At 41.8% G+C, this 72,089-nt stretch overlaps 3 protein-coding genes across 3 annotated transcripts in view; all 3 read right to left on the reverse strand.

The window, feature by feature from the left end:
* LOC145876146 (tripartite motif-containing protein 14-like) overlaps positions 1 to 9,923 on the reverse strand; it is a 10,489-nt gene extending 566 nt beyond the window's left edge. The window contains exons 1-6 of the mRNA XM_082971935.1: positions 9,917 to 9,923; positions 9,492 to 9,717; positions 5,447 to 5,620; positions 3,223 to 3,396; positions 2,885 to 2,931; positions 1 to 2,415 (exon numbers count right to left, since the gene is read on the reverse strand). The exon at positions 1 to 2,415 is cut by the window's left edge and continues 566 nt beyond it. Coding sequence (XP_082828061.1) covers positions 1,889 to 2,415; positions 2,885 to 2,931; positions 3,223 to 3,396; positions 5,447 to 5,620; positions 9,492 to 9,717; positions 9,917 to 9,923 — 1,155 coding nt within the window. The 3' untranslated portion in view covers positions 1 to 1,888. The remainder of the gene's footprint in view (positions 2,416 to 2,884; positions 2,932 to 3,222; positions 3,397 to 5,446; positions 5,621 to 9,491; positions 9,718 to 9,916) is intronic.
* A 1,480-nt stretch (positions 9,924 to 11,403) lies between these two features.
* LOC145876142 (NLR family CARD domain-containing protein 3-like) lies at positions 11,404 to 14,393 on the reverse strand. The gene is made up of 3 exons (XM_082971930.1): positions 14,293 to 14,393; positions 13,935 to 14,163; positions 11,404 to 13,576 (listed from the first exon to the last, which is right to left on the reverse strand). Exons 2-3 carry the CDS (start codon positions 14,146 to 14,148, stop codon positions 11,781 to 11,783), a joined length of 2,010 nt encoding a protein of 669 aa, XP_082828056.1. The 5' UTR covers positions 14,149 to 14,163; positions 14,293 to 14,393; the 3' UTR covers positions 11,404 to 11,780.
* Positions 14,393 to 43,668, reverse strand: LOC123733297 (uncharacterized). Its single transcript, XM_082971931.1, has 8 exons — positions 43,560 to 43,668; positions 37,409 to 37,522; positions 35,915 to 36,004; positions 30,045 to 30,161; positions 28,247 to 28,336; positions 23,653 to 23,769; positions 21,265 to 21,354; positions 14,393 to 14,841 (listed from the first exon to the last, which is right to left on the reverse strand). Exons 1-8 carry the CDS (start codon positions 43,640 to 43,642, stop codon positions 14,721 to 14,723), a joined length of 822 nt encoding a protein of 273 aa, XP_082828057.1. The 5' UTR covers positions 43,643 to 43,668; the 3' UTR covers positions 14,393 to 14,720.
* Positions 43,669 to 72,089: the final 28,421 nt, after the last annotated feature.

The following is a 72,089-nucleotide window of genomic DNA, read 5'->3' on the forward strand; positions in this document are numbered from 1 at the left end:
GGCTGAAGACCTCCCGTACTGGAACAACGTGATTATCTTTTCGTCAAAGGCTTATATAGTGGAGAGGGGGGAAGGATGTGTTTCATCGTTTATAACCCCTCCTCTTCACAGGGGTGGGCCACTGATCAAGCAGGGCACTTTCCTTATGAAAACCCAATTCTCTCATTTGGAAGCTAAAATTACATTTAATCTCCTAACAAACAATTCCAATATCAAACATTTCAATTGCATAACAATTCCATGTTACTCTGATAACTAGAGGGTGTATACTTTCTCAGGTACAGTTTATGTCGTCCTGTCATCAGTCATAATGTCTCAGATGACAACCGAACCTTACATGCATACTCATTACGTTCCCAAGCATATTTCCAACTGGTTTTATTACCAAAATATGGTTCCTTTCCCCATTTGTTTGATGTTCCCAGACTCTCTATATTTAACACAGGCTATTCAAGTCCTTCAGTATGGTCAGAGAGGGGAAGGGAGAAAGGTATTTATGGGGGGGGGGTCATAAACCTTACCCACAGGCCAACGTCATGACAATACCATTCCACTTATTCCACTCCAGCCATTACAAGCCTGTCCTCCCTAAATAAGGTCCCACCAACCTCCTGTGGTACAAACACAAACAGTAAAATATATCATAAAAAAGGCAAAGTGGAAAAAGATCAGAAAATATTACAAGCCTGTCATGTGTGAGTGTCCAGTGTGTGTTTGTCCATTGTGTGTGTTCAGTGTGTGTGTGTTCATTGTGTGTGTGTGTGTGTGTGTGTGTGTGTGTGTGTGTGTCCAGTGAGTGTGTGTGTGTGTGTCCAGTGGGTTTGTGTGTGTGTGTTCAGTGTGTGTGTGTGTGTGTGTGTGTCTGTGTTTATGTGTGTCAGTGTGTGTGTGTGTGTCAGTGTTTGTGTGTGTGTGTCCAGAGTGTGTGTGTGTGTGTATCCAGTGTGTTTGTCAAGCATGTGTGTGTCAAGCGTGTGTGTGTCAAGCGTGTGTGTGTGTGTCCAGTGAGTGTGTGTGTGTGTCCAGTGAGTGTGTGTCCAGTGTGTGTGTGTGTTCAGTGTGTGTGTCTGTGTCCAGTGTGTGTGTGTGTGTGTGTGTGTGTGTGTGTGTGTGTGTGTGTGTGTGTGTGTGTGTGTGTGTGTGTGTGTGTGTGTGTTCAGTGTGTGTGTGTGTGTCTGTGTTTATGTGTGTCAGTGTGTGTGTGTGTGTGTGTCAGTGTTTGTGTGTGTGTCCCCAGAGTGTGTGTGTGTGTATCCAGTGTGTTTGTCAAGCATGTGTGTGTCAAGCGTGTGTGTGTCAAGCGTGTGTGTGTGTGTCCAGTGAGTGTGTGTGTGTGTCCAGTGAGTGTGTGTCCAGTGTGTGTGTGTGTTCAGTGTGTGTGTCTGTGTCCAGTGTGTGTGTGTGTGTGTGTGTGTGTGTGTGTGTGTGTGTGTGTGTGTGTGTGTGTGTGTGTGTGTGTGTGTGTGTGTGTGTGTGTGTGTGTGTGTGTCCAGTGGGTTTGTGTGTGTGTGTGTGTGTTCAGTGTGTGTGTGTGTGTCTGTGTTTATGTGTGTCAGTGTGTGTGTGTGTGTGTGTCAGTGTTTGTGTGTGTGTCCCCAGAGTGTGTGTGTGTGTATCCAGTGTGTTTGTCAAGCATGTGTGTGTCAAGCGTGTGTGTGTCAAGCGTGTGTGTCAAGCGTGTGTGTGTGTCCAGTGAGTGTGTGTGTGTGTGTCCAGTGAGTGTGTGTCCAGTGTGTGTGTGTGTTCAGTGTGTGTCTGTGTCCAGTGTGTGTGTCCAGTGTGTGTGTGTGTGTGTGTGTGTGTGTGTGTGTGTGTGTGTGTGTGTGTGTGTGTGTGTGTGTGTGTGTGTGTGTGTGTGTGTGTGTGTGTGTGTGTGTGTGTCCAGTTATTATTTCAGGGACACTGAGGAGTCAACATCACAAACCCTAAACCCTGGATAGAGGGGCTCAGGGAATGTGGAGGTGAATGTGATCAGGTGGGTCAGTGTGTCAGAGGAGGCTCTATAGAAGGACAGAGTGCCGGCTGGCCAGTCCAGATACACTCCTACTCTGTGGGGGCTGGAGGAGGGGACGTCTATGGTAGTGGGATTATTATTGTGACAGGCAGTGTATCTGTTGTCAGAGCAGAACAGACACCAGGACTTGTCATTGTATCCAAGACAACAGTCCTTAACCCCTCCTCTCCTGCTGATTCCTTTATATGTCACTCCTATATCAGCCCCCCCATTCCACTCTACCTCCCAGTAACAGCGCCCAGTCAGACCCTCTCTACACAGCACCTGTCTACAGTCCTCAAATCTCTCTGGGTGATCAGGATACAGCTGCTTCTCTCTCCTCCATGTCACATTTCTGTTCTCCTCAGACAGAGAGAGGAGTCTGTTTACTGTGTTTAGGTCCAGTGTGAGATCACAGACATCTGATGGATGAAACCAGACACAATATTAGAAATCATCATCATTCACATTAGAATGTTAACTCACTTTTCACTAATTCATTTAATGTAGATGTTTCTAGGTATCAAAAGGAGAAGTTAAGGTAACTTGAGACTTGTTGAATGATCATATGTTATACTGTATGGTAATATAATACACACTTATTCACATTAATTACACACACACACACACACACACACACACACACACACACACACACACACACACACACACACACACACACACACACACACACACACACACACACACACACACACACACACACACACACATCAACTCTTTGTAAACTTTGGTGTCCCTGATTTCTGCTTCTGTAGAACTCCAGCTGATATTTAATATGACCAAGTCAGTAATGATGGTGGTCTTTGACTTTGACTTAACTTGAATTAAGACTTATTCTTAGTCATATTCTTCACAGCAGTCAACACTCACATTTTCTAAGCCCAGGTTTCATTCTGATCTCTTCACCATGTTCCACACTGTAGCGGTAAGCAGAAAAACAGACAGTCATTGAGGGATACACCTGAACTCACACACACACACACACACACACACACACACACACACACACACACACACACACACACACACACACACACACACACACACACACACACACACACACACACACACACACACACACACACACACACACACACACACACACACAGCATATAATTTTGTCCAAGTGGTGGTCAGAATGTTTGTCTTAACTAGCCTGAAAAGTCAAACATGTCTGATATGAACATTGACATAAACCCTCTACATACTTGAGTTTCTCCAGTCTGCAGTGTGGATCCTCCAGTCCAGCAGTCAGCAGTCTGACTCCTGAGTCTCCTGGGTGATTGTAGCTCAGGTCCAGCTCTCTCAGGTGTGAGGGGTTTGACCTCAGAGCTGAGACCAGAGAAGCACAGCCTTCCTCTGTGACTAGACAGCCTGACAGCCTGCAAAGAGTAAAATCATATTAAAATCACACTGCTAGTCTTTGGTGGTGAAAATAGTGGCAGTATATTTCTTAAACATATTCAGATATATCAGTGTCCTGAAACCTGCCATATCTATTCATAAATTAATGTATCATATTATAAATTACAAATTATCAACGTTTTGCCTGCAGATAGAAACATGTATAGTACAAATATTTGAGTAGACTGACCAGACCAGTTTAAAAGCAGTATCAGTCAAAAGACAGACAGTGAGGTATCAGATTTAGATTGTATTGAGTATACAGTCCACACCATATCTATTTTGACAGTGAAGATAACATTTTAAATGTGGCTCTAAACTCCAACATTTTGGATTTGAGATCAAATGTTTCATATGAGGTGACAGTATATAATGTCACCTTTTATTTGAGGATATTTTCATACATATCTGTTTCACCATTTAGTAAAATGAAAGCACTTCATGTATCTAGTCCCCCTATTTAAATAAGTCATATGTTTTCTGACCAATTAAATCATAGTGTGTTAAAATAGTCAAAAGTTTAGTATTTGGTCCCATATTCTTTGACTGCAATGACGACATCAAGCCTGTGACTGCCATGATTGAGAAGGATCATGAAAAATAATGAGTGAAAAAGTTACAGAGGCCACAACAAAACATGCTAACCTCTGTCATGACGTTGGCCTCTTTGGGTACAGGAAGGACAGTTGACCCCCCTCCCCTTTGTACCAACACCCATACAGGACCAGGCTTCATTTGACAAGCTGTTCTATGGGCACTATAAAACACTCCCTGATTTACATTTCTCCAGACCAGGCCTACACTCCGTTGGCACATAGGTTCTACCTTCCAATTCCTCTACTGAAAGTGAACCATACCACGTGGTTAACTTTTAGACTATTGATACCGACAGAATAAGAACAAGTCTTTGATATTAATTATTAGTCTGCAGCTAAGTAAATTATATCATCGAACGCGAAGACCAACGAAACCACCATTCTATGACGACATTAATGAATGTTGCTTTGAAAGATCCATTCTAACCGAGAGAGAGACTCTCCAACAGAACCGAACTCTCCAACAAAGAACGACGACACACTGAGCGTAAATATATATTGATTGCAATTGTTCCCGAATGAGTGAGCCTTCAATTGTCAATTGTTAATATTAATGAACTCTGTGTAACTTCTCAGCGGACCGTTTATGACCCATTGTTCAACAGGCCGACCTGCCTGTTTAGCCCACAAGGGCACATTCCTCTACCAATCCTTTGTGACGATAATTACTGTTTGTATGTTTTTCTGTTAATTACTTAGTGTAGTAAATAAATGATTTTAAGACAATTGATGTATGGATGATTTTAGTAAAGACTGGGTTCGTGCAGATACAACAATTTATGACGTTTTGGAATGAGACTGGACTAGAGGTAAATACACCATTTAAACTTAGAAGATAATCGACCTATATTATAATAGAATATAATATTATAGTACAGGAAAGTTATATTAGGAAAATTATAGCTTTGTAATCTGAATATTCTCCTTGGTGCCCCGACCTCCTAGTTAATTACAATTAAATGATTAATCAGTTTAATCGCGTGATAATAATTACAGGGAGCTAATTGATAAACATATCTTCCGTTTAATGGTACCCCCAAAGACACGACACCTCTCATCATTACCAATAACAGAGGCTACAACAAAACATGCTAACCTCTCACCATTACCAATAACAGAGGCTACAACAAAACATGCTAACCTCTCACCATTACCAATAACAGAGGCTACAACAAAACATGCTAACCTCTCACCATTACCAATAACAGAGACTACAACAAAACATGCTAACCTCTCACCATTACCAATAACAGAGGCTACAACAAAACATGCTAACCTCTCACCATTACCAATAACAGAGGCTACAACAAAACATGCTAACCTCTCACCATTACCAATAACAGAGGCTACAACAAAACATGCTAACCTCTCACCATTACCAATAACAGAGACTACAACAAAACACTTGTGGACCAACTACAGGAATACTGACCTCAGAGTCTCCAGTCTGCAGTGTGGATCCTCCAGTCCAGCAGAGAGCAGCTTCACTCCTGAATCCTTCAGGTCATTGTTACTCAGGTCCAGCTCTCTCAGGTGTGAGGGGTTTGAACTGAGAACTGAGGCCAACACTTTACAGGATGTGTCTGTGAGTTTACAGCCAGTGAGTCTGCCAACACAGAAGAAATACAATGACAGACAGGTTGTATTAAAATTATATTCTTAGCTTTCCATGTTTACGCTGTTACCCGTTTACAAATAATGTGTTGGGTTTGACCACAGAGCTGAGACCAGAGAAGCACAGCCTTCCTCTGTGACTAGACAGCCTGACAGCCTGCAACGAGTAAAATCATCTTGTAGAGAGAAAAATATATAATACAAATATTTGAGTAGACTGACCAGACCAGTTTAAAAGCAGTATCAGTCAAAAGACAGACATTGAGGTATCAGATTTAGATTGTATTGAGTATACAGTCCACACCATATCTATTTTGACAGGAATAGATGAATGAGGCTGAGGGTGATGACTACAACAACGATGGTGATATTGATGGAGGAATAGATGAATGAGGCTGATGGTGTTGACTACAACAAGTATGGCAAAGTCAACAACGCAGCCACTGCTAGCTAGCCTACTTCACCAGCCAGCAGTACTGCATCATTTGTAATTTTAGTCAATAAGATTTTTGCAACGTAAGCTTAACTTTCTGAACATTCGAGACGTGTAGTCCACTTGTCATTCCAACGTGATATGGACCTGTGGACTATTGCGGAGGTTAGGAGGAGTATATCCAGGGCTTTGGAGGAATTAGGGGCAGGAGAAAAGCACCTCCCACGAGAACAGGTGGAGGCAGCGAGAGCGCGGCAACAAGGGAAGCACGAGAGGCAGACACACCCCCCCAAAAAATTAGGGAGATTGGCACAGTCAGGTTGGAGACCTGAGCCAGCTCCTCATGCTTACCGTGGGGAGCGAGTGACTGAGCAAGCACCGTGTTATGCGGTGATGCGCACTGTGTCGCCAGTGCGCATTCACAGCCCGGTGAGCTCTGTGCCTGCCCCACGTACCAGGCCTCCAGTGAGTCTATCCAGCCTGGTACGCCCTGTTCCTGCTCCTCGCACTTGCCCTGAGGTGCGTGTCACCAGTCGGGCGCCACCTGTTCCAGCCCCACGCATCAGGTCTCTAGTGCGCCTGCCCAGTCCGGTGTGTCTTGTTCCTGCTCCTTGCCCTGAGGTGTGTGTTACCAGTCTGGCGCCACCTGTGCCAGCCCCACGCATCAGGCCTCCAGTACGCCTTCCCAGTCCAGAGCTTCCGGCAACGTCCCCCAGTCCGGAGCCTCCAGCGACGTTCCCCAGTCCGGTGAGACCTGTTCCGGCTCCATGTAAAAAGCCTCCAGTGATGATCCATGGTCCGAAGCCTCCAATGATGATCCATGGCACGAAGACTCCAGTGATGATCCATGGCACGAAGCCTCCAATAATGATCCATGGCACGAAGCCTCCAGTGATGATCCATGGCACGAAGCCTCCAGTGATGATCCATGGCCTGGAGTCTCCAGTGATAATCCATGGCAAGAAGGCTGTTGGGATGATCCATGGCCCGGAGCCTCCAGTGATGATCCATGGCACGAAGACTCCAGTGATGATCCATGGCCCGGAGCCTCCAGTGGTGATCCAAGGCACGGAGCCTGCAATGATGATCCAATGATGATCCAAGCTAATATTTTAAATGTGGCTCTAAACTCCAACATTTTGGATTTCAGATCAAATGTTTCATATGAGGTAACAGTATATAATGTCACCTTTTATTTGAGGATATTTTCATACATATCTGATTCACCATTTAGAAATGAAAGCAGTTTATGTATCTAGTCCCCCCATTTGAAGAAGTCATAAGTATTCTGACCAATTCATTTATAGTGTATTAAAGTAGTCAATAGATTAGTGTTTCGTTGTAAACTAGTTGGTTGCATTTGCAGTTTGTTTTGGTTGTGTTTTGCCCAATAATAAAATGGTGGATGATGACTGGATAATTTTCTGTCTAAGTGAGTAGATAACATGTTTCTAAACACTACTAAATGAATCCTGATTATGCCATGATTACTACAAATCATGAATGAATCATGAATAATAATGAGTGAGAAAGTTACAGAGGCTACAACAAGACATGCTAACCTCTCACCATTACGAATAACAGAGGATACAACAAAACATGCTAACCTCTCACCATTACCAATAACAGAGGCTACAACAAGACATGCTAACCTCTCACCATTACCAATAACAGAGGATACAACAAAACATGCTAACCTCTCACCATTACCAATAACAGAGGCTACAACAAAACATGCTAACCTCTCACCATTACCAATAACAGAGGCTACAACAAAACATGCTAACCTCTCACCATTACCAATAACAGAGACTACAACAAAACATGCTAACCTCTCACCATTACCAATAACAGAGGCTACAACAAAACATGCTAACCTCTCAACACTCCCAATAACAGAGGATACAACAAAACATGCTAACCTCTCACCATTAACAATAACAGAGGCTACAACAAAACATACTAACCTCTCACCATTACCTAAAACAGAGGATACAACAAAACATGCTAACCTCTCACCATTACCAATAACAGAGGCTACAACAAAACATGCTAACCTCTCACCATTACCAATAACAGAGACTACAACAAAACATGCTAACCTCTCACCATTACCAATAACAGAGGCTACAACAAAACATGCTAACCTCTCAGCATCACCAATGACAGAGGCTACAACAAAACATGCTAACCTCTCACCATTACCAATAACAGAGTCTACAACAAAACATGCTAACCTCTCACCATTACCAATAACAGAGGATACAACAAAACATGCTAACCTCTCACCATTACCAATAACAGAGGCTGCAACAAAACATGCTAACCTCTCACCATTACCAATAACAGAGACTACAACAAAACATGCTAACCTCTCACCATTACCAATAACAGAGGCTACAACAAAACATGCTAACCTCTCTCCATTACCAATAACAGAGGCTACAACAAAACATGCTAACCTCTCACCATTACCAATAACAGAGGCTGCAAAAAAACATGCTAACCTCTCACCATTACCAATAACAGAGACTTCAACAAAACATGCTAACCTCTCTCCATTACCAATAACAGAGGCTACAACAAAACATGCTAACCTCTCACCATTACCAATAACAGAGGCTACAACAAAACATGCTAACCTCTCACCATTACCAATAACAGAGACTACAACAACACATGCTAACCTCTCACCATTACCAATAACAGAGGCTCATTTATCATTATTCACGATTCATTCCTGATTATTCATAATCATGGTAGCATCCACATGAATGTAGAAGTGTTCAGAAACATCTTCTATTCTTACTGACAATACAAGTGAAGTGACTCCAAAATTACAGGACATTATTCACCATTAAGTTACTATTAGGAAAAATATTATCTAAAACACAACTAGGACAAACAGCAAATTAATTCAACAATTTAGTAGAATCACAAGCTTGATGTAATCACTGCAGGCATGAATATGGGACAAAACATTCAACTTTTGACTAAATACATTTGTCCAAATAATTAATAATTTTTAAATGTAAATATTGATTCATTGCTTCAACTTCATGTAATTGTCAATAAAAGCCTTTGACACTTATGAAATGCTTGTAATTATAATTCAGTATTCCACAGTAACATCTGACAAAAATATCTAAAGACACTGAAGCAGCAAACTTTGTGGAAATTAATATTTGTGTCATTCTCAAAACTTTTGGCCACGACTGTATATGTATGAATACGTTTAAATAAAAGGTGACATTCTGTACTGTCACCTAATATGAAACATCTCAAATCCAAAATGCTGGAGCATAGCACCACATTTAAAACTGTAAACTTCACTGTCCAAACACATATGGTGTGGACTATGTGTGTCTGGTAAACACATGTGGATCTGGTGAACAGTTATCACTTGTTGACCAACTACAGGAATACTGACCTCAGAGTCTCCAGTTTACAGTGTGGATCCTCCAGTCCAGCAGAGAGCAGCTCCACTCCTGAATCCTTCAGGTCATTGTTACTCAGGTCCAGCTCTCTCAGGTGTGAGGGGTTTGAACTGAGAACTGAGGCCAACACTTTACAGGATGTGTCTGTGAGTTTACAGCCAGTGAGTCTGCCAACACAGAAGAAATACAATGACAGACATTTTGTATTAAAATGATACGCTTAGCTTTCCCTGTTTACACTGTTACCCGTTTACAAATAATGTGTTGGGTTTGATCACAGAACTGAGACCAGAGAAGCACAGCCTTCCTCTGTGACTCCACAGGCTGACAGCCTGCAAAGAGTCAAATCATATTAAAATCACACTGCTATTCTTTGGTGGTGAAAATAGTGGCGGTATATTTTTTCAACATATGAAACCTTCCATATCTATTTGTAAATTAATATATCGTCATTAAAAATGACAAATTATCAAAGTTTTTCCTGCAGATAGAAACATGTATAGTACAAATATTTGAGTAGACTGACCAGACCAGTTTAAAAGCAGTATCAGTCAAAAGACAGACAGTGAGGTATCAGATTTAGATTGTATTGAGTATACAGTCCACACCATATCTATTTTGATAGTGAAGCAAAACATTTAAATGTGGCCCTACACTCCAGCATTTTGGATTTCAGATCAAATGTTTCATAAGAGGTGACATTGACGCATTTGCAGTTATTTTAATAATAATGAGTGAGAAAAGTTACAGAAGCTACAACAAAACATGCTAACCTCTCACCATTACCAATAACAGAGGCTACAACAAAACATGCTAACCTCTCACCATTACCATTAACAGAGGCTACAACAAAACATGCTAACCTCTCACCATTACCAATAACAGAGGCTACAACAAAACATGCTAACCTCTCACCATTACCACTAACAGAGGATACAACAAAACATGCTAACCTCTCACCATTACTAATAACAGAGGCTACAGCAAAACATGCTAACCTCTCACCATTACCAATAACAGAGGCTACAACAAACATGCTAACCTCTCACCATTACCAATAACAGAGGATACAACAAAACCTGCTAACCTCTCACCATTACCAATAACAAAGGACACAACAAAACATGCTAACCTCTCACCATTACCAAAAACAGTGGCTACAACAAAACATACTAACCATTACCAATAACAGAGGCTACAACAAAACATGCTAACCTCTCACCATTACCATTAACAGAGGCTACAACAAAACATGCTAACCTCTCACCATTACCAATAACAGAGGCTACAACAAAACATGCTAACCTCTCACCATTACCAATAACAGAGGCTACAACAAAACATGCTAACCTCTCACCATTACCAATAACAGAGGCTACAACAAAACATGCTAACCTCTCACCATTACCAATAACAGAGGCTACAACAAAACATGCTAACCTCTCATCATTACTAATAACAGAGGCTTCAACAAAACATGCTAACCTCTCACCATTACCAATAACAGAGGATACAACAAAACATACTAACCTCTCACCATTACCAATAACAGAGGCTACAACAAAACATGCTAACCTCTCATCATTACTAATAACAGAGGCTTCAACAAAACATGCTAACCTCTCACCATTACCAATAACAGAGGATACAACAAAACATACTAACCTCTCACCATTACCAATAACAGAGGCTACAATCTAAAACACAACCAAATGTACAACTGTAAGCTTCACTGTCCAAACACATATGGTGTGGACTATGTGTGTCTGGTAAACACATGTGGATCTGGTGAACAGTTATCACTTGTTGACCAACTACAGGAATACTGACCTCAGAGTCTCCAGTTTACAGTGGGGATTCCCCAGTCCAGCAGAGAGCAGCTTCACTCCTGAATCCTTCAGGTCATTGTTACTCAGGTCCAGCTCTCTCAGGTGTGAGGGGTTTGAACTGAGAACTGAGACCAGAGAAGCACAGCCTTCCTCTGTGACTCCACAGCCTGACAGCCTGCAACGAGATCATCATGACTTCACAAACACACTGTTAATTTAACACCAGTAGTGTAGAAGGACAACGGTAGATGCATTTGGTTTATTCTCTCAAACAACATATAGATTCATCTTCCGTCTCCTAGAATTGTATGGTCATATTGTAATACTAGATTGAATATCTGATTCAATATGTTATTCAATTTAATATTATATACATATTATAATACACATTTTTCTCTAAACATAATATTTCTTTCTTCCTGATGATTACTTCTTATATGTCATTTTATTTACTCACAGAGCAGCTCTGGAGGCTTTGACCACTGGCAGCAGCCTCAGAAGACCTTCCTCTGATCTGGAGTATTTCTTCAGGTCAAACACATCCAGCTCCTTTTCTGAAGTCAGCAACACAAAGACCAGAGCTGACCACTGTGCAGGTGACAGGTTGGGTTTTGAGAGACTTCCTGATTTCAGGTAGCTTTGGATCTCCTCCACTAGAGAATGGTCATTCAGTTCATTCAGAGAGTGGAACAGATTGATGCTCCTCTCTGGAGAGGTATTCTCCCTGATCTTCTCCTTGATGTACTTGACTGTTTCTTCATGGCTCTGTGAGCTGATTCTTGTCTTTGTCAGTAGACCTCGTAAGTGCTTCTGATTGGACTCCAGTGAGAGGCCCAGAAGGAAGCGGAGGAAAAGGTCCAGGTTTCCTGTCTCACTTTGTAAGGCTTTATCCACAGCACTCTTGTAGACAGTAACTTCAGGCTCGTCTCTGTACAGCAAAGAAAATATACTGGACTTTGTTTGCTGTTTGTCCATTAGATTCTCATTGTTGTTGATGAATGAGAGGAACACATACACAGCAGCCAGAAACTCCTGAATGCTCAGATGCACGAAGCAGTACACCTTCATCTGGTGCAGCACACATTCCTCTTTAAAGATCTGTGTGCACAATCCTGAGTACACTGAGGCTTCATTGACATCAATGCCAGCCTCTTTCAGGTCTTCTTCATAGAAAATCAGATTGCCATTCACAAGCTGTTGAAAAGCCAGTTTTCCCAGTGACAGAATGCTCTCGTTACTCAAGTGTGGATCTGTCTCTTCTTTCCCAAGATACTTTTCATTCTTCTGTTTGGTATGAAACACCACAAGGTGTGTGTACATCTCAGTCAGAGTCTTGGGCATCTCTTCTCTCTTATGTTTCAGCATGTGTTCGAGGACTGTTGCAGAAATCCAACAGAAGACTGGAATGTGGCACATGATGTGGAGGCTCCTTGATGTCTTTATGTGTGAGATGATTCTGCTGGCCAGGTCCTCATCACTGAATCTCTTCCTGAAGTACTCCTCCTTCTGTGGGTCATTGAACCCTCGTACCTCTGTCACCTGGTCAACACACCCTGAAGGGATCTTATTGGCTGCTGCAGGTCGGGTAGTTATCCAGAGGAGAGCAGAGGGAAGCAGATTTCCCTTGATGAGATTTGTCAGAAGAACATCCACTGAGGTTGACTCTGTGACGTCCCAACAGATCTTGTTCTTCTGGAAGTCTAGGGGCAGTCGGCACTCATCCAGACCATCAAAGATGAACAGAACTTTGTACTTGTTGTAATTGGAGATTCTTGATTGTTTGGTTTCCATTGAGAAGTGATTGACAAGTTCAATGAAAGTGTGTTTGTCCCCTTTCATCAAATTCAGCTCCCGAAAAGGGAATGAAAACACAAATTGAACATCCTGATTTGCTTTTCCTTCAGCCCAGTCCAGAATGAACTTCTGCACAGAGACTGTTTTTCCAATGCCAGCGACTCCCTTTGTCAGCACAGTTCTGATGAGTTTGTCTTGTCCAGTTAAGGGTTTGAAGATGTCGTTACATTTGATTGCAGTCTCTGGTCTTGCTTGTTTCCTGGTTGTTGTCTCAATCTGTCTCAGCTCATGTTCATTATTGACCTCTCCTGTTCCACCCTCTGTGATGTAGAGCTCTGTGTAGATCTTATTGAGAAGTGTTGGGTTTCCTTGTTTAGCGATCCCCTCAAATACATATTGAAACTTCTTCTTTAGATTAGATTTGAGTTCACGTTGGCAAATCACAGCAAGTTCATCTGAATGAAGAAATAACAAGGATTATATTAATATTACATTTGTTTTAATGCCTACAGTATTGTAGGACTGTTATAAAGTTAAATTATAATCATTTATTCTCTTAACTGACTGTATAAATGTGTAAATGTTTTCATAATGCATTACAGACTGGTGTGACTGATTACATTATTTTTGGTATTATTGATGGTATTATTAATGTTGTCTCTCTCTCTCTGCTGCTGCTACGTGATGAGGTCACTAGGTGTTGTGTTAAGGCTGCTACAATATCATTGAGTTACACAGCTACTTTAGCTGTACTTTAGCTACAGCTTTTAAATGTTATAAAACAGCATTCAACATGAGGCAGACAGATCTTACATTTCTCCAGTGTGTCAGCAAGCTCCTTCTGGTTCATTTTCCTCAGGATGTGCAGTGTGATCTTCAGAGCCCCCTCTCTGGCACTGCTCTCCTGCTTCTCATCTTCAGCATCCACCACTTCCTTATCCTGCTTCTGACTCTCAAAGCCTTCTGGGAGTTCTGGACTAAGAATCGTCTTGAACATCTTCAGCTCGTTCTTCACAAATGTCATCATTTTCTCTTCAAGCAACTGAAATAAATCAAGTAAATAAGTTAAGCAAGAGAAGAAAGGCTTTCTCATTAACACATTAATGAATGATTGACAGATCAACTTTACTTGAGGTCAACAAAAACAAATGTTCATAACAGGACCACATACACTGAATATGGAGGCCAGGTCTGTTTGATGACTCTGGGAAGACTGACCACTGAGAATCTCTGACTCTGATCTCTCCTGTTGGTTTCTGTGCACAAAACATGAGATTACATCTCCTCATCCAGGGAGTACACACACACACACACACATACACACACACACACACACACACACACACACACACACACACACACACACACACACACACACACACACACACACACACACACACACACACACACACACACACACACACACACACAAAGGGAGGGAACGTTGTGTTTGTTTAATATTGTTTTAGGACTATGAAAATGGACAAAAGAATTAGCCTATGGATTATGAAAACAACCAAAAGAAATGTGAAAATGGGAGAGGAGAAATGACTAGAGACAGTGTTGTTTAACTCACTGACCATGACCCATGAGTTCTTCTTACCTTTGTTCAGTAGAAAAGTCTCCCTCTCTAAACTTTATAGGTTGATCCATAGACTGGTCACTCTTCATGGACACACAGCTGGGTACAGGGGAGGCTGGTCTCTCCTGCTTGATTAGTCTTCAACACAACAGAGACAAACATTACATCTCTCATCTACTCTGAGCTCAGATGGGGAAACATAAGAAGAGTTTCATTACAAAACGCAACATTTCACTTTACAGAAATGTTCGTAAATTAGTCTTTATTGTTTAAAGAAATTAGTAAAGAGATTGGTGTGTTTTTTCACTATCTAATCATTACATGGGGTAGTTCAACGACAGACATGTATTTGTTTAAAATCTATCACTTGATGGTTTCATTTCAGAGACAAATAATGTTTTTTGCTAAATGCAATATATCTGCCTCACTCTCAGAGAAATCAGTACTACTGCTAGGTTTAATACAGTAATAATATATATCTGCCTCACTCTCAGAGAAATCAGCAGTACTGCTAGGTTTAACACAGTAATAATATATATCTGCCTCACTCTCAGAGAAATCAGTAGTACTGCTAGGTTTAACACAGTAATAATATATATCTGCCTCTCAGAGAAATCAGTAGTACTGCTAGGTTTTACACAGTAATAATATATATCTGCCTCTCAGAGAAATCAGTAGTACTGCTAGGTTTTACACAGTAATAATATATATCTGCCTCACTCTCAGAGAAATCAGTAGTACTGCTACGTTTAATACAGTAATAATATATATCTGTCTCACTGTCAGAGAAATCAGTAGTACTGCTAGGTTTAATACAGTAATAATATATATCTGCCTCTCAGAGAAATCAGTAGTACTGCTAGGTTTAACACAGTAATAATATATATCTGCCTCTCAGAGAAATCAGTAGTACTGCTAGGTTTAACACAGTAATAATATATATCTGCCTCACTCTCAGAGAAATCAGTAGTACTGCTAGGTTTAATACAGTAATAATATATATCTGCATCACTCTCAGAGAAATCATACAGTCAAATATAACAAATTACTACATTTTTAATAAAGATATGTACAAATGATACATTTGTGACATCAATATATATATATTTTTTTTAAAATATTCAAGAAATGTATATGTGATCTGTTTGTAAATTTTTTACATTTAACACTTTTTTTAGCAGATGTTCTTATCCAGGGCCTGGTTTCCCAAAAGCATCTGAAGGCTAAATTAATCGTTAGAACCTTCATAGGAACATCGTTAAATCTCAGAGCTTGAAAGAGAGCGACCCGTCTCTACCTATTTTACTGGTTTGTGACTCACTGACTCCACCCCCAGCCAGAGGGGAATAAAGTAGCCCAGGAGTTAACACACTCAGGTCAGGGAGAGTTGGAGAGGCAGGTTTATAGTTCCCCCCTAGACACTCAGGAGTTAACACACTCAGGTCAGGGAGAGTTGGAGAGGCAGGTTTATGGTTCCCCCTAGACACTCAGGAGTTAAAACACTCAGGTCAGGGAGAGATGGAGAGGCAGGTTTATGGTTCCCCCTAGACACTCAGGAGTTAAAACACTCAGGTCAGGGAGAGATGGAGAGGCAGGTTTATTATTCCCCCCTAGACTCTCAGGAGTTAAAACACTCAGGTCAGGGAGAGATGGAGAGGCAGGTTTATGGTTCCCCCTAGACACTCAGGAGTTAAAACACTCAGGTCAGGGAGAGATGGAGAGGCAGGTTTATTATTCCCCCCTAGACTCTCAGGAGTTAACACACTCAGGTCAGGGAGAGATGGAGAGGCAGGTTTATGGTTCCCCCTAGACACTCAGGAGTTAAAACACTCAGGTCAGGGAGAGATGGAGAGGCAGGTTTATGGTTCCCCCCTAGACTCTCAGGAGTTAACACACTCAGGTCAGGGAGAGTTGGAGAGGCAGGTTTATGGTTCCCCCTAGACACTCAGGAGTTAACACACTCAGGTCAGGGAGAGTTGGAGAGGCAGGTTTATGGTTCCCCCCTAGACTCTCAGGAGTTAACACACTCAGGTCAGGGAGAGATGGAGAGGCAGGTTTATGGTTCGCCCCCTAGACTCTCAGGAGTTAACACACTCAGGTCAGGGAGAGATGGAGAGGCAGGTTTATGGTTCCCCCCCCCTAGACTCTCAGGAGTTAACACACTCAGGTCAGGGAGAGATGGAGAGGCAGGTTTATGGTTCCCCCCTAGACTCTCAGGAGTTAACACACTCAGGTCAGGGAGAGTTGGAGAGGCAGGTTTATGGTTCCCCCCTAGACTCTCAGGAGTAAAAACACTCAGGTCAGGGAGAGTTGGAGAGGCAGGTTTATGGTTCCCCCCCCCCTAGACTCTCAGGAGTTAAAACACTCAGGTCAGGGAGAGATGGAGAGGCAGGTTTATGGTTCCCCCCTAGACACTCAGGAGTTAAAACACTCAGGTCAGGGAGAGTTGGAGAGGCAGGTTTATGGTTCCCCCTTGACGATCAGGCTCTGGTTGTGGGGGATGTTCAGCTTGGGGTTGTGAGGAGCTGATAACAGTAACCCGCATGGATTTCGTAAAAGAGCTGTTTCGTGAAACCATCAATAACATTACACTTGGAAAATGCTTGTGATCTACCTCCTGTCTTAGACCACTAGAACAGCTGAGTGATCTACCTCCTGTCTCAGACCACTAGAACAGCTGAGTGATCTACCTCCTGTCTCAGACCACTAGAACAGCTGAGTAATCTACCTCCTGTCTCAGACCACTAGAACAGCTGAGTGATCTACCTCCTGCCTCAGACCACTAGAACAGCTGAGTAATCTACCTCCTGTCTCAGACCACTAGAATAGCTGAGTAATCTACCTCCTGTCTCAGACCACTAGAACAGCTGAGTAATCTACCTCCTCCCTCAGACCACTAGAACAGCTGAGTAATCTACCTCGTCTCAGACCACTAGAACAGCTGAGTAATCTACCTCCTGTCTCAGACCACTAGAACAGCTGAGTAATCTACCTCCTGCCCAGACCACTAGAACAGCTGAGTAATCTACCTCCTGTCTCAGACCACTAGAACAGCTGAGTAATCTACCTCCTGCCTCAGACCACTAGAACAGCTGAGTAATCTACCTCCTGTATCAGACCACTAGAACAGCTGAGTGATCTACCTCCTCCCTCAGACCACTAGAACAGCGGAGTAATCTACCTCCTGTCTCAGACCACTAGAACAGCTGAGTAATCTACCTCCTGTCTCAGACCACTAGAACAGCTGAGTAATCTACCTCCTGTCTCAGACCACTAGAACAGCTGAGTAATCTACCTCCTGTCTCAGACCACTAGAACAGCTGAGTAATCTACCTCCTCCCTCAGACCACTAGAACAGCTGAGTAATCTACCTCCTGTCTCTGACCACTATAACAGCTGAGTAATCTACCTCCTGTCTCAGTCCACTAGAACAGCTGAGTAATCTACCTCCTGTCTCAGACCACTAGAACAGCTGAGTAATCTACCTCCTGTCTCAGACCACTAGAACAGCTGAGTAATCTACCTCCTGTCTCAGACCACTAGAACAGCTGAGTAATCTACCTCCTGTCTCAGACCACTAGAACAGCTGAGTAATCTACCTCCTGTCTCAGACCACTAGAACAGCTGAGTAATCTACCTCCTGCCTCAGACCACTAGAACAGCTGAGTAATCTACCTCCTGTCTCAGACCACTAGAACAGCTGAGTAATCTACCTCCTGTCTCAGACCACTAGAACAGCTGAGTAATCTACCTCCTGTCTCAGACCACTAGAACAGCTGAGTAATCTACCTCCTGTCTCAGACCACTAGAACAGCTGAGTAATCTACCTCCTGTCTCAGACCACTAGAACAGCTGAGTAATCTACCTCCTGTCTCAGTCCACTAGAACAGCTGAGTAATCTACCTCCTCCCTCAGACCACTAGAACAGCTGAGTAATCTACCTCCTGCCTCAGACCACTAGAACAGCTGAGTAATCTACCTCCTGTCTCAGACCACTAGAACAGCTGAGTAATCTACCTCCTGTCTCAGACCACTAGAAAAGCTGAGTAATATACCTCCTGCCTCAGACCACTAGAACAGCTGAGTAATCTACCTCCTGTCTCAGACCACTAGAACAGCTGAGTAATCTACCTCCTGTCTCAGACCACTAGAACAGCTGAGTGATCTACCTCCTGTATCAGACCACTAGAACAGCTGAGTAATCTACCTCCTGTCTCAGACCACTAGAACAGCTGAGTGATCTACCTCCTGTCTCAGACCACTAGAACAGCTGAGTAATCTACCTCCTCCCTCAGACCACTAGAACAGCTGAGTAATCTACCTCCTGTCTCAGACCACTAGAACAGCTGAGTAATCTACCTCCTGTCTCAGACCACTAGAACAGCTGAGTAATCTACCTCCTCCCTCAGACCACTAGAACAGCTGAGTAATCTACCTCCTGTCTCAGACCACTAGAACAGCGGAGTAATCTACCTCCTGTCTCAGACCACTAGAACAGCTGAGTAATCTACCTCCTGTCTCAGACCACTAGAACAGCTGAGTAATCTACCTCCTGTCTCAGACCACTAGAACTGCTGAGTAATCTACCTCCTGTCTCAGACCACTAGAACAGCTGAGTAATCTACCTCCTCCCTCAGACCACTAGAACAGCTGAGTAATCTACCTCCTGTCTCAGACCACTATAACAGCTGAGTAATCTACCTCCTGTCTCAGTCCACTAGAACAGCTGAGTAATCTACCTCCTGTCTCAGACCACTAGAACAGCTGAGTAATCTACCTCCTGTCTCAGACCACTAGAACAGCTGAGTAATCTACCTCCTGTCTCAGACCACTAGAACAGCTGAGTAATCTACCTCCTGTCTCAGACCACTAGAACAGCTGAGTAATCTACCTCCTGTCTCAGACCACTAGAACAGCTGAGTAACCTACCTCCTGTCTCAGTCCACTAGAACAGCTGAGTAATCTACCTCCTCCCTCAGACCACTAGAACAGCTGAGTAATCTACCTCCTGCCTCAGACCACTAGAACAGCTGAGTAATCTACCTCCTCCCTCAGACCACTAGAACAGCTGAGTAATCTACCTCCTGTATCAGACCACTAGAACAGCTGAGTAATCTACCTCCTGTCTCAGACCACTAGAACAGCTGAGTAATCTACCTCCTCCCTCAGACCACTAGAACAGCTGAGTAATCTACCTCCTGTCTCAGACCACTAGAACAGCTGAGTAATCTACCTCCTGTCTCAGACCACTAGAACAGCTGAGTAATCTACCTCCTGTCTCAGACCACTAGAACAGCTGAGTAATCTACCTCCTGTATCAGACCACTAGAACAGCTGAGTAATCTACCTCCTGTCTCAGACCACTAGAACAGCTGAGTGATCTACCTCCTGTCTCAGACCACTAGAACAGCTGAGTAATCTACCTCCTGTCTCAGACCACTAGAACAGCTGAGTAATCTACCTCCTGTCTCAGACCACTAGAACAGCTGAGTAATCTACCTCCTCCCTCAGACCACTAGAACAGCTGAGTGCGTCATTAGATGCTTTTTTTGCCCTTCCACTTGACTTTATACACAGAAGATCTCTGCTAAACATAGAATCATATAGTTTATCCATCTCTCTGTGACAGCAGATGATTTCAGAACAAAGTTGACTACAAATACGAAGTTGCCAATGTCTTTGCATTTGATAAAAACAAGCGACGCATAAAATTATTCTTCAAATGAAAACCGAGATGACTACATTAAAATATGAACAGTAGTCTTTAGGCCTATTTCAATCATATTGTTCAATATATTGAGTAATATTTTGATACTTGTAGGCTACTGTCTGAAATATGTCTCAATACATTTCATGATGTGTATCCAAACATGAACACAATGATGTGCCAAATCTGTGATTTAGTGCGTTTTTATTGGGTAAGCATTAGACTAAGCCTCCCCAATACTTGCAGCCATAGGTGCTAATAGAAGCTGATCCTGGGTCAGTATTGTGACATAACTATAATGTTAAGGAAATATCTGAATGGAGAAAACTGATCCGAGAGCAGCGCTCCCTTTCTTTCCATCCTATCAGTATTGATACATGCTCCACCAGACGTGATACCTTGTAGTGCTGCTGATCCAGATTCTACTGGTCTGACTGAGGATATGAACTCTGACCTGTCCACCAGACGTGATACCTTGTAGTGCTGCTGATCCAGTTTCTACTGGTCTGCCTGAGGATATGAACTCTGACCTGTCGACCAACCATGATAGCTTGTAGTGCTGCTGATCCAGTTTCTACTGGTCTGACTGAGGATATGAACTCTGACCTGTCCACCAGACGTGATACCTTGTAGTGCTGCTGATCCAGTTTCTACTGGTCTGCCTGAGGATATGAACTCTGACCTGTCCACCAGACGTGATACCTTGTAGTGCTGCTGATCCAGTTTCTACTGGTCTGCCTGAGGATATGAACTCTGACCTGTCCACCAGACATGATACCTTGTAGTGCTGCTGATCCAGTTCCTGCTAGTCTGCCTGAGGATATGAACTCTGACCTGTTCACCAGACGTGATACCTTGTAGTGCTGCTGATCCAGTTTCTGCTGGTCTGACTGCGGGTATGGAGCTCTGCCCTGTTCACCAGACATGATACGTTGACCTTATACCTTGTAAATAAAAAAAAGGAAATAGTAACACAAAATAACAATAATTACGCTATAAGGAGTACCAGTACTGAGTCAATGTGCAGGGGTACCAGGTAGTTGAGGCAATAATGAGGCTATAAGGAGTACCAGTACTGAGTCAATGTGCAGGGGTACCAGGTAGTTGAGGCAATAATGAGGCTATAAGGAGTACCAGTACTGAGTCAATGTGCAGGGGTACCAGGTAGTTGAGGTAATAATGAGACTATAAGGAGTACCAGTACTGAGTCAATGTGCAGGGGTACCAGGTAGTTGAGGTAATAATGAGGCTATAAGGAGTACCAGTACTGAGTCAATGTGCAGGGGTACCAGGTAGTTGAGGTAATAATGAGACTATAAGGAGTACCAGTACTGAGTCAATGTGCAGGGGTACCAGGTAGTTGAGGTAATAATGAGACTATAAGGAGTACCAGTACTGAGTCAATGTGCAGGGGTACCAGGTAGTTGAGGTAATAATGAGACTATAAGGAGTACCAGTACTGAGTCAATGTGCAGGGGTACCAGGTAGTTGAGGTAATAATGAGGCTATAAGGATTACCAGTACTGAGTCAATGTGCAGGGGTACCAGGTAGTTGAGGTAATAATGAGACTATAAGGAGTACCAGTACTGAGTCAATGTGCAGGGGTACCAGGTAGTTGAGGTAATAATGAGACTATAAGGAGTACCAGTACTGAGTCAATGTGCAGGGGTACCAGGTAGTTGAGGTAATAATGAGGCTATAAGGAGTACCAGTACTGAGTCAATGTGCAGGGGTACCAGGTAGTTGAGGTAATAATGAGGCTATAAGGATTACCAGTACTGAGTCAATGTGCAGGGGTACCAGGTAGTTGAGGTAATAATGAGGATATAAGGAGTACCAGTACTGAGTCAATGTGCAGGGGTACCAGGTAGTTGAGGTAATAATGAGGCTATAAGGAGTACCAGTACTGAGTCAATGTGCAGGGGTACCAGGTAGTTGAGGTAATAATGAGACTATAAGGAGTACCAGTACTGAGTCAATGTGCAGGGGTACCAGGTAGTTGAGGTAATAATGAGACTATAAGGAGTACCAGTACTGAGTCAATGTGCAGGGGTACCAGGTAGTTGAGCTAATAATGAGACTATAAGGAGTACCAGTACTGAGTCAATGTGCAGGGGTACCAGGTAGTTGAGGTAATAATGAGACTATAAGGAGTACCAGTACTGAGTCAATGTGCAGGGGTACCAGGTAGTTGAGGTAATAATGAGGCTATAAGGATTACCAGTACTGAGTCAATGTGCAGGGGTACCAGGTAGTTGAGGTAATAATGAGACTATAAGGAGTACCAGTACTGAGTCAATGTGCAGGGGTGCCAGGTAGTTGAGGTAATAATGAGACTATAAGGAGTACCAGTACTGATTCAATGTGCAGGGGTACCAGGTAGTTGAGGTAATAATGAGGCTATAAGGAGTACCAGTACTGAGTCAATGTGCAGGGGTACCAGGTAGTTGAGGTAATAATGAGGCTATAAGGATTACCAGTACTGAGTCAATGTGCAGGGGTACCAGGTAGTTGAGGTAATAATGAGGCTATAAGGAGTACCAGTACTGAGTCAATGTGCAGGGGTACCAGGTAGTTGAGGTAATAATGAGGCTATAAGGAGTACCAGTACTGAGTCAATGTGCAGGGGTACCAGGTAGTTGAGGTAATAATGAGACTATAAGGAGTACCAGTACTGAGTCAATGTGCAGGGGTACCAGGTAGTTGAGGTAATAATGAGACTATAAGGAGTACCAGTACTGAGTCAATGTGCAGGGGTACCAGGTAGTTGAGCTAATAATGAGACTATAAGGAGTACCAGTACTGAGTCAATGTGCAGGGGTACCAGGTAGTTGAGGTAATAATGAGACTATAAGGAGTACCAGTACTGAGTCAATGTGCAGGGGTACCAGGTAGTTGAGGTAATATGTACATGTTGGTAGGGGTAAAAGTGACTAGGCAATCAGGATAGAGATTATATCTCCTCATCCAGGGAGAGCACACACACACACACACACACACACACACACACACACACACACACACACACACACACACACACACACACACACACACACACACACACACACACAGGGAGGGAACGTTGTGTTTGTTTAATATTGTTTTAGGACTATGAAAATGGACAAAAGGATTAGCCTGTGGATTATGAAAACAACCAAAAGAAATGTGAAAATGGGAGAGGAGAAATGACTACAGACAGTGTTGTTTAACTCACTGACCATGACCCATGAGTTCTTCTTACCTTTGTTCAGTAGAAAAGTCTCCCTCTCTAAACTCTTCAGGTTGACCCATAGACCGGTCACTCTTCATGGACACACAGCTGGGTACAGGGGAGGCTGGTCTCTCCTGCTTGATTGGTCTTCAACACAACAGAGACAAACATTACATCTCTCATCCACTCTGATCTCAGATGGGGAACATAAGAAGACTTTCATTCCAAAACGGAACATATCACTTTACAGAAATGTTCATAAATTAGTCTTTATTGTTTAAAGAAATTAGTAAAGAGATTGGTGTGTTTATTCACTATCTAATCATGGCATGGGGTTGTTCAATGACAGACATGTATTTGTTTAAAATCTATCACTTGATGGTTTCATTTCAGAGAGACAAATAATGTTTTTTTGCTAAATGCTATATATCTCCCTCACTCTCAGAGAAATCAGTAGTAGTGCTAGGTTTAATACAGTAATAATATATATCTGCCTCACTCTCAGAGAAATCAGTAGTACTGCTAGGTTTAATACAGTAATAATATCTGCCTCACTCTCAGAGAAATCAGTAGTACTGCTAGGTTTAACACAGTAATAATATATATCTGCCTCACTCTTAGAGAAATCAGTAGTACTGCTAGGTTTAACACAGTAATAATATATATCTGCCTCTCAGAGAAATCAGTAGTACTGCTAGGTTTAATACAGTAATAATATATATCTGCCTCTCAGAGAAATCAGTAGTACTGCTAGGTTTAACACAGTAATAATATATATCTGCCTCTTAGAGAAATCAGTAGTACTGCTAGGTTTTACACAGTAATAATATATATCTGCCTCTCAGAGAAATCAGTAGTACTGCTAGGTTTAACACAGTAATAATATATATCTGCCTCACTCTCAGAGAAATCAGTAGTACTGCTAGGTTTTATACAGTAATAATACACTGCTCAAAAAAATAAAGGGAACACTTAAACAACACAATGTAACTCCAAGTCAATCACACTTCTGTGGAATCAAACTGTCCACTTAGGAAGCAACACTGATTGACAATACATTTCACATGCTGTTGTGCAAATGGAATAGACAACAGGTGGAAATTATAGGCAATTACCAAGACACCCCCAATAAAGGAGTGGTACGGCAGGTGGTGACCACAGACCACTTCTCAGTTCTTATGCTTCCTGGCTGATGTTTTGGTCACTTTTGAATGCTGGCGGTGCTTTCACTCTAGTGGTAGCATGAGACGGAGTCTACAACCCACACAAGTGGCTCAGGTAGTGCAGATCATCCAGGATGGCACATCAATGCGAGCTGTGGCAAGAAGTTTTGCTGTGTCTGTCAGCGTAGTATCCAGAGCATGGAGGCGCTACCAGGAGACAGGCCAGTACATCAGGAGACGTGGAGGAGGCCGTAGGAGGGCAACAACCCAGCAGCAGGACCGCTACCTCCGCCTTTGTGCAAGGAGGAGCAGGAGGAGCACTGCCAGAGCCCTGCAAAATGACCTCCAGCAGGCCACAAATGTGCATGTGTCTGCTCAAACGGTCAGAAACAGACTCCATGAGGGTGGTATGAGGGCCCGACGTCCACAGGTGGGGGTTGTGCTTACAGCCCAACACCGTGCAGGACGTTTGGCATTTGCCAGAGAACACCAAGATTGGCAAATTCGCCACTGGCGTCCTGTGCTCTTCACAGATGAAAGCAGGTTCACACTGAGCACGTGACATACGTGACAGAGTCTGGAGACGCCGTGGAGAACGTTCTGCTGCCTGCAACATCCTCCAGCATGACCGGTTTGGTGGTGGGTCAGTCATGGTGTGGGGTGGCATTTCTTTGGGGGGCCGCACAGCCCTCCATGTGCTCGCCAGAGGTAGCCTGACTGCCATTAGGTACCGAGATGAGATCCCCAGACCCCTTGTGAGACCATATGCTGCTGCGGTTGGCCCTGGGTTCCTCCTAATGCAAGACAATGCTAGACCTCATGTGGCTGGAGTGTGTCAGCAGTTCCTGCAAGAGGAAGGCATTGATGCTATGGACTGGCCGCCCGTTCCCCAGACCTGAATCCAATTGAGCACATCTGGGACATCATGTTTCGCTCCATCCACCAACGCCACGTTGCACCACAGACCGTCCAGGAGTTGGCGGATGCTTTAGTCCAGGTCTGGGAGGAGATCCCTCAGGAGACCATCCGCCACCTCATCAGGAGCATGCCCAGGCGTTGTAGGGAGGTCATACAGGCACGTGGAGGCCACACACACTACTGAGCCTCATTCTGACTTGTTTTAAGGACATTACATCAAAGTTGGATCAGCCTGTAGTGTGGGTTTCCACTTTAATTTTGAGTGTGACTCCAAATCCAGACTTCCATGGGTTGATAAATTGGATTTCCATTGAATATTATTGTGTGATTTTGTTGTCAGCACATTCAACTATGTAAAGAAAAAAGTCTTTAATAAGATTATTTATTTCATTCATTCAGATCTAGGATGTGTTATTTTAGTGTTGCCTTTATTTTTTTGAGCAGTATATATATCTGCCTCTCAGAGAAATCAGTAGTACTGCTAGGTTTTATACAGTAATAATATATATCTGCCTCTCAGAGAAATAAGTAGTACTGCTAGGTTTAACACAGTAATAATATATATCTGCCTCTCAGAGAAATCAGTAGTACTGCTAGGTTTAATACAGTAATAATATATATCTGCCTCACTCTCAGAGAAATCAGTAGTACTGCTAGGTTTAACACAGTAATAATATATATCTGCCTCTCAGAGAAATCAGTAGTACTGCTAGGTTTAACACAGTAATAATATATATCTGTCTCATTCTCAGAGAAATCAGTAGTACTGCTAGGTTTTATACAGTAATAATATATATCTGCCTCACTCTCAGAGAAATCAGTAGTACTGCTAGGTTTAACACAGTAATAATATATTTCTGCCTCTCAGAGAAATCAGTAGTACTGCTAGGTTTAACACAGTAATAATATATATCTGTCTCATTCTCAGAGAAATCAGTAGTACTGCTAGGTTTTATACAGTAATAATATATATCTGCCTCACTCTCAGAGAAATCAGTAGTACTGCTAGGTTTTACACAGTAATAATATATATCTGCCTCTCAGAGAAATCAGTAGTACTGCTAGGTTTAATACAGTAATAATATATATCTGCCTCACTCTCAGAGAAATCAGTAGTACTGCTAGGTTATACACAGTAATAATATCTGCCTCTCAGAGAAATCAGTAGTACTGCTAGGTTATACACAGTAATAATATATATCTGCCTCTCAGAGAAATCAGTAGTACTGCTAGGTTTAACACAGTAATAATATATATCTGCCTCTCAGTGAAATCAGTTGTACTGCTAGGTTTAATACAATAATAATATATATCTGCCTCACTCTCAGAGAAATCAGTAGTACTGCTAGGTTTTACACAGTAATAATATATATCTGCCTCTCAGTGAAATCAGTAGTACTGCTAGGTTCAAATCTAACAAATAACCATATTTTGAGTAATCTACCTCCTGCCTCAGACCACTAGAACAGCTGAGTAATCTACCTCCTGTCTCAGACCACTAGAACAGCTGAGTAATCTACCTCCTGCCTCAGACCACTAGAACAGCTGAGTAATCTACCTCCTGTCTCAGACCACTAGAACAGCTGAGTAATCTAGCTCCTGTCTCAGACCACTAGAACAGCTGAGTAATCTACCTCCTGCCTCAGACCACTAGAACAGCTGAGTAATCTACCTCCTGTCTCAGACCACTAGAACAGCTGAGTAATCTACCTCCTGCCTCAGACCACTAGAACAGCTGAGTAATCTACCTCCTGTCTCAGACCACTAGAACAGCTGAGTAATCTACCTCCTCCCTCAGACCACTAGAACAGCTGAGTAATCTACCTCCTGTCTCAGACCACTAGAACAGCTGAGTAATCTACCTCCTCCCTCAGACCACTAGAACAGCTGAGTGCGTCATTAGATGCTTTTTTTGCCCTTCCACTTGACTTTATACACAGAAGATCTCTGCTAAACATAGAATCATATAGTTTATCCATCTCTCTGTGACAGCAGATGAATTCAGAACAAAGTTGACTACAAATACGAAGTTGCCAATGTCTTTGCATTTGATTCAATCAAGGGACGTCTGCAGATTTGCTTCAAATGAAACTGAGATGACTACATTAAAATATGAACAGTAGTCTTTAGGACTATTTCAATCATATTGTTCAATATATTGAGTAATATTTTGATACTTGTAGGCTACTGTCTGAAATATGTCTCAATATATTTCATGATGTGTATCCAAACATGAACACAATGATGTGCCAAATCTGTGATTTAGTGCGTTTTTATTGGGTAAGCATTAGACTAAGCCTCCCCAATACTTGCAGCCATAGGTGCTAATAGAAGCTGATCCTGGGTCAGTATTGTGACATAATTATAATGTTAAGGAAATATCTGAATGGAGAAAACTGATCCGAGAGCAGCGTTCCCTTTCTTTCCATCCTATCAGTATTGATACTTGCTCCATCAGACGTGATACCTTGTAGTGCCGCTGATCCAGTTTCTACTGGTCTGACTGAGGATATGAACTCTGACCTGTCCACCAGACGTGATACCTTGTAGTGCTGCTGATCCAGTTTCTGCTGGTTTGCCTGCGGATATGGAGCTCTGCCCTGTCCACCAGACTTGCTACGTTGACCTTATACCTTGTAAATAAAAAAAAGGAAATAGTAACACAAAATAACAATAATTACGCTATAAGGAGTACCAGTACTGAGTCAATGTGCAGGGGTACCAGGTAGTTGAGGTAATAATGAGACTATAAGGAGTACCAGTACTGAGTCAATGTGCAGGGGTACCAGGTAGTTGAGGTAATAATGAGACTATAAGGATTACCAGTACTGAGTCAATGTGCAGGGGTACCAGGTAGTTGAGGTAATAATGAGACTATAAGGAGTACCAGTACTGAGTCAATGTGCAGGGGTACCAGGTAGTTGAGGTAATAATGAGGCTATAAGGAGTACCAGTACTGAGTCAATGTGCAGGGGTACCAGGTAGTTGAGGTAATAATGAGGCTATAAGGATTACCAGTACTGAGTCAATGTGCAGGGGTACCAGGTAGATGAGGTAATAATGAGGCTATAAGGAGTACCAGTACTGAGTCAATGTGCAGGGGTTCCAGGTCGTTGAGGTAATAATGAGACTATAAGGAGTACCAGTACTGAGTCAATGTGCAGGGGTACCAGGTAGTTGAGGTAATAATGAGACTATAAGGAGTACCAGTACTGAGTCAATGTGCAGGGGTACCAGGTAGTTGAGGTAATAATGAGACTATAAGGAGTACCAGTACTGAGTCAATGTGCAGGGGTTCCAGGTAGTTGAGGTAATAATGAGACTATAAGGAGTACCAGTACTGAGTCAATGTGCAGGGGTACCAGGTAGTTGAGGTAATAATGAGACTATAAGGAGTACCAGTACTGAGTCAATGTGCAGGGGTTCCAGGTAGTTGAGGTAATAATGAGACTATAAGGAGTACCAGTACTGAGTCAATGTCCAGGGGTACCAGGTAGTTGTGGTAATAATGAGACTATAAGGAGTACCAGTACTGAGTCAATGTGCAGGGGTACCAGGTAGTTGAGGTAATAATGAGACTATAAGGAGTACCAGTACTGAGTCAATGTGCAGGGGTACCAGGTAGTTGAGGTAATAATGAGACTATAAGGAGTACCAGTACTGAGTCAATGTGCAGGGGTACCAGGTAGTTGAGGTAATAATGAGACTATAAGGAGTACCAGTACTGAGTCAATGTGCAGGGGTACCAGGTAGTTGAGGTAATAATGAGACTATAAGGAGTACCAGTACTGAGTCAATGTGCAGGGGTACCAGGTAGTTGAGGTAATAATGAGACTATAAGGAGTACCAGTACTGAGTCAATGTGCAGGGGTACCAGGTAGTTGAGGTAATAATGAGACTATAAGGAGTACCAGTACTGAGTCAATGTGCAGGGGTACCAGGTAGTTGAGGTAATATGTACATGTAGGTAGGGGTAAAAGTGACTAGGCAATCAGGATAGAGATTATATCTCCTCATCCAGGGAGAGCACACACACACACACACACACACACACACACACACACACACACACACACACACACACACACACACACACACACACACACACACACACACACACACACACACACACACACACACACACACACACACACACACACACACACACACAGGGAGGGAATGTTGTGTTTGTTTAATATTGTTTTAGGACTATGAAAATGGACTAAAGGATTAGCCTATGGATTATGAAAACAACCAAAAGAAATGTGAAAATGGGAGAGGAGAAATGACTACAGACAGTGTTGTTTAACTCACTGACCATGACCCATGAGTTCTTCTTACCTTTGTTCAGTAGAAAAGTCTCCCTCTCTAAACTCTTCAGGTTGACCCATAGACCGGTCACTCTTCATGGACACACAGCTGGGTACAGGGGAGGCTGGTCTCTCCTGCTTGATTGGTCTTCAACACAACAGAGACAAACATTACATCTCTCATCCACTCTGATCTCAGATGGGGAACATAAGAAGACTTTCATTCCAAAACGGAACATATCACTTTACAGAAATGTTCATAAATTAGTCTTTATTGTTTAAAGAAATTAGTAAAGAGATTGGTGTGTTTATTCACTATCTAATCATGGCATGGGGTTGTTCAATGACAGACATGTATTTGTTTAAAATCTATCACTTGATGGTTTCATTTCAGAGAGACAAATAATGTTTTTTTGCTAAATGCTATATATCTCCCTCACTCTCAGAGAAATCAGTAGTAGTGCTAGGTTTAATACAGTAATAATATATATCTGCCTCACTCTCAGAGAAATCAGTAGTACTGCTAGGTTTAATACAGTAATAATATATATCTGCCTCACTCTCAGAGAAATCAGTAGTACTGCTAGGTTTAACACAGTAATAATATATATCTGCCTCACTCTTAGAGAAATCAGTAGTACTGCTAGGTTTAACACAGTAATAATATATATCTGCCTCTCAGAGAAATCAGTAGTACTGCTAGGTTTTATACAGTAATAATATATATCTGCCTCTCAGAGAAATCAGTAGTACTGCTAGGTTTAACACAGTAATAATATATATCTGCCTCTTAGAGAAATCAGTAGTACTGCTAGGTTTAACACAGTAATAATATATATCTGCCTCACTCTCAGAGAAATCAGTAGTACTGCTAGGTTTTACACAGTAATAATATATATCTGCCTCTCAGAGAAATCAGTAGTACTGCTAGGTTTAACACAGTAATAATATATATCTCCCTCACTCTCAGAGAAATCAGTAGTAGTGCTAGGTTTAATACAGTAATAATATATATCTGCCTCACTCTCAGAGAAATCAGTAGTACTGCTAGGTTTAATACAGTAATAATATATATCTGCCTCACTCTCAGAGAAATCAGTAGTACTGCTAGGTTTAACACAGTAATAATATATATCTGCCTCACTCTTAGAGAAATCAGTAGTACTGCTAGGTTTAACACAGTAATAATATATATCTGCCTCTCAGAGAAATCAGTAGTACTGCTAGGTTTAATACAGTAATAATATATATCTGCCTCTCAGAGAAATCAGTAGTACTGCTAGGTTTAACACAGTAATAATATATATCTGCCTCTTAGAGAAATCAGTAGTACTGCTAGGTTTTACACAGTAATAATATATATCTGCCTCTCAGAGAAATCAGTAGTACTGCTAGGTTTAACACAGTAATAATATATATCTGCCTCACTCTCAGAGAAATCAGTAGTACTGCTAGGTTTTATACAGTAATAATACACTGCTCAAAAAAATAAAGGGAACACTTAAACAACACAATGTAACTCCAAGTCAATCACACTTCTGTGGAATCAAACTGTCCACTTAGGAAGCAACACTGATTGACAATACATTTCACATGCTGTTGTGCAAATGGAATAGACAACAGGTGGAAATTATAGGCAATTACCAAGACACCCCCAATAAAGGAGTGGTACGGCAGGTGGTGACCACAGACCACTTCTCAGTTCTTATGCTTCCTGGCTGATGTTTTGGTCACTTTTGAATGCTGGCGGTGCTTTCACTCTAGTGGTAGCATGAGACGGAGTCTACAACCCACACAAGTGGCTCAGGTAGTGCAGATCATCCAGGATGGCACATCAATGCGAGCTGTGGCAAGAAGTTTTGCTGTGTCTGTCAGCGTAGTATCCAGAGCATGGAGGCGCTACCAGGAGACAGGCCAGTACATCAGGAGACGTGGAGGAGGCCGTAGGAGGGCAACAACCCAGCAGCAGGACCGCTACCTCCGCCTTTGTGCAAGGAGGAGCAGGAGGAGCACTGCCAGAGCCCTGCAAAATGACCTCCAGCAGGCCACAAATGTGCATGTGTCTGCTCAAACGGTCAGAAACAGACTCCATGAGGGTGGTATGAGGGCCCGACGTCCACAGGTGGGGGTTGTGCTTACAGCCCAACACCGTGCAGGACGTTTGGCATTTGCCAGAGAACACCAAGATTGGCAAATTCGCCACTGGCGTCCTGTGCTCTTCACAGATGAAAGCAGGTTCACACTGAGCACGTGACATACGTGACAGAGTCTGGAGACGCCGTGGAGAACGTTCTGCTGCCTGCAACATCCTCCAGCATGACCGGTTTGGTGGTGGGTCAGTCATGGTGTGGGGTGGCATTTCTTTGGGGGGCCGCACAGCCCTCCATGTGCTCGCCAGAGGTAGCCTGACTGCCATTAGGTACCGAGATGAGATCCCCAGACCCCTTGTGAGACCATATGCTGCTGCGGTTGGCCCTGGGTTCCTCCTAATGCAAGACAATGCTAGACCTCATGTGGCTGGAGTGTGTCAGCAGTTCCTGCAAGAGGAAGGCATTGATGCTATGGACTGGCCGCCCGTTCCCCAGACCTGAATCCAATTGAGCACATCTGGGACATCATGTTTCGCTCCATCCACCAACGCCACGTTGCACCACAGACCGTCCAGGAGTTGGCGGATGCTTTAGTCCAGGTCTGGGAGGAGATCCCTCAGGAGACCATCCGCCACCTCATCAGGAGCATGCCCAGGCGTTGTAGGGAGGTCATACAGGCACGTGGAGGCCACACACACTACTGAGCCTCATTCTGACTTGTTTTAAGGACATTACATCAAAGTTGGATCAGCCTGTAGTGTGGTTTTCCACTTTAATTTTGAGTGTGACTCCAAATCCAGACTTCCATGGGTTGATAAATTGGATTTCCATTGAATATTATTGTGTGATTTTGTTGTCAGCACATTCAACTATGTAAAGAAAAAAGTCTTTAATAAGATTATTTATTTCATTCATTCAGATCTAGGATGTGTTATTTTAGTGTTCCCTTTATTTCTTTGAGCAGTATATATATCTGCCTCTCAGAGAAATCAGTAGTACTGCTAGGTTTTATACAGTAATAATATATATCTGCCTCTCAGAGAAATAAGTAGTACTGCTAGGTTTAACACAGTAATAATATATATCTGCCTCTCAGAGAAATCAGTAGTACTGCTAGGTTTAATACAGTAATAATATATATCTGCCTCACTCTCAGAGAAATCAGTAGTACTGCTAGGTTTAACACAGTAATAATATATATCTGCCTCTCAGAGAAATCAGTAGTACTGCTAGGTTTAACACAGTAATAATATATATCTGTCTCATTCTCAGAGAAATCAGTAGTACTGCTAGGTTTTATACAGTAATAATATATATCTGCCTCACTCTCAGAGAAATCAGTAGTACTGCTAGGTTTAACACAGTAATAATATATATCTGCCTCTCAGAGAAATCAGTAGTACTGCTAGGTTTAACACAGTAATAATATATATCTGTCTCATTCTCAGAGAAATCAGTAGTACTGCTAGGTTTTATACAGTAATAATATATATCTGCCTCACTCTCAGAGAAATCAGTAGTACTGCTAGGTTTTACACAGTAATAATATATATCTGCCTCTCAGAGAAATCAGTAGTACTGCTAGGTTTAATACAGTAATAATATATATCTGCCTCACTCTCAGAGAAATCAGTAGTACTGCTAGGTTATACACAGTAATAATATCTGCCTCTCAGAGAAATCAGTAGTACTGCTAGGTTATACACAGTAATAATATATATCTGCCTCTCAGAGAAATCAGTAGTACTGCTAGGTTTTATACAGTAATAATATATATCTGCCTCTCAGAGAAATAAGTAGTACTGCTAGGTTTAACACAGTAATAATATATATCTGCCTCTCAGAGAAATCAGTAGTACTGCTAGGTTTAATACAGTAATAATATATATCTGCCTCACTCTCAGAGAAATCAGTAGTACTGCTAGGTTTAACACAGTAATAATATATATCTGCCTCTCAGAGAAATCAGTAGTACTGCTAGGTTTAACACAGTAATAATATATATCTGTCTCATTCTCAGAGAAATCAGTAGTACTGCTAGGTTTTATACAGTAATAATATATATCTGCCTCACTCTCAGAGAAATCAGTAGTACTGCTAGGTTTAACACAGTAATAATATATATCTGCCTCTCAGAGAAATCAGTAGTACTGCTAGGTTTAACACAGTAATAATATATATCTGTCTCATTCTCAGAGAAATCAGTAGTACTGCTAGGTTTTATACAGTAATAATATATATCTGCCTCACTCTCAGAGAAATCAGTAGTACTGCTAGGTTTTACACAGTAATAATATATATCTGCCTCTCAGAGAAATCAGTAGTACTGCTAGGTTTAATACAGTAATAATATATATCTGCCTCACTCTCAGAGAAATCAGTAGTACTGCTAGGTTATACACAGTAATAATATCTGCCTCTCAGAGAAATCAGTAGTACTGCTAGGTTATACACAGTAATAATATATATCTGCCTCTCAGAGAAATCAGTAGTACTGCTAGGTTTAACACAGTAATAATATATATCTGCCTCTCAGTGAAATCAGTTGTACTGCTAGGTTTAATACAGTAATAATATATATCTGCCTCACTCTCAGAGAAATCAGTAGTACTGCTAGGTTTTACACAGTAATAATATATATCTGCCTCTCAGTGAAATCAGTAGTACTGCTAGGTTCAAATCTAACAAATAACCATATTTTGAGTAATCTACCTCCTGCCTCAGACCACTAGAACAGCTGAGTAATCTACCTCCTGTCTCAGACCACTAGAACAGCTGAGTAATCTACCTCCTGCCTCAGACCACTAGAACAGCTGAGTAATCTACCTCCTGTCTCAGACCACTAGAACAGCTGAGTAATCTAGCTCCTGTCTCAGACCACTAGAACAGCTGAGTAATCTACCTCCTGCCTCAGACCACTAGAACAGCTGAGTAATCTACCTCCTGTCTCAGACCACTAGAACAGCTGAGTAATCTACCTCCTGCCTCAGACCACTAGAACAGCTGAGTAATCTACCTCCTGTCTCAGACCACTAGAACAGCTGAGTAATCTACCTCCTCCCTCAGACCACTAGAACAGCTGAGTAATCTACCTCCTGTCTCAGACCACTAGAACAGCTGAGTAATCTACCTCCTCCCTCAGACCACTAGAACAGCTGAGTGCGTCATTAGATGCTTTTTTTGCCCTTCCACTTGACTTTATACACAGAAGATCTCTGCTAAACATAGAATCATATAGTTTATCCATCTCTCTGTGACAGCAGATGAATTCAGAACAAAGTTGACTACAAATACGAAGTTGCCAATGTCTTTGCATTTGATTCAATCAAGGGACGTCTGCAGATTTGCTTCAAATGAAACTGAGATGACTACATTAAAATATGAACAGTAGTCTTTAGGACTATTTCAATCATATTGTTCAATATATTGAGTAATATTTTGATACTTGTAGGCTACTGTCTGAAATATGTCTCAATATATTTCATGATGTGTATCCAAACATGAACACAATGATGTGCCAAATCTGTGATTTAGTGCGTTTTTATTGGGTAAGCATTAGACTAAGCCTCCCCAATACTTGCAGCCATAGGTGCTAATAGAAGCTGATCCTGGGTCAGTATTGTGACATAATTATAATGTTAAGGAAATATCTGAATGGAGAAAACTGATCCGAGAGCAGCGTTCCCTTTCTTTCCATCCTATCAGTATTGATACTTGCTCCATCAGACGTGATACCTTGTAGTGCCGCTGATCCAGTTTCTACTGGTCTGACTGAGGATATGAACTCTGACCTGTCCACCAGACGTGATACCTTGTAGTGCTGCTGATCCAGTTTCTGCTGGTTTGCCTGCGGATATGGAGCTCTGCCCTGTCCACCAGACTTGCTACGTTGACCTTATACCTTGTAAATAAAAAAAAGGAAATAGTAACACAAAATAACAATAATTACGCTATAAGGAGTACCAGTACTGAGTCAATGTGCAGGGGTACCAGGTAGTTGAGGTAATAATGAGACTATAAGGAGTACCAGTACTGAGTCAATGTGCAGGGGTACCAGGTAGTTGAGGTAATAATGAGGCTATAAGGATTACCAGTACTGAGTCAATGTGCAGGGGTACCAGGTAGATGAGGTAATAATGAGGCTATAAGGAGTACCAGTACTGAGTCAATGTGCAGGGGTTCCAGGTCGTTGAGGTAATAATGAGACTATAAGGAGTACCAGTACTGAGTCAATGTGCAGGGGTACCAGGTAGTTGAGGTAATAATGAGACTATAAGGAGTACCAGTACTGAGTCAATGTGCAGGGGTACCAGGTAGTTGAGGTAATAATGAGACTATAAGGAGTACCAGTACTGAGTCAATGTGCAGGGGTTCCAGGTAGTTGAGGTAATAATGAGACTATAAGGAGTACCAGTACTGAGTCAATGTGCAGGGGTACCAGGTAGTTGTGGTAATAATGAGACTATAAGGAGTACCAGTACTGAGTCAATGTGCAGGGGTACCAGGTAGTTGAGGTAATAATGAGACTATAAGGAGTACCAGTACTGAGTCAATGTGCAGGGGTACCAGGTAGTTGAGGTAATAATGAGACTATAAGGAGTACCAGTACTGAGTCAATGTGCAGGGGTACCAGGTAGTTGAGGTAATAATGAGACTATAAGGAGTACCAGTACTGAGTCAATGTGCAGGGGTACCAGGTAGTTGAGGTAATAATGAGACTATAAGGAGTACCAGTACTGAGTCAATGTGCAGGGGTACCAGGTAGTTGAGGTAATAATGAGACTATAAGGAGTACCAGTACTGAGTCAATGTGCAGGGGTACCAGGTAGTTGAGGTAATAATGAGACTATAAGGAGTACCAGTACTGAGTCAATGTGCAGGGGTACCAGGTAGTTGAGGTAATAATGAGACTATAAGGAGTACCAGTACTGAGTCAATGTGCAGGGGTACCAGGTAGTTGAGGTAATATGTACATGTAGGTAGGGGTAAAAGTGACTAGGCAATCAGGATAGAGATTATATCTCCTCATCCAGGGAGAGCACACACACACACACACACACACACACACACACACACACACACACACACACACACACACACACACACACACACACACACACACACACACACACACAGGGAGGGAACGTTGTGTTTGTTTAATATTGTTTTAGGACTATGAAAATGGACAAAAGGATTAGCCTGTGGATTATGAAAACAACCAAAATAAATGTGAAAATGGGAGAGGAGAAATGACTAGAGACAGTGTTGTTTAACTCACTGACCATGACCCATGAGTTCTTCTTACCTCTGTTCAGTAGAAACGTCTCCCTCTCTAAAGTTTATAGGTTGGTCCATAGACCGGTCACTCATGGACACACAGCTGGGAACAGGGGAGGCTGGTCTCTCCTGCTTGATTGGACTTCAACACAACAGAGACAAACATTACATCTCTCATCTACTCTGATCTCAGATGGGGAAACATAAGAAGAGTTTCATTACAAAACGCTATATATCACTTTCAGAAACGTTCATGAATTAGCTTTTAGGGTAGGGGGCAGAATTTTGAAGTTTCGATGACAAACGTGCCCAAAGTAAACTGCCTGTTACTCAGGCCCAGAAGCTAGGATATGCATATGCATGGTAGTATTGGATAAAAAAAACACTCTGACATTTCTAAAACTGTTTAACTTCTATGGGCTACATGGGGCGCTAGCGCAAAAATCTAATAATTTCAATTTCTCAAATACATGACTATTTTACACCATTTTAAAGATACACTTCTCCTTGATGTAACCACATTGTCCGATTTCAAAAAGGCTTTACAGCGAAAGCAAAAGATTAGATTATGTTAGGAGAGTACATAGACAAAAATAATCACACAGCCATTTTCCAAGCAAGGACATGTGTCAATAAAACCCAAAACACAGCTAAATGAAGCACTAACCTTTGACGATCTTCACCAGATGACACTCCTAGGACATTATGTTACACAATACATGTATGTTTTGTTCGATAAAGTTCATATTTATATCCAAAAACAGCATTTTACATTGGCGCGTGATGTTCAGAAAATGTATTCCCACCAAAACCATCGGTGAATGTGCACATCAATTTACAAAAATACTCATCATAAACGTTGACAAAATATATAACAATTATTTAACTTCTTGGGACTAGGGGGAAGTATTTTCACGGCCGGATGAAAAATGTACCCAATTTAAACTGGTTACTACTCTTGCCCAGGAAATAGAATATGCATATTATTAGTAGATTTGGATAGAAAACACTCTGAAGTTTCTAAAACTGTTTGAATGGTGTCTGTGAGTATAACAGAACTCATATTGCAGGCAAAAACCTGAGAACATTTCAACCAGGAAGTGTAAGGTCTGAGAATTGTAATTCTTATTTCTAGTCCCATTTGAAACTACAGTAGCTGTGGTTCAGTACGTGCACTCTGCCTTCTCGAGCAAAACGAGGGGCATGTTGAGGTAATTTTCTAACCACGAGGTTTGTACGATGTAATTTATTGGCAGGATGGAAGATGCAGTCTTGTCTTTTCTATTCCGAGGTTGTTTACTCACAATATCAGATATTTAAAATGATTTTTTATAATGCATCCTAATCACAATGATAAGGTTGAGGTTCTGACTAGTGATTATTTACCTGGGGTTCAATACCTGCTATAGTCACTGTTTATTTGCTCTCCCAAAAGCAACACAGGCCTAATACAAGATATATAGCTACCTAAAGTAATGAGTGACCATTTTAGAAAATCATGGGACATATAGTCTGTGGTTGCATGTTATTTTATGTCAATCATATTGCTGCTTGTAGCCTATAACTGATGCTTCGTGGTCTTATGCTGCCATCTATTGGAAATATTTACCAATTAAAAGTTATTAATTCACATTCAGACGTTGGTGAGGCAGCTGAGAAATAAAGTGTATTTTTCTTGTAAATTCATTAGATCAGTCTCAAACCTGCCTCACCTATCCCACACCAATTGCTTGCTTGCGCACCAGGAGGCTAGTTCCTTTTGGCCATTTATGCAAGTATATGGCGAAGCGCGTTACGCATATCTATGAGTTATGAAAGTTATTAAAACAAAGTGTTTTGCAAATTTTGAACTTACAATATGGCTACTAATACTGGAAAAGCTAAATCAATGTCCAAGCATAGAGATTTTTGACGATATTCTTGCTTACATTTTTTTTGAGACAACAGCTAAAGGAGAGGACGCTAACGTTACCTGCTAACGTTACATTAGACTGGTAAGTGAAATACGAGTCTTCATATTTATATTCTTTTATATTGAAAGCCACAACATGTCAAAGTCAACATACAATATACATTGGCACCCGACTGGCACAGTTGTCTAACACACTGCCAGTACCTGGTTCGAATCCGTCCGTGATTGGGAGTCCCATAGGGAGGCGCACAATTGGCCCAGCGTCGTCCGGGTTTGGCCGGGGTAGGCGTCATTGTAAATAAGAATTTGTACTGACTTGCCTAGTTAATACGTGTCACATATTAGTTTGCAAACAATGTAAAACAAATAATAATAAAGCTGCATACAAACATGCTCTTTTTTGTTGTCTTGAGTTAGGCAGCTCCTAAATGCAGGTGTTTCAGCCTAGCTCAGTGCTTTCTGTGGTGGTGGGGCAGCCAGAGGAAAATACTGAGCGTAGGGGTTGGTAATGTTCTGTAGTTGCGCCTTGATTGGCTCAGTGTTCTGTCACTCATGGAGACACTACGTCACCGCAAAATCTACAGGGAGAGCTCAAAAATTCAAGCCCATTGGGTGCTGCCATAGAGTTACATTAGAAGTGCCCATCCAAAAGGCTCAAGGTCATTGGCCACAGATAAAATTGTCAAATCACGTTATATCTACCATGGCTTTGATTGGACTGGTCCAATTCTGCGTTTAACCTGTCAATGTATAGGGGGCAGTATTTTCGATTTCGGATGAAAAATGTGCCCAAATAAAACTGCCTGCTACTAGGGCTCAGAAGGTAGGATATGCATATTATTAGTATATTTGGATAGAAAAAACTCTGAAGTTTCTAAAACTGTTTTAATGATGTCTGTGAGTATAACAGAACTCATATGGCAGGCAGAAACCTGAGAAAAATACAACCCGGAAGTGGGAAATCTGATGCATGTAGTCTTTTCAAGTCATTGCCTATCTAACATACAGTGACTTAGGGTTCATTTTGCACTTCCTAAGGCTTCCACTAGATGTCAACAGTCTTTAGAACCTAGTTTCAGGCTTTTGCGGTGAACACAGAGCGAACAAGAGGACCTGGAATTAGGTGATTCAGAAAATTACATGGGTTTTGTGACGCACATTCACGTGATGAGGTAGCTGTGTTCCATAACGTTTTTCAAGACATTGGAATCGTCCGGTTGGAATATTATTGAAGTTCTAAGTTAAAAAGGCCCTAAAGATTGATGCTATACAACGTTTGACATGTTTGAACGAACGTAAATATAACTTTTCTTTTACTTTTCGGCGTGACATTTTGGCCGCGCTTCCTACATTTGGAGTAGCTTACTGAACGCGCAAACAACGAGGTATTTGGACATAAATTATGGACTTTATCGAACAAAACAACATTTATTGTGGACCTGGGATTCCTGGAAGTGCCTTCTGATGAAGATCATCAAAGGTAAGTGAATATTTCGAATGTGATTTTAGATGACTCCAAAATGGCAGGTATCTGTCTTGCTTGATGTCTTTTTCTGAGTGCAGTACTCAGATTATTGCAAAGTATGCTTTCCCCATGAAGCTTTTTTGAAATCTATCACAGCGGTTGCATAAAGGAGATGTTCATCTATAATTCCTTGAATAACAGTTTAATATTTTATCAACGTTTATGATGAGTATTTTTGTAAATTGTTGTGCTGATTCACCGGCAGTATTGGAGGCAAAATATTTTCTGAACATCACGCGCCAATGTAAAATGCTGTTTTTGGATATAAATATGAACTTTATTGAACAAAACATACATGTATTGTCTAACATTGAGTCCTAGGAGTGTCATCTGATGAAGATCGTCAAAGGTTAGTGCTTAATTAATTTTAGCTGAATTTATGGTTTTTGTGACCCCTCTCCTGCTTGGAAAATGACTGTGTGGTTTTTCTTGTGTTTTCACTGTCCTAACATAATCTAACTTTATGCTTATGCCGTAAAGCCTTTTTGAAATCGGACAACGTGGTTACATTAAGGAGACGTGTATCTTTAAAATGGTGTAAAATAGTGATATGTTTGAGAACTTTGAATTATGACATTTTGTTGTTTTGAATTTGGCGCCCTGACATTTCACAGGCTGTTGAATAGTGTGAACCGTGGGTGGGACGGTAGCATCCCAGGAGAAGTTAAGGGTCTCTTTTCCAAACTTAAAAGGATAAACATTCACATGCAACACCAAGGGACAGAAAAGGTTGAATACATTGGCCATGCTGTGAATCCAGCATGACTTCTGCAACGTTCAAAACAACTGGAACCTGGGAAATATCAGACTTCAGTGAGTTCAGGACAACTCTGAAAAAAAAACGAGCTCCAACTGAGAAAATACGGTTTGAACGGTCATCCAACTCGAAATTCCAAGTGGGGATCTCGGCCTCTTTCTAGAGCTCCAACCTGAAGATCACTGACGTCATCATTAGAACTTCCCATTTCCCAGTTGTCTTGAAAGCACCATAAATCCAGAGAATGACATACTTTGATGACAGAATTTGCCCACAAGGACCGCCGCGCCACCCCACCCTATACGAAACACATCCCTTATTTTAAGTGTTTCTATAATTCCCTATGGGAAAACTGTATGGTAGGGGAAAAAATGGATTTTGACAGCAATGCTAAGAAGTTACAGATAAATTCAAAATGAGAGGCTAAAAGGACAGAACTCTTGATGCAGCAATGATGAAAATATCTCAAAAACCAACAGAGGAATTGCTAAAAACTCAACCAAAGAAGGAAAACAACTGTCTTTTGCACCAAGTACACCAAGTATTCTGATAGATAGCAATACTGGAAAAGCACTGGAATAGTCTGCAGTCAGACAAAACAATCACACACCTCTTCAAGGAACCCCCCACTGGTGGTCTATAAGCGTGGTTGCAATATTGTAGATAGTTTGGTGAGATCTGACCTGCCCTCTGAGCCCACTCAGACACTCTTGACACCCATCCCAAATGGGAACTACAAACGTGGCTCATGCGCACAGTGCAACAGCACTATAAAAACATCCATCTTCAGACATCAACATACAAGTAGAAAAATCCCTGTTAGAGGGATCATCTCATGCAACACCAAGGGAGTAATCTATCTCATCACCTGTTCATGTGGGAAAGCCTACGTAGGACAAACGAAAAGACAATTAAAACAACGCATAGCTGAACACCGCAGCTCAATCAGGTGTAAGAACATTGACTGTCCAATAGCAGCTCACTTTGTTGAAGCTGACCATCCAATCTCCTCCCTCAAATACACAGGCATTGAGCATGTTGCTCTACCAAGGAGAGGAGGTAACATGGAGATCCTACTACTACAAAGGGAGGCTTACTGGAGATCCTGTCTAAAAACATGGACCCCTAGTGGTCTGAATATTGACTTTGTTCTCAGGCCCTTATGAACAGTTCTCTGTTTTAAATGGATATATTCTTTCTACAGCTTATCAGAGTACATCCAATATGTTCCCCTGTTGATGATGCTCATTATGCATTATGGTTGAACCAAAACATTACATGGAACAAACGTTTTTATTGAAATAGGAAACAATTAAATATGTGAAATTGAATAAAACAATAATGTATGTTGACGCTAATGTTATGTACAATTATCAGTTATGTTTCTATATGATAACAATAGCCTGATATATTCAATATGCCAGAAACTATTGTTTTTTAACAGTTTCACTCAATTCATTCTAATTAACTTAATAATTATGACACACCCCTCTGTATTGTCATTGGTTGCACTAATTGCACTGTTTGTCTACATAACCTGGTTCAAGTATTGATGACATCACCCTGAAGAAGGCACAGGCTCTATAAAACTATTGGAACATTTCCCTGTTTGACCACAAGGTGTTATGGGTATTATAACACCTCCACTGTGGGGCTCTATAAAACTATTGGAACCATTTCCCTGTTTGACCGCTAGGTGTTATGGGTATTATGACACCTCCACTGTGGGGCTCTATAACGCAAATGAAGTGTGAGAATCTATGAATGCAGAATCTAGAGAATGCAACAATATTTGTGTCATCTTGCTGTGATGTTCTCAGTAAAATGTCATACGCTAAAATCTTTAATTTTAAATCTTAGAACAGTAATATTTTACACACCCATAAGCCTTAATTTCTGAAGAAAAAAACACAAATGAGAAGAAATGGTGGATATAGTGTTTTGGATATAAACTCTTGATAAATTCTTTACAAAACTAATCTCACCTCTTAGATTTGGTGCCATGTTCCCCAGAGACACTCCTTTTAGAGGCAGGGCCCTCCTCCTCTCTCTTCCAAGAGAGACTCATTTTAGAGCAGTGACCCCTAAACAGAGATCCAGCATGTTGGTTGTGGTTAACACAGTGGCAACTAAACAGAGATCCAGCATGTTGGTTGTGGTCAACACAGTGACAACTAAACAGAGATCCAGCATGTTGGTTGTGGTTAACACAGTGACAACTAAACAGAGATCCAGCATGTTGGTTGTGGTTAACACAGTGACAACTAAACAGAGATCCAGCATGTTGGTTGTGGTTAACACAGTGACAACTAAACAGAGATCCAGCATGTTGGTTGTGGTTAACACAGTGACAACTAAACAGAGATCCAGCATGTTGGTTGTGGTTAACACCTGTGGTTAACAACGCTCTAGAGCGTTGGAGCGCAGCTACCTGCCGCCCCAAGTAAGATTAACCCAGTATCAGTATTAATATTGTTAACCCAGTATCAGTATCAATAGTGTTAACCCAGTATCAGTATTAATAGTGTTAACCCAGTATCAGTATCAATAGGGTTAACCCAGTATCAGTATCAATAGGGTTAACCCAGTATCAGTATTAATAGGGTTAACCCAGTATCAGTATTAATAGGGTTAACCCAGTATCAGTGTTAATAGTGTTAACCCAGTATCAGTATCAATAGTGTTAACCCAGTATCAGTATTAATAGTGTTAACCCAGTATCAGTATCAATAGTGTTAACCCAGTATCAGTATCAATAGGGTTAACCCAGCATCAGTATTAATAGTGTTAACCCAGTATCAGTATCAATAGGGTTAACCCAGTATCAGTATCAATAGGGTTAACCCAGTATCAGTATTAATAGGGTTAACCCAGTATCAGTATTAATAGGGTTAACCCAGTATCAGTATTAATAGTGTTAACCCAGTATCAGTATCAATAGGGTTAACCCAGTATCAGTGTTAATTAGTCCCGTGCTTCAGCTACTCAGACCCCTCACACATCCGGTCCATTCTGATGACCTCACAGACACCATACCACTTCTGACACCAATGTAGCAAACAGCTGGGCAGGGAAGTGAACCCAGGTCGCACCTGAACTATAGTATCTGAATATTGATATATTGAATTTGACTTGACCACATCCAGTCAGCTCCATTTTGTCTGATTAAACTGACACCAACCTGTCTCAGTAGTAGTAGACTGTTAGGAGTGTTTTACTGTCATTCACTATACTAACATTACACCAACCTGTCTCAGTAGTAGTAGACTGTTAGGAGTGTTTTACTGTCATTCACTATACTAACATTACACCAACCTGTCTCAGTAGTAGTAGACCGTTAGGAGTGTTTTACTGTCATTCACTATACTAACATTACATTTAATTTATCTACACACTTTACAATAATCCCTGGCAGGATTCTCACCTTGAAACTTCATTGTGATTTTTTTCTGTTCTGTTCTGTATATTCTGATGGGTGAGGCCTGAGCTGGAATGTGAAGCTAACTGAAGCTGGCTAGCTTTAGAAAACCAGTATATCAAGCCTGTATCATAGTATACCCCTCAGGCTACGTTCAGGTTTCAGCAAGAGGCAGGTATCAGCATGCCGAGTCGTAGGCGACAACCTGGGTTGTATTCATTAGTTTACTCCACAGCCAACAGTTTTAAGATGTTAAATAAAACATGAACCGTTTACTCTAAACGCTGTACAATGTGACCTAAACGGTTTCTGTTGCCAAACGTTTTGCTACGGTGGGCACTAATGAATACCACAAACTGTTTTGAGGAAGTGTAAGTTGTTGTTAGTCTCTCGAACATTATTTATTTGTCTCTCTTTCACACAACATACCTTCCTGAGTGAAAAGAGTTAACTGTAGATTATAAAGAGAAAATGTTTGTTTGTTGCTTGTTGTGTTTTAAGCCTGTTTTGAGAAGACAAGTCTATAGACCTATGATACAGTACACTCTTAGAATAAAGGGTTCCAAACGGGTCCTCCGGCCGTCCCCATAGGAGAACGCTTTTGGGTTCCAGGTAGAACCCTTCTGGCTTCCATGTAGAACCCTCTGTGGAAAGGGTTCTTCACGGAACCCAAAAGTGTTCTACCTAGTACCAAAAAAAGGGTTCTACAAAGGGTTCTCCTATGGGGACAGCCAAAGAACCCTTTTAGATTGTAGATAGTGTAGGAGCGATCACCCTGGGGCACACAGATGGGCACAGAACGAATTCACCCCACGCATCTAATTTATATCGAAAACATTTTAAGGAGAGAAGGACTATTATAACACTGTCCACCAAAAACATAATTAACTATATGAATACACACAACAATATCATCAACTATATTAATACACACAACAATATCATCAACTATATTAATACACACAACAATATCATCAACTATATGAATACACATAACAATATCACCAACTATATTAATACACACAACAATATCATCAACTATATTAATACACACAACAATATCATCAACTATATTAATACACATAACAATATCATCAACTATATTAATACACATAACAATATCACCAACTATATGAATAGACATAACAATACCATCAACTATATTAATACACACAACAATATCATCAACTATATGAATACACACAACAATATCATCAACTATATTAATACACACAACAATACCATCAACTATATTAATACACACAACAATATCATCAACTATATGAATACACACAACAATCGTCGTCTTACCTTTTATCTCTCAATAGAAACAGAGTCTGAATGATCATTCGGTCTTCGAAAGTTGCTTTCGTTTGCTCTGCTCATTTACATATCAGGTTCTACCTGTTCTCTCTCCGAGTCCCTCTCTCTTTACAGCTCTTACAATGAGCCTTGGCAAACATTCTACAACTGTCTGGAAGTCTATTGGAGGGATGGTGGTGTTCTATTGTGTTGAGACCTGGTGACTGAGACGGCCGTGGCATATTGTGAAACATCAGCAAGTGCAGCAGTCTTCATCACTGAAGCTCCTGCCAATCGTGCCCCAACAATCACCAATCGTTAAGCTCTTCCCGAGCAGGGTCACAGTCTCTCCTGGTTGCAACTCCTCTCTCCCCAGGGGTAGCAGCTCCTCTCTCCCCAGGGGTAGCAGCTCCTCTCTCCCCAGGGGTAGCAGCTCCTCTCTCCCCAGGGGTTGCAGCTCCTATCTCTCCCCAGGGGTAGCAGCTCCTCTCTCCCCAGGGGTAGCAGCTCCTCTCTCCCCAGGGGTAGCAGCTCTTCTCTCCCCAGGGGTTGCAGCTCCTCTCTCCCCAGGGGTAGCAGCTCCTCTCTCCCCAGGGGTTGCAGCTCCTATCTCTCCCCAGGGGTAGCAGCTCCTCTCTCCCCAGGGGTAGCAGCTCCTCTCTCCCCAGGGGTAGCAGCTCCTCTCTCCCCAGGGGTAGCAGCTCCTCTCTCCCCAGGGGTAGCAGCTCCTCTCTCCCCAGGGGTAGCCGCTCCTCTCTCCCCAGGGGTAGCAGCTCCTCTCTCCCCAGTCGTAGCAGGTCCTCTCTCCGCAGGGGTAGCAGGTCCTCTCTCCCCAGGGTTAGCAGCTTCTCTCTCCCCTAGGATGTGAAGACATTGGTGGCTTAGCCCATAGCCAGTAGGGGGGTCCGGGACGGAATTTCAACAGCTAAAACCATGAATAAAACACCAGTGTACTGCCAAAAATCACTCAAGAACTTCAAACATAGACTCTGACCTGTCTAATGAGCCAAACTGATTAAAGAATCCCACAGTACCTAAACACTCACTCTCTCTATCTCTCTGCCTCTCTCTGTCTCTCTCTCTCTCTCTCTCTGTCTCTCTGTCTCTCTCCCTCTCTCTCTCACACACACATACAGACTCACAAACAGTGCAGTAATTAGAACCCCTATAGCAGCTATAAGTAATACAGTCCACTGTACACTCCCCTCCTCTGCCTCTCTCCATCACTTTCTCTGTGTCGTCTGTTGCTGTCTCTGTGTCTTGTCTGGTGTCTCTCTCCATCATATCCTATTCTTCTGTTGATGTCTCTGTGTCTTGTCTGGTGTTTCTCTCCATCACCAGAATAATTGGTGAGGGTTAGGCCTACTACAATACAACATTCAAAACATGAAAACACAACTACATAACTGGCCTGTTCAACCTCTCTTTCGTATCGTCTGAGATCGCTAAAGACTGGAAAGCTGCCGCGGTCATCCCCCTCTTCAAAGGGGGTGACACTCTAGACCCAAACTGTTACAGACCTATATCTATCCTGCCCTGCCTTTCTAAAGTCTTCGAAAGACAAGTTAATAAACAGATCACCGACCATCTCGAATCCCACCGTACCTTCTCCGCTATGCAATCTGGTTTCAGAGCTGATCATGGGTGCACCTCAGCCACGCTCAAGGTCCTAAACGATATCATAACCGCCATTGATAAAAGACAATACTGTGCAGCCGTCTTCATCGACCTGGCCAAGGCTTTCGACTCTGTCAATCACTGTATTCTTATCAGCAAACTCAACAGCCTTGGTTTCTCAAATGACTGGCTCGCCTGATTCACCAAATACTTCTCTGATAGAGTTCAGTGTGTCAAATCGGAGGGCCTGTTGTCCAGGCCTCTGGCAGTCTCTATGGGGGTGCCACAGGGTTCAATTCTCGGGCCGACTCTTTTCTCTGTATACATCAATGATGTTGCTCTTGCTGCTGGTGATTCTATGATCCACCTCTACGCAGACGACACCATTCTGTATACTTCTGGCCCTTCTTTGGACACTGTGTTAACAACCCTCCAGACGAGCTTCAATGCCATACAACTCTCCTTCTGAGGCCTCCAACTGCTCTTAAATGCAAGTAAAACTAAATGCATGCTCTTCAACCGATCGCTGGCCGCACCTGCCCGCCCATCAAGCATCACTACTCTGGACGGTTCTGACTTAGAATATTTTGACAACTACAAATACCTAGGTGTCTGGTTAGACTGTAAACTCTCCTTCCAGACTCACATTAAGCATCTCCAATCCAAAATGAAATCTAGAATCGGCGTCCTATTTCACAACAAAGCCTCCTTCACTCATGCTGCCAAAACATACCCTTGTAAAACTGACTATCCTACCGATCCTTGACTTCGGTGATGTCATTTACAAAATAGCCTCCAACACTCTACTCAGCAAATTGGATGTAGTCTATCACAGTGCCATCCGTTTTGTCACCAAAGCCTGATATACTACCCATCACTGCGACCTGTATGCTCTCGTTGGCTGGCCCTCGCTTCATATTCGTCTCCAAACCCACTGGCTCCAGGTCATCTATAAGCCTTTGCTAGGTAAAGCCACCCCTTATCTCAGCTCACTGGTCACAATACCAGCTGCCTCTAATTGGAGGTCATTGAAAAAACACAACATAGAAAGAGAAACCTAGAATAAACATAGAAATAGAAAATATAGAACGTACATCAAAACCCCGAAACACACAAAACAAACTTCCCCCTGCCACGTCCTGACCAAACTACAATAACAAATAACCCCTTTCACTGGTCAGGACGTGACATTTATCCCATGTGTAACTCTGTGTTGTTTGTGTCACACTGCTTTGCTTTATCTTGGCCTGGTCGCAGTTATAAATGAGAACTTGTTCTCAACTGGCCACCTGGTTAAATAAAGGTACATAAAGGTACATAAAATAAGAAATAACACAGAACTCTCAACTAGTTCCATCAAAGAGAAAAACAACAAGAAAGCTGAATAAACACATTCAGATTTCTAGATATTGAACTTTTCTTTTGCGTTTTAGGGGTCATAGGTCAGATCAGTGGTCATGGTTGATATGCATGGACTAAAAAACTAACTTGAAACCATTTTTCTCAGATTCACTGTTTGTGTAGACTGCTCCTTGTCTTTTCTAGGGCAGTAGTTCAGGTGGCTGTGTGTGTAGACTGCTCCTTGTCTTTGTAGGGCAGTAGTTCAGGTGGCTGTTTGTGTAGACTGCTCCTTGTCTTTTCTAGGGCAGTAGTTCAGGTGGCTGTTTGTGTAGACTGCTCCTTGTCTTTTCTAGGGCAGTAGTTCAGGTGGCTGTTTGTGTAGACTGCTCCTTGTCTTTTCTAGGGCAGTAGTTCAAGTGGCTGTTTGTGTAGACTGCTCCTTGTCTTTTCTAGTGCAGTAGTTCAGGTGGCTGTGTGTGTAGACTGCTCCTTGTCTTTTCTAGGGCAGTAGTTCAGGTGGCTGTTTGTGTAGACTGCTCCTTGTCTTTTCTAGGGCAGTAGTTCAGGTGGCTGTTTGTGTAGACTGCTCCTTGTCTTTTCTAGGGCAGTAGTTCAGGTGGCTGTGTGTGTAGACTGCTCCTTGACTTTTCTAGGGCAGTAGTTCAGGTGGCTGCTCTTAGTCTGCCTCCTGTCTCTCCTATCATCATAGACAGTTGTGGAAAAAGTACCCAATTGTCATACCTGAGTAAAAGTCTAAAAATATTTGGTTCTAAATATACTTAAGTATGAAAAGTAAAATTAAAAGTATAAATCGTTTCAAATTCCTTTTGTTAAGAAAATCAGGCGTCACCATTTTCTTGTTTTTAAAATGTATGGATAGGGGGCACATACCAAAACGAAGACGTAATTTACAAAAGATGCATTTGTGTTTCCTGGCTCCGCCAGATCAGAGGCAGTAGAGATGACCATTTTCCTGTCCTGTCTAAGCATTCAAAATGTAATGAGTTATTTTGGGTGTCAGGTCAAATGTATAGATTAAAAAGTACATTATTTTCTTTGGGACTGTAGTGATGTAAAATTTGCAAAAATATAAATTCAAAAGTAAAGTACAGATACCCCCCAAAAAAACTACTTATGTAGTACTTTATAGTATTTTTACTGAAGTACTTTACACCACTGGCCATGGGTACACCTTCCTGAAAACAATGACTCCATACTTTGCTGAAACCTGTTCTGCCAGTTCATGTCCTTAAAGACTAGAATGTTCCATTGTGGTTACCCAAAAAGATGACAAGATAGTTCACACATTCATCATCCAGGGTTACTATCAAACATATATGTGACATTTCTGGTTCGTCCATAACTTGTTTCCTGCTTGTAGCAGGCCGTGTTTACAGGAATCCTTTTCTCTAACTAGAAGTCATGTGATTTCATGAGAATATTTTTCTGCAGTGAGAGTGTAATGCAAGTCAAGCTGTCCTTGGATGTATGTCAACAAGATTTATAACCAGCATTGTTAAATTAACTGTTGTTATATAATTAAAAAAAATCAATGCTGTCATTTTCTATGTTAGCTTGCTTTAAAAATGTTTTATTGTCACAGACAGCGGATAGATGCAGTGAAATGTGTTGTTATACAGGGTCAGCCATAGTAGTATGATAGGTGTTGTTTTACAGGGTCAGCCATAGTAGTATGATAGGTGTTGTTTTACAGGGTCAGCCATAGTAGTATGATAGATGCAGTGTAATGTGTTGTTATACAGGGTCAGCCATAGTAGTATGATAGGTGTTGTTTTACAGGGTCAGCCATAGTAGTATGATAGGTGTTGTTTTACAGGGTCAGCCATAGTAGTACGATAGATGCAGTGAAATGTGTTGTTTTACAGGGTCAGCCATAGTAGTATGATAGGTGTTGTTTTACAGGGTCAGCCATAGTAGTATGATAGATGCAGTGAAATGTGTTGTTTTACAGGGTCAGCCATAGTAGTATGATAGATGCAGTGAAATGTGTTGTTTTACAGGGTCAGCCATAGTAGTATGATAGGTGTTGTTTTACAGGGTCAGCCATAGTAGTATGATAGGTGTTGTTTTACAGGGTCAGCCATAGTAGTATGATAGGTGTTGTTTTACAGGGTCAGCCATAGTAGTATGATAGATGCAGTGTAATGTGTTGTTATACAGGGTCAGCCATAGTAGTATGATAGGTGTTGTTTTACAGGGTCAGCCATAGTAGTATGATAGGTGTTGTTTTACAGGGTCAGCCATAGTAGTACGATAGATGCAGTGAAATGTGTTGTTTTACAGGGTCAGCCATAGTAGTATGATAGGTGTTGTTTTACAGGGTCAGCCATAGTAGTATGATAGATGCAGTGAAATGTGTTGTTTTACAGGGTCAGCCATAGTAGTATGATAGGTGTTGTTTTACAGGGTCAGCCATAGTAGTATGATAGGTGTTGTTTTACAGGGTCAGCCATAGTAGTATGATAGATGCAGTGAAATGTGTTGTTTTACAGGGTCAGCCATAGTAGTATGATAGATGCAGTGAAATGTGTTGTTTTACAGGGTCAGCCATAGTAGTATGATAGATGCAGTGAAATGTGTTGTTTTACAGGGTCAGCCATAGTAGTATGATAGATGCAGTGAAATGTGTTGTTTTACAGGGTCAGCCATAGTAGTATGATAGGTGCAGTGTAATGTGTTGTTGTACAGGGTCAGACAGTAGTATGATAGGTGCAGTGTAATGTGTTGTTGTACAGGGTCAGACAGTAGTATGATAGGTGCAGTGTAATGTGTTGTTTTACAGGGTCAGCCATAGTAGTATGATAGGTGTTGTTTTACAGGGTCAGCCATAGTAGTATGATAGGTGCAGTGTAATGTGTTGTTGTACAGGGTCAGACAGTAGTATGATAGGTGCAGTGTAATGTGTTGTTTTACAGGGTCAGCCATAGTAGTATGATAGGTGTTGTTTTACAGGGTCAGCCATAGTAGTATGATAGGTGCAGTGTAATGTGTTGTTGTACAGGGTCAGACAGTAGTATGATAGGTGTTGTTTTACAGGGTCAGCCATAGTAGTATGATAGGTGCAGTGTAATGTGTTGTTGTACAGGGTCAGACAGTAGTATGATAGGTGTTGTTTTACAGGGTCAGCCATAGTAGTATGATAGGTGCAGTGTAATGTGTTGTTGTACAGGGTCAGCCATAGTAGTATGATAGGTGCAGTGTAATGTGTTGTTGTACAGGGTCAGACAGTAGTATGATAGGTGCAGTGTAATGTGTTGTTATACAGGGTCAGACAGTAGTATGATAGGTGCAGTGTAATGTGTTGTTGTACAGGGTCAGACAGTAGTATGATAGGTGCAGTGTAATGTGTTGTTATACAGGGTCAGACAGTAGTATGATAGGTGCAGTGTAATGTGTTGTTTTACAGGGTCAGACAGTAGTATGATAGGTGCAGTGTAATGTGTTGTTGTACAGGGTCAGACAGTAGTATGATAGATGCAGTGTAATGTGTTGTTGTACAGGGTCAGCCATAGTAGTATGATAGGTGCAGTGTAATGTGTTGTTGTACAGGGTCAGACAGTAGTATGATAGGTGCAGTGTAATGTGTTGTTGTACAGGGTCAGACAGTAGTATGATAGGTGCAGTGTAATGTGTTGTTGTACAGGGTCAGACAGTAGTATGATAGGTGCAGTGTAATGTGTTGTTGTACAGGGTCAGCCATAGTAGTATGATAGGTGCAGTGTAATGTGTTGTTGTACAGGGTCAGACAGTAGTATGATAGGTGTTGTTGTACAGGGTCAGCCATAGTAGTATGATAGGTGCAGTGTAATGTGTTGTTGTACAGGGTCAGACAGTAGTATGATAGGTGCAGTGTAATGTGTTGTTGTACAGGGTCAGACAGTAGTATGATAGGTGCAGTGTAATGTGTTGTTGTACAGGGTCAGACAGTAGTATGATAGGTGCAGTGTAATGTGTTGTTTTACAGGGTCAGACAGTAGTATGATAGGTGCAGTGTAATGTGTTGTTATACAGGGTCAGCCATAGTAGTATGATAGATGCAGTGTAATGTGTTGTTGTACAGGGTCAGCCATAGTAGTATGATAGGTGCAGTGTAATGTGTTGTTGTACAGGGTCAGACAGTAGTATGATAGGTGCAGTGTAATGTGTTGTTGTACAGGGTCAGACAGTAGTATGATAGGTGCAGTGTAATGTGTTGTTGTACAGGGTCAGACAGTAGTATGATAGGTGCAGTGTAATGTGTTGTTGTACAGGGTCAGCCATAGTAGTATGATAGGTGCAGTGTAATGTGTTGTTGTACAGGGTCAGACAGTAGTATGATAGGTGTTGTTGTACAGGGTCAGCCATAGTAGTATGATAGGTGCAGTGTAATGTGTTGTTGTACAGGGTCAGCCATAGTAGTATGATAGGTGCAGTGTAATGTGTTGTTGTACAGGGTCAGACAGTAGTATGATAGGTGCAGTGTAATGTGTTGTTGTACATGGTCAGACAGTAGTATGATAGGTGCAGTGTAATGTGTTGTTATACAGGGTCAGACAGTAGTATGATAGGTGCAGTGTAATGTGTTGTTATACAGGGTCAGACAGTAGTATGATAGGTGCAGTGTAATGTGTTGTTATACAGGGTCAGACAGTAGTATGATAGGTGCAGTGTAATGTGTTGTTGTACAGGGTCAGACAGTAGTATGATAGGTGCAGTGTAATGTGTTGTTATACAGGGTCAGACAGTAGTATGATAGGTGCAGTGTAATGTGTTGTTGTACAGGGTCAGACAGTAGTATGATAGGTGCAGTGTAATGTGTTGTTTTACAGGGTCAGACAGTAGTATGATAGGTGCAGTGTAATGTGTTGTTATACAGGGTCAGACAGTAGTATGATAGGTGCAGTGTAATGTGTTGTTATACAGGGTCAGACAGTAGTATGATAGGTGCAGTGTAATGTGTTGTTGTACAGGGTCAGACAGTAGTATGATAGGTGCAGTGTAATGTGTTGTTATACAGGGTCAGCCATAGTAGTATGATAGGTGCAGTGTAATGTGTTGTTATACAGGGTCAGACAGTAGTATGATAGGTGCAGTGTAATGTGTTGTTGTACAGGGTCAGACAGTAGTATGATAGGTGCAGTGTAATGTGTTGTTATACAGGGTCAGACAGTAGTATGATAGGTGCAGTGTAATGTGTTGTTGTACAGGGTCAGACAGTAGTATGATAGGTGCAGTGTAATGTGTTGTTGTACAGGGTCAGACAGTAGTATGATAGGTGCAGTGTAATGTGTTGTTATACAGGGTCAGACAGTAGTATGATAGGTGCAGTGTAATGTGTTGTTGTACAGGGTCAGCCATAGTAGTATGATAGGTGCAGTGTAATGTGTTGTTGTACAGGGTCAGACAGTAGTATGATAGGTGCAGTGTAATGTGTTGTTGTACAGGGTCAGCCATAGTAGTATGATAGGTGCAGTGTAATGTGTTGTTATACAGGGTCAGACAGTAGTATGATAGGTGCAGTGTAATGTGTTGTTGTACAGGGTCAGCCATAGTAGTATGATAGGTGCAGTGTAATGTGTTGTTGTACAGGGTCAGACAGTAGTATGATAGGTGCAGTGTAATGTGTTGTTGTACAGGGTCAGACAGTAGTATGATAGGTGCAGTGTAATGTGTTGTTGTACAGGGTCAGACAGTAGTATGATAGGTGCAGTGTAATGTGTTGTTGTACAGGGTCAGACAGTAGTATGATAGGTGCAGTGTAATGTGTTGTTGTACAGGGTCAGACAGTAGTATGATAGGTGCAGTGTAATGTGTTGTTGTACAGGGTCAGACAGTAGTATGATAGGTGCAGTGTAATGTGTTGTTGTACAGGGTCAGACAGTAGTATGATAGGTGCAGTGTAATGTGTTGTTGTACAGGGTCAGACAGTAGTATGATAGGTGCAGTATAATGTGTTGTTGTACAGGGTCAGACAGTAGTATGATAGGTGCAGTATAATGTGTTGTTGTACAGGGTCAGACAGTAGTATGATTGGTGCAGTGTAATGTGTTGTTGTACAGGGTCAGACAGTAGTATGATAGGTGCAGTGTAATGTGTTGTTGTACAGGGTCAGACAGTAGTATGATAGATGCAGTGTAATGTGTTGTTGTACAGGGTCAGACAGTAGTATGATAGGTGCAGTGTAATGTGTTGTTGTACAGGGTCAGACAGTAGTATGATAGGTGCAGTGTAATGTGTTGTTGTACAGGGTCAGACAGTAGTATGATTGGTGCAGTGTAATGTGTTGTTGTACAGGGTCAGCCATAGTAGTATGATAGGTGCAGTGTAATGTGTTGTTGTACAGGGTCAGCCATAGTAGTATGATAGGTGCAGTGTAATGTGTTGTTGTACAGGGTCAGACAGTAGTATGATAGGTGCAGTGTAATGTGTTGTTGTACAGGGTCAGACAGTAGTATGATAGGTGCAGTGTAATGTGTTGTTGTACAGGGTCAGACAGTAGTATGATAGGTGCAGTGTAATGTGTTGTTGTACAGGGTCAGCCATAGTAGTATGATAGGTGCAGTGTAATGTGTTGTTGTACAGGGTCAGACAGTAGTATGATAGGTGCAGTGTAATGTGTTGTTGTACAGGGTCAGACAGTAGTATGATAGGTGCAGTGTAATGTGTTGTTGTACAGGGTCAGACAGTAGTATGATAGGTGCAGTGTAATGTGTTGTTGTACAGGGTCAGCCAGTAGTATGATAGGTGCAGTGTAATGTGTTGTTGTACAGGGTCAGACAGTAGTATGATAGGTGCAGTGTAATGTGTTGTTGTACAGGGTCAGACAGTAGTATGATAGGTGCAGTGTAATGTGTTGTTGTACAGGGTCAGCCATAGTAGTATGATAGGTGTTGTTGTACAGGGTCAGACAGTAGTATGATAGGTGCAGTGTAATGTGTTGTTGTACAGGGTCAGCCATAGTAGTATGATAGGTGTTGTTGTACAGGGTCAGACAGTAGTATGATAGGTGCAGTGTAATGTGTTGTTGTACAGGGTCAGCCATAGTAGTATGATAGGTGCAGTGTAATGTGTTGTTGTACAGGGTCAGACAGTAGTATGATAGGTGCAGTGTAATGTGTTGTTGTACAGGGTCAGACAGTAGTATGATAGGTGCAGTGTAATGTGTTGTTGTACAGGGTCAGACAGTAGTATGATAGGTGCAGTGTAATGTGTTGTTGTACAGGGTCAGACAGTAGTATGATAGGTGCAGTGTAATGTGTTGTTGTACAGGGTCAGACAGTAGTATGATAGGTGCAGTGTAATGTGTTGTTGTACAGGGTCAGACAGTAGTATGATAGGTGCAGTGTAATGTGTTGTTGTACAGGGTCAGACAGTAGTATGATAGGTGCAGTGTAATGTGTTGTTGTACAGGGTCAGACAGTAGTATGATAGGTGCAGTGTAATGTGTTGTTGTACAGGGTCAGACAGTAGTATGATAGGTGCAGTGTAATGTGTTGTTGTACAGGGTCAGACAGTAGTATGATAGGTGCAGTGTAATGTGTTGTTGTACAGGGTCAGACAGTAGTATGATAGGTGCAGTGTAATGTGTTGTTGTACAGGGTCAGACAGTAGTATGATAGGTGCAGTGTAATGTGTTGTTGTACAGGGTCAGACAGTAGTATGATAGGTGCAGTGTAATGTGTTGTTGTACAGGGTCAGACAGTAGTATGATAGGTGCAGTGTAATGTGTTGTTTTACAGGGTCAGCCATAGTAGTATGATAGGTGTTGTTTTACAGGGTCAGCCATAGTAGTATGATAGGTGCAGTGTAATGTGTTGTTGTACAGGGTCAGACAGTAGTATGATAGGTGCAGTGTAATGTGTTGTTTTACAGGGTCAGCCATAGTAGTATGATAGGTGTTGTTTTACAGGGTCAGCCATAGTAGTATGATAGGTGCAGTGTAATGTGTTGTTGTACAGGGTCAGACAGTAGTATGATAGGTGTTGTTTTACAGGGTCAGCCATAGTAGTATGATAGGTGCAGTGTAATGTGTTGTTGTACAGGGTCAGACAGTAGTATGATAGGTGTTGTTTTACAGGGTCAGCCATAGTAGTATGATAGGTGCAGTGTAATGTGTTGTTGTACAGGGTCAGCCATAGTAGTATGATAGGTGCAGTGTAATGTGTTGTTGTACAGGGTCAGACAGTAGTATGATAGGTGCAGTGTAATGTGTTGTTATACAGGGTCAGACAGTAGTATGATAGGTGCAGTGTAATGTGTTGTTGTACAGGGTCAGACAGTAGTATGATAGGTGCAGTGTAATGTGTTGTTATACAGGGTCAGACAGTAGTATGATAGGTGCAGTGTAATGTGTTGTTTTACAGGGTCAGACAGTAGTATGATAGGTGCAGTGTAATGTGTTGTTGTACAGGGTCAGACAGTAGTATGATAGATGCAGTGTAATGTGTTGTTGTACAGGGTCAGCCATAGTAGTATGATAGGTGCAGTGTAATGTGTTGTTGTACAGGGTCAGACAGTAGTATGATAGGTGCAGTGTAATGTGTTGTTGTACAGGGTCAGACAGTAGTATGATAGGTGCAGTGTAATGTGTTGTTGTACAGGGTCAGACAGTAGTATGATAGGTGCAGTGTAATGTGTTGTTGTACAGGGTCAGCCATAGTAGTATGATAGGTGCAGTGTAATGTGTTGTTGTACAGGGTCAGACAGTAGTATGATAGGTGTTGTTGTACAGGGTCAGCCATAGTAGTATGATAGGTGCAGTGTAATGTGTTGTTGTACAGGGTCAGACAGTAGTATGATAGGTGCAGTGTAATGTGTTGTTGTACAGGGTCAGACAGTAGTATGATAGGTGCAGTGTAATGTGTTGTTGTACAGGGTCAGACAGTAGTATGATAGGTGCAGTGTAATGTGTTGTTTTACAGGGTCAGACAGTAGTATGATAGGTGCAGTGTAATGTGTTGTTATACAGGGTCAGCCATAGTAGTATGATAGATGCAGTGTAATGTGTTGTTGTACAGGGTCAGCCATAGTAGTATGATAGGTGCAGTGTAATGTGTTGTTGTACAGGGTCAGACAGTAGTATGATAGGTGCAGTGTAATGTGTTGTTGTACAGGGTCAGACAGTAGTATGATAGGTGCAGTGTAATGTGTTGTTGTACAGGGTCAGACAGTAGTATGATAGGTGCAGTGTAATGTGTTGTTGTACAGGGTCAGCCATAGTAGTATGATAGGTGCAGTGTAATGTGTTGTTGTACAGGGTCAGACAGTAGTATGATAGGTGTTGTTGTACAGGGTCAGCCATAGTAGTATGATAGGTGCAGTGTAATGTGTTGTTGTACAGGGTCAGCCATAGTAGTATGATAGGTGCAGTGTAATGTGTTGTTGTACAGGGTCAGACAGTAGTATGATAGGTGCAGTGTAATGTGTTGTTGTACAGGGTCAGACAGTAGTATGATAGGTGCAGTGTAATGTGTTGTTATACAGGGTCAGACAGTAGTATGATAGGTGCAGTGTAATGTGTTGTTATACAGGGTCAGACAGTAGTATGATAGGTGCAGTGTAATGTGTTGTTGTACAGGGTCAGACAGTAGTATGATAGGTGCAGTGTAATGTGTTGTTATACAGGGTCAGACAGTAGTATGATAGGTGCAGTGTAATGTGTTGTTGTACAGGGTCAGACAGTAGTATGATAGGTGCAGTGTAATGTGTTGTTTTACAGGGTCAGACAGTAGTATGATAGGTGCAGTGTAATGTGTTGTTATACAGGGTCAGACAGTAGTATGATAGGTGCAGTGTAATGTGTTGTTATACAGGGTCAGACAGTAGTATGATAGGTGCAGTGTAATGTGTTGTTGTACAGGGTCAGACAGTAGTATGATAGGTGCAGTGTAATGTGTTGTTATACAGGGTCAGCCATAGTAGTATGATAGGTGCAGTGTAATGTGTTGTTATACAGGGTCAGACAGTAGTATGATAGGTGCAGTGTAATGTGTTGTTGTACAGGGTCAGACAGTAGTATGATAGGTGCAGTGTAATGTGTTGTTATACAGGGTCAGACAGTAGTATGATAGGTGCAGTGTAATGTGTTGTTGTACAGGGTCAGACAGTAGTATGATAGGTGCAGTGTAATGTGTTGTTGTACAGGGTCAGACAGTAGTATGATAGGTGCAGTGTAATGTGTTGTTATACAGGGTCAGACAGTAGTATGATAGGTGCAGTGTAATGTGTTGTTGTACAGGGTCAGCCATAGTAGTATGATAGGTGCAGTGTAATGTGTTGTTGTACAGGGTCAGACAGTAGTATGATAGGTGCAGTGTAATGTGTTGTTGTACAGGGTCAGCCATAGTAGTATGATAGGTGCAGTGTAATGTGTTGTTATACAGGGTCAGACAGTAGTATGATAGGTGCAGTGTAATGTGTTGTTGTACAGGGTCAGCCATAGTAGTATGATAGGTGCAGTGTAATGTGTTGTTGTACAGGGTCAGACAGTAGTATGATAGGTGCAGTGTAATGTGTTGTTGTACAGGGTCAGACAGTAGTATGATAGGTGCAGTGTAATGTGTTGTTGTACAGGGTCAGACAGTAGTATGATAGGTGCAGTGTAATGTGTTGTTGTACAGGGTCAGACAGTAGTATGATAGGTGCAGTGTAATGTGTTGTTGTACAGGGTCAGACAGTAGTATGATAGGTGCAGTGTAATGTGTTGTTGTACAGGGTCAGACAGTAGTATGATAGGTGCAGTGTAATGTGTTGTTGTACAGGGTCAGACAGTAGTATGATAGGTGCAGTGTAATGTGTTGTTGTACAGGGTCAGACAGTAGTATGATAGGTGCAGTATAATGTGTTGTTGTACAGGGTCAGACAGTAGTATGATAGGTGCAGTATAATGTGTTGTTGTACAGGGTCAGACAGTAGTATGATTGGTGCAGTGTAATGTGTTGTTGTACAGGGTCAGACAGTAGTATGATAGGTGCAGTGTAATGTGTTGTTGTACAGGGTCAGACAGTAGTATGATAGATGCAGTGTAATGTGTTGTTGTACAGGGTCAGACAGTAGTATGATAGGTGCAGTGTAATGTGTTGTTGTACAGGGTCAGACAGTAGTATGATAGGTGCAGTGTAATGTGTTGTTGTACAGGGTCAGACAGTAGTATGATTGGTGCAGTGTAATGTGTTGTTGTACAGGGTCAGCCATAGTAGTATGATAGGTGCAGTGTAATGTGTTGTTGTACAGGGTCAGCCATAGTAGTATGATAGGTGCAGTGTAATGTGTTGTTGTACAGGGTCAGACAGTAGTATGATAGGTGCAGTGTAATGTGTTGTTGTACAGGGTCAGACAGTAGTATGATAGGTGCAGTGTAATGTGTTGTTGTACAGGGTCAGACAGTAGTATGATAGGTGCAGTGTAATGTGTTGTTGTACAGGGTCAGCCATAGTAGTATGATAGGTGCAGTGTAATGTGTTGTTGTACAGGGTCAGACAGTAGTATGATAGGTGCAGTGTAATGTGTTGTTGTACAGGGTCAGACAGTAGTATGATAGGTGCAGTGTAATGTGTTGTTGTACAGGGTCAGACAGTAGTATGATAGGTGCAGTGTAATGTGTTGTTGTACAGGGTCAGCCAGTAGTATGATAGGTGCAGTGTAATGTGTTGTTGTACAGGGTCAGACAGTAGTATGATAGGTGCAGTGTAATGTGTTGTTGTACAGGGTCAGACAGTAGTATGATAGGTGCAGTGTAATGTGTTGTTGTACAGGGTCAGCCATAGTAGTATGATAGGTGTTGTTGTACAGGGTCAGACAGTAGTATGATAGGTGCAGTGTAATGTGTTGTTGTACAGGGTCAGCCATAGTAGTATGATAGGTGTTGTTGTACAGGGTCAGACAGTAGTATGATAGGTGCAGTGTAATGTGTTGTTGTACAGGGTCAGCCATAGTAGTATGATAGGTGCAGTGTAATGTGTTGTTGTACAGGGTCAGACAGTAGTATGATAGGTGCAGTGTAATGTGTTGTTGTACAGGGTCAGACAGTAGTATGATAGGTGCAGTGTAATGTGTTGTTGTACAGGGTCAGACAGTAGTATGATAGGTGCAGTGTAATGTGTTGTTGTACAGGGTCAGACAGTAGTATGATAGGTGCAGTGTAATGTGTTGTTGTACAGGGTCAGACAGTAGTATGATAGGTGCAGTGTAATGTGTTGTTGTACAGGGTCAGACAGTAGTATGATAGGTGCAGTGTAATGTGTTGTTGTACAGGGTCAGACAGTAGTATGATAGGTGCAGTGTAATGTGTTGTTGTACAGGGTCAGACAGTAGTATGATAGGTGCAGTGTAATGTGTTGTTTTACAGGGTCAGACAGTAGTATGATAGGTGCAGTGTAATGTGTTGTTGTACAGGGTCAGACAGTAGTATGATAGGTGCAGTGTAATGTGTTGTTGTACAGGGTCAGACAGTAGTATGATAGGTGCAGTGTAATGTGTTGTTGTACAGGGTCAGACAGTAGTATGATAGGTGCAGTGTAATGTGTTGTTGTACAGGGTCAGACAGTAGTATGATAGGTGCAGTGTAATGTGTTGTTGTACAGGGTCAGACAGTAGTATGATAGGTGCAGTGTAATGTGTTGTTATACAGGGTCAGACAGTAGTATGATAGGTGCAGTGTAATGTGTTGTTGTACAGGGTCAGACAGTAGTATGATAGGTGCAGTGTAATGTGTTGTTTTACAGGGTCAGCCATAGTAGTACGGTTCCCTTGGAGCAAATTAGGGTTAAGTGCCTTGCTTAACGGCACATAGACAGATTTACACCTTGACAGCTCAGGTATTCAAACCAGTGACCTTTCAGCTACATTCCCAACACTCTAACCACTAGGCAACATGACCAGTTTTATCATTGGAATGTGATACAAAATGAGGAAACGGTGTGATTTAGGACCATGTGGACACCTCCTAGTGGTGAGATTGTTAGGAGTGTTTATCAGACCATGTGGACACCTCCTAGTGGTGGGGTTGTTAGGAGTGTTTATCAGACCATGTGGACACCTCCTAGTGGTGGGGTTGTTAGGAGTGTTTATCAGACCATGTGGACACCTCCTAGTGGTGGGGTTGTTAGGAGTGTTTATCAGACCATGTGGACACCTCCTAGTGGTGGGGTTGTTAGGAGTGTTTATCAGACCATGTGGACACCTCCTAGTGGTCTGGTTGTTAGGAGTGTTTATCAGACCATGTGGACACCTCCTAGTGGTGGGGTTGTTAGGAGTGTTTATCAGACCATGTGGACACCTCCTAGTGGAGAGGTTGTTAGGAGTGTTTATCAGACCATGTGGACACCTCCTAGTGGTGGGGTTGTTAGGAGTGTTTATCAGACCATGTGGACACCTCCTAGTGGTGGGGTTGTTAGGAGTGTTTATCAGACCATGTGGACACCTCCTAGTGGTGGGGTTGTTAGGAGTGTTTATCAGACCATGTGGACACCTCCTAGTGGTCTGGTTGTTAGGAGTGTTTATCAGACCATGTGGACACCTCCTAGTGGTGGGGTTGTTAGGAGTGTTTATCAGACCATGTGTTATCAGTTCATACAGGTGATAATGTAGATAGACTAACCCGATGATTCAGCCTATGTATTTATAGTCACTATGCTGCATCAGTTCATACAGGTGATAATGTAGATAGACAAACCCCATGCTTCAGCCTATGTATTTATAGCCACTATGCTACATCAGTTGATACAGGTGATAATGTAGATAGACAAACCCCATGCTTCAGCCTATGTATTTATAGCCACTATGCTGCATCAGTTGTTACAGGTGATAATGTAGTTAGACAAACCCCATGCTTCAGCCTATGTATTTATAGCCACTATGCTACATCAGTTGATACAGGTGATAATGTAGATAGACAAACCCCATGATTCAGCCTATGTATTTATAGTCACTATGCTACATCAGTTGATACAGGTGATAATGTAGATAGACAAACCCCATGCTTCAGCCTATGTATTTATAGACACTATGCTGCATCAGTTGGGTTGCAGGTGATAATGTAGATAGACAAACCCCATGCTTCAGCCTATGTATTTATAGACACTGTGCTGCATCAGGTGATAATGCTTATTACTAATAGCTGATAATATACCATCCATACAGGTTTTTTGTTCCAATGTGTTAAAATCATTTAACATTTTTACCAATATCTTATTGGGCTCATTTCTGGAGGTGTAAATTATATTTTAGATGGTGTCAGCATAATTTTATTTTGATACATTTTGGAGTAGAATGTACTTTTATTTGGTCACCAGAACTGAGTTTCTCAGAACAGAGCTTCTCAAAAAGTATGCCCAGAAGGAAGGGGACTGGAACTGGTAAAATGCACAGTTTAATACATTTACAGAGTGATCCTCTATCCCAGTTTAATACATTTACAGAGTGATCCTCTATCACAGTTTAATACATTTACAAAGTGATCCTCTATCACAGGTTAATACATTTACATCGTGATCCTCTATCACAGTTTAATACATTTACAAAGTGATCCTCTATCACAGGTTAATACATTTACATCGTGATCCTCTATCACAGTTTAATACATTTACATAGTGATCCTCTATCACAGTTTAATACATTGACAGAGTGATCCTCTATCCCAGTTTAATACATTTACAAAGTGATCCTCTATCACAGTTTAATACATTTACAGAGTGATCCTCTATCACAGTTTAATACATTTACAGAGTGACCCTCTATCACAGTTTAATACATTTACAGAGTGATCCTCTATCACAGTTTAATACATTTACAGAGTGATCCTCTATTCCAGTTCAATACATTTACAGAGTGATCCTCTATCACAGTTTAATACATTTACAAAGTGAGCCTCTATCACAGGTTAATACATTTAGTGATCCTCTATCCCAGTTTAATACATTTACAGAGTGATCCTCTATCACAGTTTAATACATTTACAGAGTGATCCTCTATCACAGTTTAATACATTTACAGAGTGATCCTCTATCCCAGTTTAATACATTTACAAAGTGATCCTCTATCACAGTTTAATACATTTACAGAGTGGTCCTCTATAACAGTTTAATACATTTACAGAGTGATCCTCTATAACAGTTTAATACATTTACAGAGTGATCCTCTATCACATTTTAATACATTTACAAAGTGATTCTCTATCACAGTTTAATACATTTACAGAGTGATCCTCTATCCCTATCACAGTTTAATACATTTACATAGTGATCCTCTATCACAGTTTAATACATTTACAGAGTGATCCTCTATCACAGTTTAATACATTTACAGAGTGATCCTCTATCACAGTTTAATACATTTACATAGTGATCCTCTATCACAGTTTAATACATTTACAGAGTGATCCTCTATCCCAGTTTAATACATTCACAAAGTGGCGGCTGCAGGCCATGGAAACCCATTCCATGAATCTCCCAATGAACAGTGTTTGTGCTGACGTTGCTTCCAGAGGCAGTTTGGAACTCGGTAGTGAGTGTTGCAACCGAGGACAGATGATTTTTACGTGCTATCCGTTTCAGCACTCTGTGGTCCCATTCTGTGAGCTTGTGTGGCCTACCACTTCGTGGCTGAGCCGTTGTTGCTCCAAGACATTTCTATTTCACAATAACAGCACTTACAGTTGACCGGGGCAGCTCTAACAGGGCAGAAATGTGACGAACTGACTTTGTGGAAAGGTGGCATCCTATGACGGTGCCACGTTGAATTTCACTGAGCTCTTCAGTAGGGCCTTTCTTCTGCCAATGTTTTCCTATGGAGATCGCTTGGCCATGTGCTCGATTTTATACGCCTGTCAGCAACGGGTGTGGCTGAAATAGCCGAATCCACTAATTTGAAGGGGTGTCCATATATAGTGTATATATATATATATATATATATATATATATATATATATATAGTGTATTTAATTTTGAGTTTGCCTCCCAATATTACACTTTATATACATCACAGAAGACTGAAATATAACAAAACCATTTGACACAGAAACACCATATTTTCTCAGTTTAAACCAATATAATGTTTATTAATGATGAAATGATGAAACATATTAATAAGGTTCCACCCATGAGGCCACTAGAGGGAAATTTGGTCATTTGACTCACTTCCATCGCATCATTAATTGGGGTGTGTTTGTGTGTGGATGTGTGTGTGCGTGCGTAGCTATCCGACACATGTGCTTGCATGTGTGTTTTTTGTGCACGTGTCTGCATGCGTTATCTATGTAGGCTACATCATATACATGTATAACCTTACAGAACTGTTGTTATTCAATGTGTTTCTGTGGGCTAATAGCAGTAAGGCCAAATTCAATGTCTAATCAAATATCTGTTTTCATTACTTACAGGGGTCCTAAAAGTCCAAATGAATTATCTAAATGATACTTGGTATGACCATCTTAAAACAATTCCCTATGTCAGCTTAGTAGAAACCCATCCCTGGGCCCTTAGACCTTTTTAAAGGCAATGTTCCTGTGTCAGCAGTGATGGAATTTATGGTAAACGCTGCAGATGTCGGTTGAATCGGAAATTACCTTTAACTGTCAAGTGTTCTCCAACGCAGCCTCCATTTGAATCCTGGCCTAAGTATACGACTTGGTTCCTGTTTTCCTCTGAGGAATGTGCACAAACATTCCATACAGGGCTAATGGCCAACAGAACATTAGACCATTCTTAAAGGGTCTCCAAAAAAACCTCATATGCTATGACATCAAAGCATTTCCAATGGCTGCCATTGTATAAGGTACATGTCCACCTGTTGAAGTAAAGCCCTTCAGTGTGATGATAAAGCCATGTCTGCTGGTACTTGTACACCCTAGTGTCCTTATAATGTCCTTAGTGGAACCCTGTCCGTATCCCACTATCTCAATAAGGTCTGCACAATAAATTGTCAATGATCTCAACAGCTGAGACAGAGCCATTGCGCTTACACTATATCCCAAGGAAATCTGAGTGAGAAAGGCTTTGTCCTTCTTTTCTAACAAGAACCACACGCATTATCTATTAACATAACCTGACCTTTTTTACTTTCTGTTTTTTATTAGAGTTTTTTTGTATCAAGTTGTGCCCTAAAACTCTACTTTCTGAAGAGCGTCCTCATCGTGGCTGGTCTGGTGCAGCTGGTCAGTCAGACAGACATGCCTTAAAGGGTCTCCTAACGCCTCTGCCATGTCTGCTGGTGACTACACTTCCATGTCCTTACAGTGTCTTCACAGGAATCCTGTCCCACGGTCTTGTCTTGTCCTTATATAACAGGAATCCTGTCCCACGGTCTCGTCTTGTCCTTATATAACAGGAATCCTGTCCCACGGTCTTGTCTTGTCCTTATATAACAGGAATCCTGTCCCACGGTCTCGTCTTGTCCTTATATAACAGGAATCCTGTCCCACGGTCTTGTCTTGTCCTTATATAATAGGAATCCTGTCCCACGGTCTTGTCTTGTCCTTATATAACAGGAATCCTGTCCCACGGTCTTGTCTTGTCCTTATATAACAGGAATCCTGTCCCACGCTCTTGTCTTGTCCTTATATAACAGGAATCCTGTCCCACGGTCTTGTCTTGTCCTTATATAACAGGAATCCTGTCCCACGGTCTTGTCTTGTCCTTATATAACAGGAATCCTGTCCCACGGTCTTGTCTTGTCCTTATATAACAGGAATCCTGTCCCACGGTCTTGTCTTGTCCTTATATAACAGGAATCCTGTCCCACGGTCACAGTAAAGTCTCTTTATAATAGCTAATGTTCTCAATAATAACCAAGCCAGAGGCACAGGGCTAACACTTATCAAATTCCAAGAAAACCTGAGTAGTTAGAGGAAGTGGTTGGCCTACTTTCCCACCAAGAACATTTGCATTACATTTTCTACTTCCATTCTTCGTTTTGTATTAGTGTCAAGCTGTGCCCTAAAACCCTACTTTCTGAATACCGTCATTGTCGTGGCTGGTCTGGTGCAGCAGGTTGGTCCGACAGACACAGCTAGGTGGTCACTATGACGGCCAGTAAGACGTAGCAGTGGGAGCTCACCACTAACAGGTCATTTCCCTATCAGCGCAGTGACTCCGCGCTTACAAAGGAACAGATGTGGAAACGTGGGGTGACATATCAGCCATTATTCCATCTTCCATTTCCATCATGTTGTCCTGAAACGTGGGGTGACGGAGGGGTAAACAGAACAGCCATTATTCCATCTTCCATTTCCATCATGTTGTCCTGAAACGTGGGGTGACGGAGGGGACAACAGAACAGCCATTATTCCATCTTCCATTTCCATCATGTTGTCCTGAAACGTGGGGTGACGGAGGGGACAACAGAACAGCCATTATTCCATCTTCCATTTCCATCATGTTGTCCTGAAACGTGGGGTGACGGAGGGGACAACAGAACAGCCATTATTCCATCTTCCATTTCCATCATGTTGTCCTGAATCGTGGGGTGACGGAGGGGAAAACAGAACAGCCATCATTCAATCTTCCATTTCCATCATGTTGTCCTGAAACGTGGGGTGACGTAGGGGAAAACAGAACAGCCATTATTCAATCTTCCATTTCCATCTCTTTCCCCCGTCCTCATCAAAGTAGGAACTGTGACTTTAATATTTCCTACCATCTGACCCCTTTCAGAATAAGACTTAGTCTACTAGGGTCCAGCATCTTGGTCTTCCTATTGACATTGTTTGTGTCAGCTGCTTATGCTTGGTGTTGTGTTGCATTCGTAAGTGGGAGGTGGGAATTTACCAGTTGTTAAGTGGTAAATACCAGTTGTATGCATTCACGTGCTTTGAACTCATTGAGAAACGCCGATTAGCTAATGGCAACAAGCTGCGTAAAACATCAACTAAAAGTACAGCTATCATGCTTGTAAACAAATTATAGTGTTCCATAACCATATTAATAGATCACTTTTAATAAATAATGATTTGTTGTTGTATTAAACTGCCAAAAATGTTGTTATGGAGGTAATTTGGTTTGTAGGTGATGTCAGAGGTCAGCATGTGGGAGTAGTGGGAGCTCAGGATGATAGACGAGTTTCCCACTAGTAATTACCAGTTGGAGGGTCGTTAATGTAGATTTTTTATTAGTCGTATGTGGTACATTCCCACTTCCCACTTGGTTACGAATGCAGCATTACATTGTCATGTATTCCGCCAGATCTTACAACGCCTTAGGTATTTTACATATTGGCTAACCACATCACGTTATAGCAATCTGGTGCCCAACGGCACAGATGGTGACGTGGCACGTAACCATTGGTTGACGCATGCAACATCTGAGCAGGGAAACACAACCTTGATGTTCTACTTGGGGGCACAATACCTCCTGCTACTCAAGGAAAACAGAATCAGGTGTGAGCCTGCTCACTGTGGAGAAGCATCAGGTGTGGTTGTGTGCAAGCACCAATCAGAATGCTGGAATTGGCACCTCCCACCAGGTATAGAAAGCCTGCATTTGGGTTGCTCTGATGGAAGATCTCACTCAATGTCTAAACTGCTAAGGAGGCACATGCCTATGGCCAAGTTTCCACCAGTGATGTACCACACTTTTAGAAAGAAAAGTGCTATCTAGAACCTAAAAGGGTTCTACGATTGTCCCCATAAGAGAAGCCTTTGAATAACCCTTTTTGCTTCCAGTTAACCTCTTACATCTAGACGTTCCGCTACCATTTTAAAGACAAGACTCTCCTTTATCTAACCACACTGTCCGATTTCAAAAAGGCTTTACAGCGAAAGCAAAACATTAGATTATGTCAGCAGAGTACCCAGCCAGAAATAATCAGACACCCATTTTTCAAGCTAGCATATAATGTCACAAAAAACAAAACCACAGCTAAATGCAGCACTAACCTTTGATGATCATCATCAGATGACACTCCTAGGACATTATGTTATACAATACATGCATGTTTTGATCAATCAAGTTCATATTTATATCAAAAACCAGCTTTTTACATTAGCATGTGACGTTCAGAACTAGCATTCCCACCGAACACTTCCGGTGAATTTACTAAATTACTCACGATAAACGTTCACAAAAAACATAACAATTATTTTAAGAATTATAGATACAGAACTCCTTTATGCAATCGCGGTGTCCGATTTTAAAATAGCTTTTCGGTGAAAGCACATTTTGTAATATTCTGAGTAGATAGCCCGGCCATCACGGCTAGCTATTTTGACACCCACCAAGTTTGGTACTCACCAAACTCAGATTTACTATAAGAAAAATTGGATTACCTTTGCTGTTCTTCGTCAGAATGCACTCCCAGGACTTCTACTTCAACAACAAATGTTGTTTTGGTTCCAAATAATCCATAGTTATATCCAAATAGCGGCGTTTTGTTCGTGCGTTCAGGTAACTATCCAAACGGTGACCCGCGAGTGCATTTCGTGAGAAAAAAATTCAAAATATTCCATTACCGTACTTAGAAGCATGTCAAACGCTGTTTAAAATCAATTTTTATGCTACATTTACAGAGTGATCCTCTATCTCAGTTTAATACATTTACAGAGTGATCTTCTATCACAGTTTAATACATTTACAAAGTGATCCTCTATCACAGTTTAATACATTTACAAAGTGATCCTCTATCACAGTTTAATACATTTACAGAGTGATCATCTATCGCAGTTTAATACATTTACAAAGTGATCCTCTATCACAGTTTAATACATTTACAGAGTGATCCTCTATAACAGTTTAATACATTTACAGAGTGAACCTCTATCACAGTTTAATACATTTACAGTTCTTTCTTGGGGTCAGGTATTAATGTAGTCAGAGCTTGAGTCAAACTGGGAGGGAGAGCATTATTTACAATGCTTTCAGAAAAGACCTCCAACAGAAAAGATACCAACTGTTGAGAAACAGTTGTGTTAAACTCAGCAGATACACCATCAGTCCCAGGAGACCTCCAACAGAAAAGGGACCAACTGGTGAGAAACAGTTCTGTTAAACTCAGCAGATACACCATCAGTCCCAGGAGACCTCCAACAGAAACAGTTGTGTTAAACTCAGCAGATACACCATCAGTCCCAGGAGACCTCCAACAGAAACAGTGCTGTTAAACTCAGCAGATACACCATCAGTCCCAGGAGACCTCCAACAGAAACAGTTGTGTTAAACTCAGCAGATACACCATCAGTCCCAGGAGACCTCCAACAGAAACAGTTGTGTTAAACTCAGCAGATACACCATCAGTCCCAGGAGACCTCCAACAGAAACAGTTCTGTTAAACTCAGCAGATACACCATCAGTCCCAGGAGACCTCCAACAGAAACAGTTGTGTTAAACTCAGCAGATACACCATCAGTCCCAGGAGACCTCCAACAGAAACAGTTGTGTTAAACTCAGCAGATACACCATCAGTCCCAGGAGACCTCCAACAGAAACAGTTGTGTTAAACTCAGCAGATACACCATCAGTCCCAGGAGACCTCCAACAGAAACAGTTGTGTTAAACTCAGCAGATACACCATCAGTCCCAGGAGACCTCCAACAGAAACAGTTGTGTTAAACTCAGCAGATACACCATCAGTCCCAGGAGACCTCCAACAGAAACAGTTCTGTTAAACTCAGCAGATACACCATCAGTCCCAGGAGACCTCCAACAGAAACAGTTGTGTTAAACTCAGCAGATACACCATCAGTCCCAGGAGACCTCCAACAGAAACAGTTGTGTTAAACTCAGCAGATACACCATCAGTCCCAGGAGACCTCCAACAGAAACAGTTGTGTTAAACTCAGCAGATACACCATCAGTCCCAGGAGACCTCCAACAGAAACAGTTGTGTTAAACTCAGCAGATACACCATCAGTCCCAGGAGACCTCCAACAGAAACAGTTGTGTTAAACTCAGCAGATACACCATCAGTCCCAGGAGACCTCCAACAGAAACAGTTGTGTTAAACTCAGCAGATACACCATCAGTCCCAGGAGACCTCCAACAGAAACAGTTATGTTAAACTCAGCAGATACACCATCAGTCCCAGGAGACCTCCAACAGAAACAGTGCTGTTAAACTCAGCAGATACACCATCAGTCCCAGGAGACCTCCAACAGAAACAGTTGTGTTAAACTCAGCAGATACACCATCAGTCCCAGGAGACCTCCAACAGAAACAGTTGTGTTAAACTCAGCAGATACACCATCAGTCCCAGGAGACCTCCAACAGAAACAGTTATGTTAAACTCAGCAGATACACCATCAGTCCCAGGAGACCTCCAACAGAAACAGTTTTGTTAAACTCAGCAGATACACCATCAGTCCCAGGAGACGTATTATTTTAAGTTGTTCAATAGAATAAATGATGTGTTCAACTATAGTAGGGTCGTCACACTGTTCCCTGTCAGCCTCACCAACTGATTTCACATCCCCCAGGCCATCAAAACAAAGAGTTGAGGACACGTCACAATACTGTAGTAGTTGAACTAAAGATGGAGAATAATGTGGTATCATCTGTGATGAGACCAGTCATATTTAATTGCTAAATTGTATTATTTCTAGAGTGGTATTTTTCCAACCTGAATTTTTTGGCGGGATTAATTTTGTCCACCCTCCTCTAGCCATTTCTACCTACAGGTGACAAAGGTTCCGTCTGCTTTCAGTCTATAAATATCATCCAACTGGTGTTGTAGATCAAACAGAACAGATTTATCCTCCTCTGAAACACTTTCAACAGGCTTTTGAACAAGACAGGTGATCTTTGCAATTACACCTTCTTCAGCTCTCCTCGTCTTGGCAACAATACTCCCATGTTTTCTTGCATATTTTCCAACGTTAAAAAGCTCCCAGTTATTACTGTATGAATTGTTGTTA

The sequence above is a fragment of the Salmo salar genome, unplaced genomic scaffold, assembly GCF_965601325.2.
Source record: "Salmo salar unplaced genomic scaffold, fSalSal1 ptg000465l, whole genome shotgun sequence".
In the NCBI taxonomy this organism is placed as follows: Eukaryota; Metazoa; Chordata; class Actinopteri; order Salmoniformes; family Salmonidae; genus Salmo; species Salmo salar.

Excerpts from the sequence above, each read along its gene's own strand:
- LOC145876142 (XM_082971930.1), bottom strand. The coding sequence starts at position 14,148 with ATGATGACATTTGTGAAGAACGAGCTGAAGATGTTCAAGACGATTCTT. Across the intron at positions 13,577-13,934 it reads TGCTGACACACTGGAGAAAT|ATGAACTTGCTGTGATTTGC; the intron begins GTAAGATCTGTC and ends TTCTTCATTCAG.
- LOC123733297 (XM_082971931.1), bottom strand. The coding sequence starts at position 43,642 with ATGAGTCTCTCTTGGAAGAGAGAGGAGGAGGGCCCTGCCTCTAAAAGG. Across the intron at positions 36,005-37,408 it reads GACGTTTCTACTGAACAGAG|GTATAAGGTCAACGTAGCAA; the intron begins GTAAGAAGAACT and ends TTTATTTACAAG. Across the intron at positions 28,337-30,044 it reads GACTTTTCTACTGAACAAAG|GTATAAGGTCAACGTAGCAA; the intron begins GTAAGAAGAACT and ends TTTATTTACAAG.